The sequence below is a fragment of the Daucus carota genome, chromosome 3 (assembly GCF_001625215.2).
Source record: "Daucus carota subsp. sativus chromosome 3, DH1 v3.0, whole genome shotgun sequence".
In the NCBI taxonomy this organism is placed as follows: Eukaryota; Viridiplantae; Streptophyta; class Magnoliopsida; order Apiales; family Apiaceae; genus Daucus; species Daucus carota.
In genome coordinates this window covers 45538186-45610274 of record NC_030383.2, presented here as the reverse complement: position 1 = coordinate 45610274, position 72089 = coordinate 45538186, and the positions used below count along the sequence as shown (strand labels likewise).

At 34.5% G+C, this 72089-nt stretch overlaps 9 protein-coding genes and 1 long non-coding RNA gene across 10 annotated transcripts; 6 read left to right on the top strand and 4 right to left on the bottom strand.

Moving 5' to 3' along the window:
* The first annotated feature begins 12114 nt into the window (after positions 1–12114).
* On the top strand, positions 12115–12822 carry LOC108212547 (protein MAIN-LIKE 1-like). Its single transcript, XM_017384273.1, has one exon. It carries the CDS (start codon positions 12115–12117, stop codon positions 12820–12822), a length of 708 nt encoding a protein of 235 aa, XP_017239762.1.
* A 2566-nt stretch (positions 12823–15388) lies between these two features.
* LOC108212545 (protein FAR1-RELATED SEQUENCE 3-like) lies at positions 15389–16255 on the bottom strand. Its single transcript, XM_017384271.2, has one exon. The coding sequence runs from the start codon at positions 16253–16255 to the stop codon at positions 15389–15391; it is 867 nt and encodes a 288-aa protein (XP_017239760.1).
* A 186-nt stretch (positions 16256–16441) lies between these two features.
* LOC108212543 (protein FAR1-RELATED SEQUENCE 5-like) lies at positions 16442–17455 on the bottom strand. The gene has a single exon (XM_017384270.2). The coding sequence runs from the start codon at positions 17453–17455 to the stop codon at positions 16442–16444; it is 1014 nt and encodes a 337-aa protein (XP_017239759.2).
* A 5107-nt stretch (positions 17456–22562) lies between these two features.
* On the bottom strand, positions 22563–25032 carry LOC108213825 (B3 domain-containing transcription factor VRN1). Its single transcript, XM_017385612.2, has 5 exons — positions 24342–25032; positions 23890–24175; positions 23500–23615; positions 23025–23261; positions 22563–22869 (listed from the first exon to the last, which is right to left on the bottom strand). Exons 1-5 carry the CDS (start codon positions 24417–24419, stop codon positions 22834–22836), a joined length of 753 nt encoding a protein of 250 aa, XP_017241101.1. The 5' UTR covers positions 24420–25032; the 3' UTR covers positions 22563–22833.
* Positions 25033–25591: 559 nt separating this feature from the next.
* On the bottom strand, positions 25592–29347 carry LOC108214767 (uncharacterized). The gene has a single exon (XM_017386946.2). It carries the CDS (start codon positions 28676–28678, stop codon positions 25904–25906), a length of 2775 nt encoding a protein of 924 aa, XP_017242435.1. The 5' UTR covers positions 28679–29347; the 3' UTR covers positions 25592–25903.
* Positions 29348–44257: 14910 nt separating this feature from the next.
* LOC108211620 (dof zinc finger protein DOF3.4) lies at positions 44258–45576 on the top strand. The gene has a single exon (XM_017383266.2). The coding sequence runs from the start codon at positions 44661–44663 to the stop codon at positions 45336–45338; it is 678 nt and encodes a 225-aa protein (XP_017238755.1). The 5' UTR covers positions 44258–44660; the 3' UTR covers positions 45339–45576.
* A 14025-nt stretch (positions 45577–59601) lies between these two features.
* On the top strand, positions 59602–60377 carry LOC108212542 (large ribosomal subunit protein P2). The gene is made up of 2 exons (XM_064090081.1): positions 59602–59755; positions 60115–60377. The coding sequence occupies exons 1-2, from the start codon at positions 59602–59604 to the stop codon at positions 60375–60377; spliced, it is 417 nt and encodes a 138-aa protein (XP_063946151.1).
* A 130-nt stretch (positions 60378–60507) lies between these two features.
* Positions 60508–61501, top strand: LOC135151235 (uncharacterized). The gene is made up of 2 exons (XR_010289839.1): positions 60508–60990; positions 61196–61501. It is a non-coding gene; the product is annotated as an uncharacterized LOC135151235 (long non-coding RNA).
* A 4026-nt stretch (positions 61502–65527) lies between these two features.
* On the top strand, positions 65528–67456 carry LOC108213492 (geraniol 8-hydroxylase). The gene is made up of 2 exons (XM_017385293.2): positions 65528–66433; positions 66600–67456. The coding sequence occupies exons 1-2, from the start codon at positions 65552–65554 to the stop codon at positions 67209–67211; spliced, it is 1494 nt and encodes a 497-aa protein (XP_017240782.1). The 5' UTR covers positions 65528–65551; the 3' UTR covers positions 67212–67456.
* Positions 67457–69780: 2324 nt separating this feature from the next.
* LOC108212541 (geraniol 8-hydroxylase) lies at positions 69781–71822 on the top strand. Its single transcript, XM_017384268.2, has 2 exons — positions 69781–70793; positions 71095–71822. Exons 1-2 carry the CDS (start codon positions 69912–69914, stop codon positions 71704–71706), a joined length of 1494 nt encoding a protein of 497 aa, XP_017239757.1. The 5' UTR covers positions 69781–69911; the 3' UTR covers positions 71707–71822.
* Positions 71823–72089: the final 267 nt, after the last annotated feature.

The following is a 72089-nucleotide window of genomic DNA, read 5'->3' as shown; positions in this document are numbered from 1 at the left end:
TGAAGAATGCTCTTTTTTGAGCGTCCTGTCTGAAGAGTGCTCATTTTTGATCGTCCTGTCTGAGAAGTGCTCGTTTTTGGTCCTCCTGCATCTGATTGATACAAATGTACTCATGGATAATATGAAATGAAGTATTTATCAAAACACAGACAGACACATTAGAGAGTTACATATTACACTTAACTGTTATTCTTGAATATTGTGAGTTTAAGTGTGTTATCTTCGGTGCTGATAAGTTGGAAAACACAGACATCGCCTTCTTGAATATTGCTCTCCCTAGCCAAATAACTCCAACCGGAGTCAAGGAACGTCCTTCTGTCACCTGCTCGTCGTCTCAGTACCTTAGCTATCCAAACTTTATCCGAGTACTCAATTTTCACATCATTTGTGCCATCTTTCATGTAATCTTTTGCATAGCGTGCAGGAACATACTACATTTATAAGATTTGTTATTCACAACACAAAAAGAAAAAAAAAATTATATTAGCTGATAAAAAAAGGGTACAAATTTTGTCATGCTCATGCAGAAGCAGGGCTAACCAAATATCCACCAGGCTTCAGCTCAGCAGCCTTCATTATCTTCTTGAAGAAAGGAGCATCTGAACTTGATATTAACGCGTCCGCTCCAGTAAGAGCTGCTGTCTCAGTAATGTTCTTCTGTCGGCCTGCATCAAAAATCAAACAAACCACACATGTTATACCATGTCATCAGCATGTGAATGAATATATTGTGCACGATATCATTCAGGAATCAGGAAACATATTATTACTCATTTACCGATGTGACTAGGTGGTGCACGAGCAACTTCCCCAAGAATGTGGTCATTTTCAGACAGAACAGGTTCTCTAGGTGTCCCATTCATATCAAGCACATCAACATCAAACTCAGAATCTCGGACATGTCGAAAAATTAACAAATCACCAAACTTCAACGAATGAGTTCTCGCAAACACTTTCCACCCTTTCTTGAAATACAACTCATCATCAATGTTCTTAGTCCTTACGCGAAATGATTCACGTGTATGACTAGGCCAGAGGACACATTCTTTACCCAGAGTTTCGCGATGAAGACTAACGTACTTGCGCGGGATCAACTGATACAAAAGAGAACAAGAAGACGAAATGTAGGTAAATATTAGATTCGCATTTGCTTATACTTGCAGAATGAAATGAGGGTATAAAAAGACAGATAAGTACCAGCTTTTTGGAGAATCTTTTGCATATAACCTTGACGAAATAAGGTCTTATTCGCGCCGGACGATTTGGCCTTCTTGCCATGATATCTTTCACTCAAAACTTACACTACAAGAGTGCTCACAGAAAGAGGCTATAGATTATGCACAGGACTAAATATGTAAATATACAAGAATGCAGAACTTAAAGTTTATAGTAACGTCTACGTAGACTTGAACATGTGTAAAGCTTTGTTTTAAATGGATTTTATTTATTCATCTACCAACTGTTTTCTCTCAGTCTACAACTCTATCCTGTAAGAACTGCAAAAAATTAAATTTATCTAGAGCAGTTATTGCAGGTTACGGTGAAGGAGAGCATAAGCCATAAGGTCAACTCTCGAACAAGCGTACAATACATATCGCGCATATATAGATTTTTAAATTTTCAGGATCAGAATTGATAGGTGAAATAACCTGATTAATCAAAAGGAGTTATTCAGAGTACTCGGAACGTGGACACGAGTACTCACGGTGGTCTTCGGCTCAGCCCACCTAGTGAGCAGTAACTAACTTATATGGCGCCTGAATATCTTCTTAAAAGTCAAACTTAAGCTAGAAGTTAAAAAATATTCATTTTTAATAACTTATTTTATCATTAAAATTTAATTTTACAAAGTCATAAAAGATCATTTTAGAAACATTTCTTTGATATCCTAATATTGTAATATTATATTAACAATTTTATACACTGCTATAAATAATTTTAAAAAATTAAAAATTACATTTCATTTATGAATAATTTCTCATTTATAAATTATAAGTATTAAATATTTTTTTAAGTTAAATCACACGGGCCAATATGATATATATAAGATGATTTTACCGGTAAGACTATATTAAATATATTATTATAATAAATGAACTATACTATATATATTAGCGTTTTATTCGTGTTGCGCACCGAATGACTATTTTTTTATATATAAAATAATTTTTTAAATATATAAATTCAAGTATAAATTATTTAGATATCATTGTATAATCAAATCATATTACTAAATCTCTGTAAAAAAAAATCATATTACTAAATCATATTTTTCGTTTCAATCAAATCGAATGTTAAGAGTTACTTTTATATTAATTAGGGATCACGTTACTCGATTAGAAATGATATCCTCATTCCTCATTTCGTGATCAAAATTTTTTATAATATCTATTCGTCCTCTCGATTTCCGAATTCATCACGATATTAATCAGGCACAAGTTCATTCTTCAACCCTCATTCCTCAACCCCCATTCGAATGGAATTAAATTCCCCGCAAGAATTTGTGAAAATTTTCTAAAATTAAAATACGAATTAACATTAATTATCATATGATTAAATAATAAGTATTAAATTATCATTGATAAATTATATTATAATTCGAAATAGCAAAAGTTAAATTTTTAGGTAGACGGAGAATTTAAATATCAAAATTCTAGGATATAGCTAAATTGTTGGTTCAGCAGTTCCGAAGGAAAGAATAATTTTCCACGCCATTTGTCAAATATCAAGAAAGAATGTAATAGAAAGCCACTAGAAAAATTAGGGTTATTGAATTAGTATATTAATATATTTATTATATAAAGTTATAAAATTATTGAATATTATATAAGCGGTTCAATTTTTGGTTTGGTTTTAGAGTAAATTCGTAACCGTCGGGTCGGTTCGGTGCGAGTATGGTTTTTTTCGGTTTTTTCAATTTTTCGATTCGATTACGGTTTTCTTTTGCTCACCCCTATCATTAAGAAACAAAATGGCTAATTATTTGATATCCGTTATTTGTTTTCCAACTTAGTTAGAGCATCTTCAACTCTCCCAAGCTCTTAGCTAAAAATTTAGATGGCTTTCCAAAATTAAATTTTATAGCCAATGTTCACAAAAAACGTAACTCCAATCACAACAAGCCCTTGTGTATAATTACATCCATCCTCATATGGATGGCTATATTTGTCGATCCGCTACATATCTGTAGCAAATTCCACGTCATCTCCGGCAATTTATTTTCCTCCTTCTCGTTGATTATATATTATTTATTACCATGTTAAGCTGATATATTTTATTTTTAAATTATAGCCTACCAATATAGTCAATACCATTGAAGCACGATGTCTTACAGGTTCAGCAAATTTTACATAATGTATTAGAGCATCTTCAACCATAAAGACCCCTTAGCTAAAAGGTGAGTTGTCATGCCAAAAATAAAAAATTTAGCCAACCACTTCAAAAATTCACACTCCAACCACAGTGACCTGTTGTCTATAAATTTAGTCAACCTCCTATGGATGGCTAAATTTATCGAACCTCTACAGGTCTGTAAGAAATCTGTCGGAAGATTGCACATCATTTATTACCATATTGAACTGATATATTCTATTTTAACAATCTAAAATATCAATAACATGCTATTTTTAAATTAATAACCAACCAATATAGCCAATACCATTGAAGAGAAATGTCTTACAAGTTCAACAAATTTTACCTAACGTCTTAGAGGTCCAGTTTAGACAACGATTATAGCCAACACCGTTGGAGATGTTCTTACAGGTCCAATTTAGTCAACGATTATAGCGAACGCTATTGGAGATGCTCTTATGTCGTTAGTTGGGAGAGTTTGTACATACAGTATATTCTGGTTGATAAAAATATTTTTCTTTCCCGGCAAAAGAAAATGTATTATGCGCGGATTTATGAAAAGTGAAATACAATATGTACGCGTACCGGCGTACGGGATGGACGTAGTTGATCGCAGGCAATACCATGTGGATTGACCAAGGTAGTGCAGTGGTAAGAATGATAGTAAAAGAATTTCCCTGGTGTCAATTCTGTGACGCTACGTTAAAGTGTAAAACAAACTACATCAGTAGTCTATGACTCGTAGTGATCTCACTTCAACTTTTCACACGGGAAAAAAGAATAATTTATTTTACAGGCACATAAAATTTGCTAAACGAGCAATGTGCTTAAATAAGAGTTTTATTATTTGACTATGATATATTATTCATAAACTAGCTTTTTAACCCGTGCAAAGCACGGGTTGTTTTAAATTATTTTTTCAATATATCTCATATTTTTTGTTCATCTTTTTCAAATTAAGATTATTTGTGTTATAAACGTAATTTAAATGTAATATTTGTTTGTATTTGAAGTCATATCATGTGTATGTTAGGTTGTTCCTGCTTCCGGCTTCCTTTTCTAAGAGCATCTCCAAGCCTCTTCATTTAGACTCCTAACTTGAGATTTGAGAAGGGAGAGGAAAAATGTAGGGGTGTCAAACGGATAATTCGGATACGGATCTGCCTGTATCCGGATCCGAATCCGAAATTTTTTAAAGGATGATATCCGAATCCGGATTCGACGGATACTATCCGGATTCGGATAATATCCGGATCCGGATCTGATTTTTAATCAGAATTTTTATTTCTTTATTAAAATTTTTAAAAAATCATAGAAAAATAGTAAAAATTAAAAAATTTTAAAAATTAATTTTTGAAACTGAGTAAAAAAATTAAAATCATTAAAGAAGGTTTATATTAATTCAAAAATTAATTCTTATTTATCTTTCAATATAAATTTGTTATCTTTAAAATATTAAACTCAAATAAAATTATGATATATGTCTATTATATTTTAAAGTAATACAAAATTTATATAAATATATTATTTTATGTCTACATATATAAATACACACATTATATAGTTATTGAATAATAATAATAAATATATATATATATATATAAAATATTTAATATCATATATATTTAATTTCGGATTCGGATATTATCGGATACGAATATGCCTATATCCGTATCCGTATCCGGAATTGTTGGATTCGGATGCGGATAATATCCGCTTTGTCTCGGATACGGATAATATCCGCTTTATCTCGGATACGAATGCGGATTTTTCGGACTTTTTTGACAGCCCTAGAAAAATGTTGCTCCAAGAGACTCTTAAATAGCCTTAAATCTTAAGAGTCTCTTGTTTCTCTCTCCTCTCTCCTCAAAGTTAAGAGCCACCACATGGCTCCTAACTTATTTTTTTACAATAAAAAAATCTTTCCATCCAATTCACCTCCATCTTTCACTCTCTTTTTGTTGTAGTGGAGCCCAATATATGAATAAAATATGAAATAGAGAAGAGATGTAGAGAGTATTGTTGGAGTTCACACTCTTAACTTTGTTCTGAATTGCTAAGAGCCACATTTTTTATATTATATTTAGAAGCCAACAAGGAGGCTTTTGGAGATGCTCTAAGAAAGTTAGTTTCTACTTTTATTAACCCGTTTGTGTAAAAAGTTAAAAGCACATATAAGAAACCGAAAATTCCATCTTTTTATCAAGACTTCTACTTTCTTTCAAACACTTTAATAAACTTAAAGTCTAGACTTACTTCTCACTAATAGTCCACTTTTTTTTTAAGTAAGAAGTCACTTTTTTTAAGTTTATCCAAACGACCCCTATGCTGATATATGTACACATATCGTCACTATAATAATATTTATTAAAATATAATTACAAAAAAATACACTATTTAAATTTTTTATTATATAATTAAAATACCACTCACCTAAAATTATTGAAAATTTGTTTTAAAAAAATGAGGTTCTTGCCGAATTAGAGTTTTTGTCATATAGTTATATATTATTTATAATCATTCTAATATATATATATATATATATATATATATATATGTATGTATATATTAGAGTGTGTATATATATATATTTTATTAAATCATAATAATTAAATTCTAAAAATCAGCCGAATTAACGGAATAATCGATAATCGGACAGATTTTGATCCGATTTGGTAAAATCCGGTTAAATCGATGTCTAATTGGTAAGAGATTTAATTAATAGCTTGAAAATCAGCCAGGATATAAAAAATTACAAAAATTATGGAGAAAATTTAAAGTTTAAAAATGATTATATATTGTTTTAACATATATAATATTAAATTAATTTCAAATAATGATCATGTTTACTAAATCATAATTATAAATATTACTCCCTCCGTCCCTCCCATTTCCTTACACTTTCGTTTTTGGGGTGTCCCATCCAATTCTTTACATTTCAAAACTTACCAAAAATAGTTAATGGGTCCCACTACTTCTCCATTTTTCTTTCCTTTTCATACTACTTTTACTCCACTATCTTGTTTTTATACAATAAAAATCAATGGGTCCCACCACTTCACCCACTTTTCTTCCTCTTTTCCACTACTTTATACATATTTCTTAACCTGCGTGCCCAACCCATTTGATAAAAAATGGGAGGGACGTAGGGAGTATATACTTATATGTATATTGGAGTTTTAATTATAAAGTAATTAATGTATATTATTAATGAAGAGACATTAATGTCTAATAAATTTGTTAAAATAAAAAATCAATAATAGCCTCACTATTTATGAATATATAAGTATTGTGAGCAAGGGTAGTTTCGTCTTAACGAATTAAATTACTCACACTTGTTCTATTAGATATATAATAGATTCGTAAGCTTTTATCGGTCTACTGTCAAGTTATAGATCTCTCATGATTTATACTTCCTAAATTACCCGTTATCGTTAAAAAAGCTCTTTCTTCTTTTTGTAGTTGCCGCAGGAGATTTCATCTATTTTAATTGATGAAAAGTTTTGAATTAATTTATTTTTCTTGATTTGTTCTCGTTTTCTCAATAATACCCCTTATCGGATCTGTTTCTCAATATTAGATCTACTCGATTTTCAAGATTTTGCTGATCTGGCGATTAATCAATTAAGATGGGTCAATGACGAGTTAAGCGATTGTGATTCAGTTTTAGCCATATCCGGTGTCTACATATATTTATATTATTTTTTTGGCGAACAATAAGATTTTATTGAACATAGAACTTAAGAACACAGTCGGGACAAACCCCCAAACTGACAACTACAACATGATTGTGAAACAAAAATCAAGCTAAACAAATAGCCGCTTTATTTTCAGATTGCTTAACAAATAGAATATAAATATTCTTGAAAATAAAAATGATTACAAAAGTTTCTCGAGCAATCCAGTCGACACCAACATCACTGAAAGTAGTAGAATCACAATTGACCTGCGCACATAAAAAACCGGTGATAGACCAGTGTTCATATCCATCAGTTACACCAACTGAGGTTGGGGGTACAGATGCTCCATATATTGAACAATCTTTTGTTGTGCGAGGTGAGCTCTCGCGATAACCACAATTCCACATTTGAAGCGGGTTGCCCAGATCTCCCAATACACTGTAGAAATAATTCTTCACGCAACATGACAACGAATCAAAAACGCAACAAGACATACACCCAAAAATTGGGGACAATCAACAACCTAAAAAGATGGGTACGGTAACAAGATCACACCCAAAAGGATTTAGATCTCGATTTTATTGAAAACTATTATAATAGAAATTAAAGATATAGAAATGGAGGAAACGGGATGAGAGAATGGATGGGATGGATGTGGTTTTGATGGAAGAAGGGGGCGGTGAAGGATGGATGATAGTTATGAAGGGCAGCCGACTCTCATTAGGGTTTTGAGAGAGATAAACACTTCATTTCGGGGGTTGGTTTTATTTCTAATTTATATATTTAGATTTAGTAAGGTAAGGATCGTGTGAATTGACTCCATGGTAATGGTATGAATTCAAAATCTTTTGTCTTAGTGCTTTTAAATGTATTTGTCTTATCCAGACGAAAAAAATGTATTTGTCTTATATGTGCTTTGTTATTGGTTATTTATTTCGTAATTGAATTTTGTGATTCGTTTATAACTAGATTTATAAGACTTGTTGTATCTTTAGTTTTAATTATTGTGTTCCTTTCGAGAGAATGTCATAGTTGAGGCCTTTTTGATCGTAGATTGCGATTTTTTTTGTTGTTAGTTAACGTTTGTGTCATTGTAGATGACTTTGTTTCGGTGCCTGATTTAATCTTTCGTGTTTGATTCTTTTTTTTCTTTCCTCCTCTCCCTCTTTACTTTCTTCCTTTCGACGGATTTTTGTCTTTCATATGGATTTTCTTTTTTATTGACTAAATTTCTGGGGCCATCTCTCCATGGCCTTTGATTAGTCGGTAGACTTTTTTAAATGAAAGTTCTCCTTTCTTCTTAGTTCCACGGATTTTGCTTTTATTTCGAGTGTTTTTTTTTAAAATTTTTTATCTAATTTTTTATGGGACTTTGCCTTTGATTAGTCGGTAGACTTTTTTAAATGAAAGTTCTCCTTTTTTCTTAATTCCACGGATTTTGCTTTTATTTCGAGTGTTATTTTTTAAAATTCTTTATCTAATTTCTTATGGGACTTTTCATCATGCCCTCTGATTAGATGAAACTTTTTCATGTATTAGCTCTTCCGATCCTTTCGGTATTATATTTCGGTACAATTCACTGACGTGAAAGTCTTATGCAAAAATAAATTATCAGTTATTATCAATTATATTAGCCATAAATTCATGATTTATTAACAAAATTTAAGGCGAAAAATTCTAAATACGTAAACTAGCGAAGCTTTGTTTGAATAGGCATATCATACTACTGCACGGGGCGACTCGCTGCAAGACTAGAATAAAAAACCAGCGTGTTGGAGACTTTTGAATTGGCTGCATATATATGAATGGCTCACCTCATATTCTCACTGGAGTAATATAAATGGATTGACCATAGAATGTTTGCTGATGATGTTAAATATAATTTGTTGTGCTTGGTTGTAATTTTTTAGCAACTGAAAGTTTCCCGTGTTTACATCATCATTTGATCCTACATGTGTATAAATGAGAGGGAGATGAGAGTTACTTTCATCTCATTGAGCCTAGATAATTAGATACGATGAAATCCATAAGCACAATGATCAGTACTTTCTTTCTTTTCTCTCTGTTTACTATTCAGGGAACTCAAGCCAGAATTTTACCTGCAGCAGGTAATTAATTAAACATGCTATGTATTTAGTTTTCTGAGTAATAGATTTGTAATTAATTAAGTTCTTACTGATGTATATTTATGATGCAGGAGAAAAGGCCACATTTGAATTTTTTAATATCAACTTGAACGAAGAAAAGGAGTGGATGAGTATGGTTGCGGAGCAGATAATAAAAAGCAGCAGCTTCATCAGCAACCACAGAAGATTTTCGACGCCGCCACCTCCAGCTCCAGATGCAAGGATCAACAACTTCAGGAAGACGCTGCTATCGCCGCCTCCACCGCCACCTGCTTCGCCTGAAGAAGGCCATTCTAGCTCTACTCCATCCCCGAATACTGCACCTGCGAAGGACGATAGCTATATAAGAAGCTCTAGTACTAGTAATAAGTACAGACGCTCAAAATCACCTCCTCCCCGTGATATTTGGATTGCGAGCACATTCATTGCTGATTGCTAGAAGAAGTTGTGTTTTAGGTTTATAACAAAACCATGATTCGGGAGAAGGTGACCAAATTAAGTAGCAAAATAATTAGCAGTGTCAACTATATAAGTGGTTTTTGTGTTACTTTTATCGCTCGATTGGGGCTTGCCCGCTACATGTAATTCATAGATTATAATCAACATATAAATTCCCCGTTTGTGTGCGGCATGCATGGAGTAAATCGGATTTAAAAATCTTCAGTAGTATAATAATGATTGTGATTAGTAGCATCTATAATTATAAACTACTCCCTCCGTCCCATAATTCTTGGATTGTTTGACTTTTGATGGTCAAATTGACCAAATTTTGACGAGAAATTGCATATATGATATAATTAAGAACAATAATAAAAATTATATCATTAAAAAATACACTTTACGTATTTTATTATGCATATTTTATATTTTTAAAATTACAAGAGAATAACATGTAATTTATAGTCAAATTTCGGTCAATTTGACCATAAAAAGTCAAACAAGCCAAGAATTATGGGACGAAGAGAGTAATTTATATTTATATTTATAATGTGGAAGATTAATAAAACATATTTCCGTGCGCATTAATTTATCAGAGAATATAAGTTCGATTTTACATGATGGACTGTCATGCTCTGTGGATACGAGTGTGTCGGCAATTTTTCATATTAGTCTAGGCGTGCAAAAGCTAGTCCAAACACTCAATTGTCAAAAAGAAGATTTCAGCAATAATTTCTCCTTTTTGATCGGTTAACTGATATCCTAGTTAAAATTTAATAAAAAGAAAGTTGGAGAAGAAATATTACTAGTTATATTTAACTTACTAGAATTAACTTAAAATAGGAATTATCATAGTGATGTAAATTAATCATTTGATTTATCTCATCACACTCATATTTATCGTTTTTCAACTAATTAATTTTTTTATTTATTTGAAATCAATAAAAAGCATTAACGGTCTATTTAGTAGTACTGTTAAAAATTATTGTGCTGTCAAACAAAATTTTCATTAAAAAAGAGTTGTTCAAGAAATGAGATAGCTCGTTGATAATTTTTTGATATTTGTATATTTTGAGAAATATATATATAAAAGTTTAATGTTTTTATAAAGTATGGTAGGGAAATCTATGACAGCTTTCCGCAAAGCTGAAAAGCTTTTTGCAAAAGTATGGAGCGATTTCCTTTTCCTTGCTTTTTAGCTAAGATATGATGTTTTTAGATTTATGAAACAGTTTTTTACATGTTTTTCAGTAAAAAATTCGCTGTTGTTAAAGTGCCAAACTGTACCTAAATATAAGCAAGGGTATAGGAGGGGGGCGGACCATAAGAGGGCTGGGGTTGGCCCCAACATGGATGAAATTTCAGCCGGCGCATTAATATTTATATATATGTTAAAGTTTAGCCCCAGTGAAATAAAATAATAGCCATGTCGATTAGTCTAGTTCATAAATTGTCTCTGTTTCTTTAACTCGATTGTACACAAATTTTTTTTATTAAAAAAAAGCAGCAAAACAACATTCTTTTACCTTACTTTCATTGTACACGAAAATAGGTTAAACACTTAAAATACTAACTGTTCTAAATTGTTATGGGTCATGTTCCCTGACAAGTGATTGTCAGGGAACAGTTACACAACATACTACTCCCAGCCGTTGGATCGACGATCCAACGGCTGGGACAAAAGATTTGATTTTTAAGTGTCCGCGGTTTTTTTCCGCGGATACTCCCTTTTTCCGCGTTTTCTACGCGGACACATAGTCTATCCGCGGTTTTTTTCCGCGGACAATGCAGTCCGTTATTTAAAACGCGAAGAGGCCATATATGATCAACATAACAGCGGTTAATACACGCAAACTCAAACTCAAACACAAACACAAACACCCTAGCATCCTCTCCTACTAAACACAAACTCAAACACCTCCGTATCCAAAGATTGTGATCAAGAATTGTGTTTCAACCCTTAAGGTGCGTGTATATCGCGTGTATATATATTGTCTTTTTTTGTGATTGTATGGATTGCAACATTTATTTATGTAGTTCATGATTCGGTTGGATGTTGGGATTGTTATAGATTATGTGCAATTGATTGTTGGTTAGTATTGGTTTGATAAATGGATTGTTATGGATTATGTGTAATTCATAGTATGCTAAGTGTTCGTGAAAATGCCTCAAAGGAAATTTTAGTTAGAATTGTTTGTTTTTAGTGCTAAGTGTTGTTGGATATTGATAGTATGCTAAGTGTAATTGATGGTATCTTCTACTACCAATCATAAATTATTTTTGGTTTGTGGTTTATTGATTGTTGGATTGGTATTTGTTAAGTGTAATTGATAGTATGCTAAGTGTAATTGATGGTATTTGTTAAGTGTAATTGATGGTATGCAAAGTGTATTGATAGTATGCTAAGTTTATTGATTGTAAATTGTCAATTGATGGTATGCTTCGGTTAGTTTGTTTTGATTTTGAAGGTATTTTGCTTTGTAGTTTATTGATTGTTGGATTGGTATTTGTGTTTCAGGATGGATGATATTTTGTCGGGTCCTGTTAGTCAAGCAGTTATCGTGGATAACTCATACCATGTAAGTTCAGATGTTTGGGAGGGAGTGGAGCGCGGTCCTATAGAGTGTAAGGCTAGTAACCGGTCCCTAAGGAATTTGGTTCTTTCGGATGCGCAGAAGGAGATCTTGCATATGGTTGGCTTTAGTGTGTTTGCCAACCCTGCCATTGTTCTTCAGAATGATACCAGGCTAGTTAGTGCACTAGTCGAGAGGTGGCGGACCAAGACCAATACCTTCTTCATGAGGCACGGGGAGATGACGGTCACTCTAGAGGATGTTGGGTACATACTAGGATTACCTGTTGTGGGTCGGCCAGTAGTCAGAGATGGTATTGACGGTAACCAGTCATATTTCGAGAGTGCATGGTTTGAGGAGTTGACTCCTGAGCAGGTGAAGGAGGGCTACACTAGAGGAGGGGTGAGGCTGACTTGGTTGTTTGAGACGTATGGGAGAGCTGATCGAGGTCCTGATCCGAGGCGTATAGCTGTTCACACACAGGCCTATATGTTCTTCGTGGTAGGCTCTATCCTTTTTCCTACTAGTTGTAGGAATGTTGTCCATCCGCGCTATATCAGGCATCTTCGAACACTGAGCCATGTGCGTACATGGTCGTGGGGATCAGTAGTCCTTTCATATCTGTACAGGGGTCTGACTACGGCTGCACAGTAGGGGTCAAAGAAAATCTCCTGCTGCATCTGGTTGTTGATGTTGTGGAGTTACGAGAGGTTTGATATTGGGAGACCGATCCCAGATCCTGGCAGGGATAGTTACCCGGTAGCTGAGTTCTGGGCCAGGCCTGATGAGATTGAGTACGTGGAGGAGCCGGTAGAGGAGGAGGTTGTTGAGGTCCAGGGTAAGGGGAAAAGGGGGAAGACGGGGAATGAGACGGGGAAGACGGGGAAGGGTAAAGGGAAAGAGAATTTGAAGGGTAAGGGTGGTAAGGGTAAGACGGGGAAGGGTAAGGAGGAGGTGGAGGGAAAGGGGAAGGGAAAGGAGGATGATATTTTGGGTGAGATTGTGGAGGAGGAGGATATCGGAGTGGGTTGGATTGTGGGAGGCAAGAGGAAACGGGGGAGGTGGCATAGTTCAGCGGCTCCTCATCATAGCTTGCCACATTACAGAGGCGAGTTTGATGGAGTTGCTGGCGATGTAGTTAGTTGGACGCCGTATGCTCATTTTCACGAGATAGAGGAGGATTCAGACGGGGATCATGACATTTCTGCTGAGGATTGGGTTGCAGAAAGGGAGAGCTAGACGAATCCCTCATCATCTTATGCGGCAAAGGCTAAAACTTGCCACTGAAAGGGAGAGCTAGACATTTATGTAGTTTATGACATTTACGTAGTTTCGTAGTTTATGACATTTATGTAATTTCTTAGTTTATGACATTTACGTAGTTTATGACATTTACGTATTTATTCAAGTTAAACGATGTAATTAACTCTATTTCAATCTCATGAGATCTTGGTTTTTGATTATATCGGTCGTTTATCGACCGTGTCCACCCCCCGACCCCTTTCATTAAATTTTTTTTATGTGTTTGTCGTATGAGTTTCCCCCGCCCCTTTATTGCATGTTGTTAGGAATGTCAACCTCTATGTTGTGATTAAATTTTAGATTTATTGGAGTATAGTCATTTTTTGGATGTTTGAGATTTTTTGACGTTTTCGGCCATATTTGAAGGCTTCGCAAAATTTGGTCAATTTTTTTTTTGAGAAATTGTTGTTGGAATGCTGTTTATTCAGTTTTTGTTGTTGTTGGAACTGTTTGACACTGTTAAAAACAGGTGGGAATGTGCAGAAACAAGCTGCACATTTCACCTGTTTCCACTGGAGTGTCCGCGGAAAAAAACCGCGGATGGACTGGAGTGTCCGCGGTTATTTACCGCGGATAATGCAGTGTGATATTTTTTTTGTCTCCGTCTTTGTGTCTTTCATACTCATATATACTCTTCTAGGACCCCTTAACCAGATTATGACTTTTAAAAGTTGATACAATAAGTTTTCATTACTTATTGCCATTTGTTTCGAAAATGACCACTTTCAACAATTTTGTGAACGTTACATGCATATTGCCGTTAATACACACGTTCAAAAATTATAAATAAATTAGAATAGACTAGAAACACCATAATAGAAGTAATCCTAAGACCTCGTACCATTTTCACAATGTTAGCACTAAGAAAGAAATTACTACATAATATTGTCATTTCAATGTCAATAATACATCGAACGGTGTCTATTTTGTTGCGCTTACAGAAAAATACATATAAAACCTGAAATCAACATTAATCAGGTACGGGGAAGCTAACTAACTAAACACTGCTAAAATGTTGGAGAAGCCTCTTGATAGTCGGTGTGTGGAATGCCCGGGCGTCACATCGGCTCTAATGAACCATGCCACCCAATACAGGACAACAACACAACCTTCACGGAGCACACCTTCGGTCACATTGGCATGCGTATTGTGATCATTCCATAGTGTGACATGAATGCTATTAGACCCATCGTAGAGACGAAATTTGCTCCATGGTTCTTTGCGCGTTATCCATTTCCCCGTATCATCACCACGAAGGTTGGACACCCACCCCTTGACATATTCAATTCGCATTTGGTCACGCGTGCAACCTGGGCGAGGCCTCAACTTCATAATGTCGGCTATCCTATCACACGTCACAATATCACCACCATCCCACAACGATACTTTGTTTGGCCCGTCGGGATAGTCCTTACCCAAGTTCAGAAAAGGTATGGGGTCAAGTTATAAGCCACCCTTTCGAACATGTTATCGCTTGCACACCACTGACAAGCTTCGGTCCAATTTCTTGACCGGTAGGCCGCTTCCTCAGGCGGGTACAACTCGGTGTCTTCTTCCTCTAATTGGGGAGGTGGTTCGTGCATCTGTGCCAATTCGTCCAGCTCATGAATTGCTTCCTCCAAGAAGCTAAAACTAGGTGAATCACACATTTCTTCCGAGTGGGATGGTGGTTCGTACATTTCTGCAAGTTCGTCGAGCTCACGAATCGCGTCCTCCAAGAAGCTAAACTAGGTGAATCACACATTTCTTCCGAGTCCGAGATTGAGTTGCTGACGTGTGACACTGACTCATCATCTGAACCGTCGGCCATTTCACCTACAAATCCAACAAAGAACAAGTTAGTTACACCTACTCATACGAAGGACAAATAAACCACAACTAAAACATAAGGGAAATTTAATTAAAATGTCAATTACAATTAGGCAGTTTCATCTTTTCTTAAATCATCTTCTTTTTTTTTGGGACACATCCCAACATCATATCCCAACATATTGCAATATCGGTATTTTCTTTTTGTTTTTGTAAGTTCCTCAACAGGGCTTTTAAAGCGGTACTCTTTTTTCCGTCCCTTCATTTTCGACACCAAGGGGTCAAGGATACTCCCATGCATTTTCTCACCACCTTCTCCAGTTGTTTTTGGATTGAATTCACCTCCCTCATTTTCGACCTCGACCCCGTCAACGGGCATGCTCTCAAGTATTTCTGTTTCCCGATTAATAACCCCAACGGCATACTCATACCGCTCTTTCGATGCCATGCAACTATGACTAAACGCCATGGTGACTAATGTCATGTGGTTGAATCTTTCCGTGGGAGTCATTTCATGAGATGGTGATTCAACTTCGGACGTGTGATATGGCAACTTGCCATCAACTCTATTGGCGTCCCTTGTCCAACGCCGTTTCACAAAATGTTCCGGTAGTTCCACCACACACCTCTTCGTCAAGACGGCAATAATGTGACGGCATGGTATGCCGACATTGTCATACATTCTACAAATGCATGAACCCCGTAATGACGCCTTGGTGAATGATACAAGATACGTGATTCTTAGAGAAACACGCATCAACGGTCTATAACATTTGTAGAATGTGTCTTCAACATCTTCCAAGGACCGATCTCTATCTTTCTCCACAAAGTACTTAGATGATTCAACCAATTTTTCCTGAAATCTTCGAAACATTCCTTTCATATAAATGGAAGCTGCGTGGTGCTCCAGAGCGGTTTTCATTTGCATGCAGCGACTTCTATGAAACGTCTTGTAATCCTCGTCTTTCTCACGCATGAATTACCTCTCCAAAGCTTTTTGTGCACCCACTACAAAATCTTTCAAACCGGTGCAAGAACCAACATAGGCATCGAAATAGGCATTCATTCCTTCACTTCTTGATGTGGTCTTTTGACCCGCAGAAAAAGTGTTTCTTATGTAAGCCTCGACCCACTTGTGCTTCAAAGCATATAACCCTTGAAGTCATGTATTGCCTTCCAAATTGTACTTTAAAATCAAAGCCTTCCACCGATCTTCAAACACAACTTCGGTCAAAGAGTGATATATGCAATTGTTGAAATCAAATTTAAAACCTTCCTTGGAATAATATGTTGCAAGTTTCTCAGGGAATTTGTTGCTAATGTGCCATGAGCATAACAAATGTGATGTGTTCGGAAGTTGTGATTCAATAGCCGCGGCCATGGCTTGATCTTGATCGGTTATGATAGCCAAGTGTTCTTTGCCTTCCATTGCTTCTAGCCAAGTACTCAAAACCCACTCAAAAGTTGTCTTCAATTCATCCCGAACGAGTGCAAAACCAAAAAGTATTGATTGATTGTGATGGTTGACTCTGGTGAAAGGCACAAACGGCATAGCATACCTATTAGTTCGGTATGTAGTGTCAAACGCAACCACATCACCGAAGTTTTTGTAGGCCATCAAAGAGTGGGGATCGACCCATACAAGACACTTCAATCTTTGTTCGTCATCGAGGAGAGTCTTGATGAAAAATTTACCGCCGCTCTCTTCTTGCAAACGGTACAACAAATCCAAACCGGCTTGAGCATCATTAACTCCCATGTTGTCCTTCCTAAAATCACGTACGACGTTTATTAGATGTTGGCTATTAAAACCTACTTGTTCCGCTCCTCCGTGCATTTTACCAAAAATATTCATTTGTTGTCTTGGTGGGACACCTGAAACATGTAAGGTCTTGATCAAATTTTTTTGAGCCGCGCTCACATGTCTCTCCCGTCTTATCAAACTCATCTTAGAAGGAGTAACAACTTCGTGATTGTGTTCTAATTCCAAAGCGGTTATCTCCCAATGACTTGTTTTTTTCTTATTAACCAAGTACATTCTAACTTTGCAACCACTCCTAGGAAGCACATCTCTACCCCGTTTGCCCTTAACACTACCAAGACTGCCAATCAAAATTTCATCGTCCTCAACGGGGTTTTTCCCACGATTATCTCCCGCTAAATTACAAACATACATTAGACCATACACTACGCCATAAATGACTTTTCCCAACGTTTTAGCCCGCTGTTGCCGTTGCTAATTGTTGCAGTAGGTATGTTTGTTCTTCTCTATTACAACAATATTCTAAAATGTTACCGTAGATATTAAGAACTGTTGCTGAAAGTTTATATTTATTATTTTTTTATAATAAAATTTTTAAAGTAATAAAATTAAAATTTTAAAATAGGAGTTTTAAATGTTATAAAAAGTAAAATTCTAAAAATCTAAAAAAAACCTACTTTTACAAATATTTAGATTAAAATCTGGATAAAATAAAAATTTAAATTTAATTGATATATATGTTTATTTAATGATCAAACTATCGAAATACTGCAAACTAAAACAAGTATTGTCTCATATTAATATTTTATTTCTTACTATCTTTATTTTAGTAATGTTAAAAGCAAGACGTTTGTTCTTGGAATCTTGCTTCATGGAAACAAATATTTGAGTGTGGAGTGTTGGTTCAAAGAAACAGGTTTCTGAGTTTAAATTGAATAGCATGCTTTCCTTGGATTTAGATCAATTGATTGAACCTTCTAATGTTTTGGAACATAATAGGTGCTTCTGATTGACAAGTCTGAAAGATTTATCTTTAAGCCAATGTTACATGAGCTTCTGAGTGGAGGTATGACTAAAATTAAACATTTACTTGGTTGTATAATGCACCTGCTAACGGACAGAATGTTTAAGTGCAGAAGTAGATTCATGGGAAATAGCTCCACGGTTTTCAGATCTTCTAGCAAAAACTGGTGTGCAATTTTTACAAGATAGAGTGAAACTGGTGTGCCATGTTTGCGGTGCTCGGATTCTTTATGATTTGTTAAGTGTTTGACGTAAGTAGTAGTATGGATGTATATTTTGGATGTTTTTGGAATGTAGGGAAATCTATGTATTCAAATAGTACCTTTCAATTTGATAATTTTTAGAACCTATTACAATAGTCATATAAAATGTGTTGTACTCGCTTTATATTTACTGTTGTTATCTGTACAGCAGTGGGACCCACCAAACAGTGGACTTAATATATGGACCCACTGTTTGGTGGGTCCCATATTTTTTTCAAAATTGTGCCTTTTTGGCAACGAAATTAAGATGTTGCATAAACTGTTGCCTTTGCTGGCTAAGGCAACGCCAAAAATACTAACAGCCCAAAACCGTTGCCATTGCAAATTTTCAGCCTGCTGCAACAATTTATGGTCCTCTGGCAACGTATTTGTAATGTTGCTGAAAGCCATTTATGGCGTAGTGATATATGGATTTATCTTTTGGCACGCTTCTGTGTGTTTTGTATCTTAATTGCAAAACCATTCTTTAAAGCATACGCCCTAAATAAATTCTCCCCGACTTGTAAATTTTGAAATTGTTGATTCAAGTAGGGAATAATAATAGGGTCATCTCCTTTAACATTATCCTCACCATGATCATGCAAATTACCACTACTTTCATGCATACTACCTATATCATCATACAATTTCTCACTTTCATCAAATTCTTCACTAACTAACTCTTCACCATCACTATCAACAACTTTAACATACTTAATTTTGTCTCTATCATGACCACATTCAACTTTATCATCATGTACATCAACATTCTTGGTTTTTTTCAAACTTTTTCTACCTTCAAATCTTGCAAACATTTTATCCATTATTGTACAAACAAAATCAACAAAACACTACTACAAATTAAACTTACCCAAGACAAAGATGGAAGATGGATGAGATACTTGCCACTAAACTCCACAAATCAGCTCTACACTTTCCAAAAAAAAAAAGATGAACACAAGCTTTGTTGATCATCTAGGTTATAAAAACTGTGCGTGCAAATGTCTCTGCCTTGTCCGCGGTAAATAACCGCGGATACACTATGTGTCCGCGTAATAAAACGCGGAAAGACAGTGTATCCGCGATTATTTACCGCGGACACTTAAAAAACGAATCTTTTACCCCAGTCGTTGGATCGAAGCTGGGGAGTAGGTTGTTAAATAACTGTTCCCTGACAACCATATGTCAGGAAACAGGACCCAAATGTTATTGGGTACAAAATTATATATGTTTTCATTTTTTTTTTAGTTATTTAAGATTTTAAGATACGTTTTGAGTATGTGATTTGTGTGTTGTTTAGACGTGTGCTATAATTATGATGTTTTGTATATTTTTTTAGACTTAATATTAATTTGTTTTTTTCAATTTATTTACAAATTTCTAATAACTAATCCTCTCATTAGTTTAATTATGATTAGTTATAATATATGTGTGTGTGTCACTGTATTATAGAAAACTATTATATATAAAGTCTTGTAGAGATCATTTAATTCTACTTGTAAATCAAAAATAATATATAAAGTCCCGTAGAGAATTATTCAGTTCTACTTGTAAATCACAAATAATTATAAAATTGATCATACTTATATATTAATTTTACTTCTAACATTGAATAGTAATCACACATAACACGCACAAATAATTTAACATAACATTTTCAACTTAAGTAAAAAAAAATGTTTGATTTTTGTTACACTACAAAATTGATATGGACATATATAGTTTCACAGTAAATCAGTTGGGATATTATGACAAATTTTCCCGAAACTTGACGCACTTCAAATACTCTTGCTACTATGAGCGATTTATTTAGCCAATTTACATATTTTGTCGCTGGTAAACAATCTGGGCAGGAAAAAATTCTGAATCCGTCGAGGGGCCTGTAAATAGTGGCACAAATTATTCGGAACTTCACTGTCTTCGTAATCCCGAATGATAATTATAACAATGAATCAATGATCTAAGCACATTAAACTTGGATAAATATTGACAATTGTGTTTAATATGGATGCTGCTTAATAGATTTTGAATATCATCTTCTTCATCAACAACAAATATTTGCATGAACAAATCACAAAACAAAACAAGCAGTCAACTGTCAAGCACAATCGAACAATCAACTAACGTTCAAAAAACAAATTATAACTAATAAAAATATTTGATTCCATTATCTAAGCAACTTTTATAAGATAATGAAGATTACAATGCATAGAACTAATATAAATATATGATCCGAAATCCTATTATCTAGTCAACTTTATTAGTAAACTAAAGAAGATTGAATCATCCGCGAGTTCTGTGAAATTAATCCTGCCATGTTACGAGCAAATACTAATACCCCTTTTGAGACGTAAGGAAAATCATGAGAACGAGTATGATAACCAATACGAGAACGGAAAATACAGGAGGCTGCATCACAAATTTGACGAAAAAACCTATAGCCAATATTAGTCCCACAAGTCCAACTCCCATAGCCATACCATCTGCATCATTAGCCATGCTTTTCTAAAAACTTTTCTTACAATGTAGTTTCTTTACAAACGGACTCAACTCTTGTATGCAATTGTGATGTTTGATCGTGTACCCTCTATTGTTTATATAGTGTCCGAGGGGAGATCTAGGATGGTAACTTTTTTAATTTTAGTAACTTTCCTTACTGGTTAATGCTTTTATTTGTGCAACTGCATATGTGACTTGATTATGGTGATTCTTTTTACCATATTAGATGCAAACTATTTTTGTCTTATATCTAGCTCTATTACAGATTAGAATCCTTTTATAAATTGTTTTAGCAAGTCTCTTGAGAATAGTGGCTACAAGGAAACAATTTCATTCGTCGTTCTAAATTAAATTTGAATTCGAATTTCATATATGCCTAGTTGAACAACGGTCCAAAACTTGAAGTAAACCTGATCAAAATCCAATTAGGACTTTGTGTACATATATGATAATAATAAATAATAGTCTATTATTTACTGTTATAATTATTAATATTATTCAAATATAGACATAATAATATATATCTCACTATTGCTCGGTATTCAATAACAATCAAATTTCAATCGTTATATAATAATAATAATAATAATAATAATAATAATAATAATAATAATAATAATAATAATAATAATAATAATAATAATAATAATTTTTAGATTCATTTATTGAATATATGCAAATAATATTTTTCTTCGTTAATATGAATTTATAACATATTTTAATTTTTGGATATCCCGGTGCAGACCAATTCGGCGCCACCCAGAATATCAGCAGAGGTGATATCAGAATCACCATATCCAGTGAAACCTCTATATAGTATATTCAACCCAGGACAAAGCCACCTTTTAAACTAATTGTTTAAGCTTCTCTTGCGAAAAACGCCTCCAACAAAACCGACCCAGGTCATAAGAAATCATCGTCTGAATTTCTCATGATACTACTGACTAGTTCTAATGCAATTTGATTTGAAGAGCAGCATCCATGTTAACTTTACACCGGCTGTCATTCATTTTTTTTCATCTAGATCCTTGATATTTCCATGGAGGTATTATGACTTTGTGTACAACAGAGCTTGAATCAAACATACAAATTCTAAATATACAAGTAAACCCTTTGAAACATGCTGACATCCAACCTCTACCAGGAAATTGAATCCAAGGAGGGATTAGTGTCCATATTACTGGATGGCAGAGAATGCAAATCTGACCTACCAAGCGAACCGCTACCATGTCAAATAACCAGAGAGCAGGATGATATTGATACACCAAAAACAGTAAGGCCTAACATGCACATTTAACAAAGATGTAGCCACAGACAACTGATTAGCACACAAATATTAAACAAAAAGAATCTTATGATTCCTAAATAGGAGAAGGCTAATATAAAGAAGCATGGTAAAGAAGAGTATCTTAAACTTAATATTTGTCTCCAGAGGCACTTTTTATTTCATTAGCATGTTTGAGAGACCGAAAGTTGTAGTTCAGATAAAAAAAAATTCAACGAGCACTATATACAGGTGTTTACTGTTTACTGAGCTTTTTTGTGGATTTATGGGATTGAATCAATTGTTTTCAGAAGGAAAGCTAGCAGGCAAGATCCTAAAATGGATCAACCAACACAATATCATACATTAGCCATAAAATGGTTGAGTGCAGAATGTAGTTCAAAAACACACGAAACTCACCATTAAAATTGTAGCTACAAAGTATAATTTTATCCAATTAACCATGTATTTAGAATACCAGAGACCAAACGTATAACCATAACTCCAGATATCTTAAAAAGTTTCACTTGCTTACAAGGTCTTAAGAAACAATAATACATGCAATTCCAGGGCATTGACCATAGATTGTGTACCCCAGTGGTTGTGTTTTAAACACAGGAAATATATAATTAGGCAATAATACTATCAATATAATTTAGGCTTTAATGGATGAACCAGAACAGCATAGAAACCCTGTTTTCACGTTTATAGGTCATCATAATGGCATTCTTTAGATCCCGCAGAATTTCTTAAAGATGTATACTTCAAAGTACGCTCCCCAGAGTTCCCTGTTCATTTCCCTATATGCAAAAAATGGAACTCCTATTAGACTTTAATAGGATGTGTACATCAGCATGACTAAATGCTTGCTAAGATTATAAATTAGTGCATATTCCTAGCGAAACTAATGTACTTGCGTTAAAACCTAGCACCTAGAAAATAGAGAATACTCAACTGGTTTTTTGAATATTGTAACTTCAAAAGTGTTATCCTTGGCGTTGATCAGCTGAAAGACACAAACATCATCAAGCTCTAAAGAGTTCTCCTTCGCAAAGTTGGACCAACCTTTTTTAAAAACTCTTTTGTCACCTCTCAATAATTGAACAACCCAACCTTTATCTAAGGACACAAGCTTCGAAGTGTAGTTAGTGATTTTTTTCATGTACATTCGTCCAAACTGCAATGGGATTTGCTGCAGTAAAGAATACTAACACATTAACATACATATATATACACACATTATATATCCAGAATAAGAATTAGTAATTATATTCGCATCACTGCGTTAAACCTGTACACGCATAAATCATAATATTTTAGGCATTATAAATCAGGTCATACACGTATACACCTCTGCGATTAATAGTAGTGGATTGTATAGATGTATGTACCATACAAATAATTTGATACAAGTGACTTGATGAACTTACCAGATATCCATTGCTTTTCACATTAGTTTTTTGCATGGTCCTTTTAAATGAAGGAAATTCTGAGCTTAAGATTAACTCGTCCGCTGCTGTTTCAGGGTGATTCTTATTTCCTTGTCCTGCTTCATAACAAACATGCTATAATATACAATATTTCTGTGCTTCTGTGCATTAATATTCTCATTATACTTTAGTATTTAATAAATGACTTTAACAGGCAGTATGAGAGCAGTGCTGGTAGTAACAGGTTCTTTTAAACAGAGAGTTTTACCAGAGTGATCTCTATTTTCTTGTCCTGCTTAAATTAAAACATGCTATGATATACGATATTTATGTGGGTTTACATGCATATATATTCTCATACAATTTTAGTATTTAAACAAATGAACTGACCAGGTAGTATGAGAGCAGGGCTGGTAGCAACAGGTTCTCTTAAACAGCAAGTATTATCAAACATATCCACATAAAACTCTGAATCTTGAGCATACCGAAAAACAAGCATGTCGCCGTATTGTAAAGAGTGATGTTTAGCAAATGCTTTCCATCCTTCTTTGAAATACAAGTGGTTGTCAATCAGTATTGTTCTCACAGGCCATGAGCTTTGTGTACCAGTTGGCTTTAGTGTACATTTTTTAGGCAAAGTTCCTGGATGAAGCCTCGCAAACTTGGGTGGAATCAGCTGTGAAAGGAAGGAATATTAACACACATGACCATGGAAATAATATTATTGATAAAGGCATAAATATCACAATGAGAACAGAGATCTCGAGTAAAGTAATCTATATAAGAGATGTCGATGTGTGAAGAGTGCATGGATAGTATGAAAACAAGGAAAATGATATTACCAGTTTCTTGCTGAAATCACTAAATAGAAGCTTCATGAACGAAGGATTTCTCCTGGAACGGTTGAGCGTTTTTGTCATTTCGAACTTATATTTGTAGAACTTCAGCAAAGAAACATATCACCAGTGCTTACAAGTTACAAGCTAAACCAGGTTCAAGAAACATGAGCTACTTGCATCCATTTATTGCTGCAGCACAATGCTTGTTGGTAACTTATTTATTAACATGAAATGTAAATTTTTGTATATTGATTCGCTGGCTTTGAGATGCCAGTTGCAGTTTTCATGTTAAGAGTTGTCATGCTGAACTAATGATATACATCACTGTGTCATAGGCTCAGAGCATTGGTGGAAAAAAGACACACAAAACAAAAGGAGCAGATGGATACCAGAATCAGGGATTTCATTTTTCATTGATGAGGAATGATACAAAAATAGTACATAAAGTAGTTCAGTGCTTACTCTGTTTATCTTTCAGGAAATGAGCAAGACTTGCTTATGACAAAAAAAAAAAAAGTAAATAGATATGGCAGGAATTGCCACATAGGCATGTGGGAGAATGGAGAGAAATCACAAATTTGATCATTTTTATTTCATTTCATTTACAAGGTGGTTGAAAAGCTAGTTAAATCTAGATCATTTGATGCTATTTTTAATCTATCCGTTAGAGTAGAAGTTTTATTTTAACATTATAAGTCATTTTTTAATGCTAAAAGATAACAATATCTATACGTATTTTAGCATAATTATCGGTCATGCTCTAGTTTTTATAGAGCCCTGAGCACCCTACTTACTCTGCTTTAAAGGTTGCACTGAGACTTATTATCTTGCATATCTGGGTTTGAATTTACCAAAAGGATCCTAAACTTATTTCTCACAAGATAGCTTTTAACTTTTACCCATCTTCTGTTTTATGCCATGTTAACCACATAACTCCTAGTAGGCATGTTTCTTATCAGCTTGGTCATTGAAAATATATGTAGCGTTCAAGTACTTCTAATTGGTACAATATAATCTTGCACAACATTGATTCCCTGCTATTAACCTAATCACGGTTATTAAAAACAGCTTGTTTATGAAAAATAAGGGTGAGATTACCCAAGTTAGAATCTTCTTTGGATCCTCGATGGTGATACAGTCTTGTGCACTTCTTTAATAAAACCCTCAAGACATGTCCTCTCCTTAGAGCTACTGATTAATCAAAACACCATTTGCAACAATAGGTACTTATAGAAAGTTAATTTGGAATGATATAAGTAATACAAGCTCAATTTTATACAAAAGTAAGAACACTCTGGTCCAAACAGCAAAAAATTTACAAACTGAGGATAGTCATCATCCCCATTTCAAACTTAAGATGCAGCATGCCTTTCCCAGGACAAGTACTAGTTTCTAAAGCCAACTCTAAATTTATAATATAAAATGAGTTCACCTGTCTACAAACAAACACTAATGAACAAGGGTATCCACTTGAACAAACCCAGTAACATCTAATGTTGAACCATGAAATACAAATTCATCTATTTCTTCAAATGAAATTCTTGAACGTCTGCAACACTTGTTTCTCAACCCTCTTCACTCTCCACTACGGTTGATAGCCCATCATCTTTAATAAAAGATGGATCAAGAAACTTAGCTACAAAAGCCCATAACTTGTATACATCATCAAAATTTGTAAGAAAGCCCAGCGAGGCAGTGACAACTTCACCTTTAATAAACCCATTTTTTCCATCTTGCTGCCCACTTTCCATTGGCCTGCACAGAGCAGTATCTTTACAATTTAGACCACCACCATGTTGCTGCCCTGAGCTTTCCAGAATACGTACATGACTGAGGATGCCAATGCCGAGAGATATACCATTTAAGTCGGCATACTTCTGGACCACTTCTGGATTAGTTAGACCTCCATTTCTGTCTCTCACATTGAATGCCACAGATGCTCCTCGTTCATATTTAATTTTAGGACCATAGATGTAAACCAACGGCATAGGATCATTTCCATTGAATTCAGGAAATTTTAATTGAAGAAGTGATGTCACAAGCCAATTGACCAAATATCGAAGGCGTAGAGTGGTCACGTTGAGACCTGACATGTTTACATGATCAAGATGGCTACACTTTATCTCAGGTTCTCTCCTACCTGAGTCTTGCTCATCAGCGTATTCATCGCTCGAGTAATCATCATCCAGGCTTGTTACAGAGAATTCTCTATGTTCAGAAGGATAGAGGGATTGTGCTTTATGATCAACTTCAATCCTAAAGGATACTCTTCTTCCCCTACTCCCAGCCTGTTCAGTTTCTTCAATGCCTATAAATCTACTACCAGAAAATTTATTTCCTTCCCTCCTTCCCAGTAACCTGAATTCACCTTCCGTCTCTCTCCGTATAGCACTCTCTTTTATCTCAGGACATATATCAGAGACCGAGTTGTTTTGAGCTAAATTTGACAATTTAACAGGATTGCCAGCTTCATATTCTATCTCAATCTCAGAAGCATGTTGATAATCTGACTTACTTCGGCCATTTTGTGCGGATCTTGTATCTGCAAAATGCCTTCCACCAATCTCCTTCACATCATCCCCTCTTATAGATACTAATCGACAAGCAACATCTGATGATAGCATGTGAGCATCATGAGACTCGTCTTGGTCGTCATATATTGGATTGTCAGATATCTTTGAAATTTGCATTGACGGAACATGTTTTTTTTTGTTTCTTCCACTAAACCAAAACGGAGGCAATGGAGAGGCTCCCTTCTCTCCACTCTGGTGGTTAGTATTATCAGACCCCAAAGGACTCTGACCCAAATCAATCCACAATGAGTTATCTGATGATTCATCTTCACTAAAGACTGGACTCCTCATCACCTCTCCAACACAGACACTATCGGTTTCTTCAAGTATAGTGCTAGCCCCATCTCTGTCGGAGCTGTTGTCATGTTCCATCTCGACTTCAAATACATCCCTGACCTGAGCAGAGGAGTATGCACCAGAAAAGGCGGGCATATTTGTTCCTACACGAGTGTCTGATGTTAATTCACTATTTCCACAATATTCATCATCCTCAATTCCAGTCAACCCATGAAGATCATCAATTGAGTCACTCAGGTACAAAGGAAACTCTGGAGTGATTTTCACTATGCCAGAGCCAGCATGCCCTGACTGATTTTGAAGGCTTCCCATAGCAGATTTTTTTATGAGAAGACAACCAAATCCAGTTGGATCATACCCAAATACTCTGTAGAACGAAGTAATAATGAAGTCAGGCCGGAACAAAGATAATCCGAGAGAATCCATGTCCTTTGGACCCAATGCTCCAGCATCGAGTAAGACATGCCAATTGTTCTGCTGAGCCAGTGCCATCCACTGATAAGAATACTTGGCCCCTGTAACTCTAGATTGGACCGGAAATGCGAAAAGGCCAGAAGCAGAGTCTTTCTTTTTCTTCTTTTTAATAGTAATTTGCTTTCTCAGATCAGTTGAACATGGTTTCAGGGTTGGCCACTTAAACCAAGAACTATAAACTTTCGCACCTTTGTCTTTAGCAGATTGAGCCATCATGTTTACAGACTGACTCTCATGATCATACATTGTTAACAACTTTTTATTTGTCTGGAAAGGGTACGAGTCAGCTAACAGTTTGAAAGCAGACCCTCTACTCACAGTAAAAACTAGACCATATTCATTCTCAGGGATGTTCAGATAATCCATAATTCTAGTTTTTATATCATGTTCCATGGTGCCTTTCTCGGCACCACCATACAGAACATGATTCCCTAAATTTGCAGTTATCTCGGACAAGCTAAACGTCGAAGATTCCCAATAATGAACAGTTTGCAGAAATGAAAAAAGCCCAAATCCACAGTAGTCGAGGCATACCTTAGGCACACTATCAGATAAATGTGCATACTCATCCAACCTCAGCTGATCAATCTTCTCCGAAGACTGATACTTGGGATACATTGTGAGGAACTTTGAGAATGACTCATCAAGGTCTGGAATAGAGTCCCTTGTTTCATACGCGTGCTGTGCAGCAAGAGCAGTGGCTTTAAGAAATTCCTTCTGAGCACTCAACCTAGCGAGTGAGCGTGATCGACCCAACTCTTGTTCTTGATTATCCACAGCTTCTGAATCCATAACTTGGGACTTGACAAGTGACCCCTTCTCAGATGCTTCATCAAGCGCTTCTCGCAGCTTGTGCTCTTGCAATCGTATAAGAGCTGATGGGTTTCTTTTAATTCCCTCAGGCGAATAATCAGAATCATCATCTTTTCTACTCCTTTTGTCAAAGAAGATTGAAGAAGCACAGTGTGAAATTGGCTTCCACAATGAAAGATGCATTTTATCTAATGGCTTTGATCTAACAACTGGACTACAAACCAGAATTAATCAATAGCAAAAGCTTCACCATATCATAATCAAACTGCCTTACATCACTAACAACAAGAAAACCCCAATAAAGCAGATATATTTTCAAATTATAGACACAAAGAAAAGGGGTTTTACTAAAGTATACAAGAATCAAACTTTGATTTGAAAAACATCAGTCTGTGAGAAAAAGAAAAGCCCCCATTGAATCTTTGCTTTGCTTTTCAAGCTTTATTAAAAAACTGAATTACAGACAATTCAAGACCAGACAGGATTAGAGTTGAAGAAAAGGAGAGATGGAGACAGGAAAATGTAGTGAGAAATTGAAAAATTAATTGACAAAAGAATTGAAGAAAAGCCAAGAAAATGAAAACCCGGATCAGCCAGCAACAAAACGAAGAATTTGAGTAGAACCCAGTTGTTGAAACTTCCAAATGAAGAGAAGCCTCTGCTCACAAAATCTTACTGGACATGTATGTATATAAGTGTAGCTGTAAGTGCAAGCTAATTGAAAGCGAAGGGGAAGCAGAACAAGCAGGAGTATCTTTTTCTCTCTATGTATTCACAGTACTACAAATCTCTCTCTCTCCGACTCTCTCTCTCTCTGACTTTTGATCATTTGGCGTAGTGAGTAAAAGACCCCATTTGCCTTTTAACTCATTCCACCTCATTTTCCAATTTATAATGTCTCGATCATTATTCAAATTCATTTTACGGGGAAAAACATCATTAAAATCGCTATCTGTCCGATATAATTTGGAGTTAAAATAATTTATATTAGCGACTATAAATTTTTAAGACAATTTCATTTTTCAAGTGAGTTTTAGTGTGTCTATACATATGTAGTTCATGTATGTGGGCTAGACATTATTGAAATTAGAAAATAAAAATAATACTAATTTGTATATGTGGAATTATACATGAGCGATAATTTTCATGAAGTTCGATGAGTTTAAAAACATAACTTTGGTGTGTACTACTAAAATTTCAAAAGATACCGGAATCAGGTCCAGCAAATCTACTCTAATGGTACAAGCAGGACAAAGTCTTGTTTGTTCTTATTTATCCATACTGTGATATTTGTAAAGAAACATATTCACCCCAAATTATGTCCGTAATTCTGTAAAAAAAAATTACTTCTATATTTCTGTCTATCAGGTAGCATAGATAATCAATATTACGGTCCTAGCAAAAGGAATATTAAGTGAAAATATTTAAGAATGGCAGGTTCTAAAATACTACTTCCCCCTTCTCATTTTAATAATTTTAGGAGTATTTCTTAATAAATAAAGATTATTCATTCTTAAAAATACGTATAAGTCTCTTTTGAATATAAAAAAATTATATATAATACTCATTCAAGAATACGCATTAGAATGATATTTTTGGTCACCTACACGAAATAAGAAAAAAAATCTGTAGTATCTCTATTTTAATAATATAATATAGATATAATAATATTAATAGTAAAATTTTAAATTGAAAACAATATAGAACTAAAAATAATCATAAAACATGCATTTTAAGAAGTTAAAATTATGTATGAGAAACTGTAAAAATATCGAAATTAATTTATTTTAAAGGAAAATATATTAATAATAATAGAGAAAATGACAAACAATAATATAAATAGTGTTGGATAGATTTAAAAGTCGGGTTCGTGACTTATAAGCTGGAACCTTAGCTGTGCCTTTTATATAAATAACCTATAAATAAGGTTTTGATTTAGAAGTCAAAATCTGATAAATTTAAAATTTACACTTTCGACTTGTTTTGTTTTTGAAATATGAATACACATATACATGATGATTTCAAAAAAAAACTATCTCATATTATTTTATTAGTAATTTTATTAAATGAATTATAAATACAAGAAAAATAGTCAAATAGTAAATACATAAATTAGAAATTATTTTCTGAAGCAACAATAGAGGTCTCTTTTAAACTAAACCAAATAAACTAAAACAACAGACAATTAGCATTGACTTTGGGCACTTGGTATAAACAAAGCCACGGCTCACGACCCATAATCGCATATTAGCAGTATCAAAGAACGTAGCGTTAATGGTGCAAAGAAAGGACAAAAGAGAGGCGTTTACAAATTAAGCTTCGGATTCTAAACACACATTCGAGGGAGAAAGGGGCACAAAGTACTAGAGATTGGCACCAAAAGGTAACAAGTCGAAACAGACCACAATATTAGATGATTGACTCTGTCAGTAAGTCAAACTACACATGCTGCGTTACCAATTCAACTTACGTATCTCTATGTTTCGTTAATTTGGATTTAACCTACTACTGACTAAACCAGTGGATGTATTATTACAACCTTCAGTGGCGGAACCAGGACTAAAAGTTAGGGGGGGCTGAAAAATATTTCATCATCCATACTTGCATAAATAGTTTTCTCAATATATATCATCATACTATCATTCATTCATACATCTTCCATCCTATTACGCCATCTTCCATCCTATTACGCTGATAAGTCTTGATTGCTTTCATAGCAAAAAAAATTCTCTCAACAGTAGCAATGACAACGAGTAATACCAGAACTAACTCAACCACAAGATAAACTAAGGGATAAGTAGTGTGTCTGTGTGTATTAACCATCATGACAGAAAGATTTCCTATATTTTGAAGTCCAGATTAATCTCCGCTCTCACATCATAGATAAAATTGTGTAACTGATTTGGCAACAACTCCAGGTCTAGTAAAGAGAAATCATTTGGATAAAATTGTGCAAGGCATACCAGTTTTGAGTTATTGAAACTTGAAAATTATTTTCTAGGATTCAAAGAGCCAATACAAAATAGTATACTTAGCTCTATGTTTCCTTCTGTAAAATGCTTATCCATCTCTTGAAAAATAAGATCAATAACCTTTTAAATAAAATGGTTAGTAAACAAGTTTTATAGCAGTGAACATCTTCTAAAGATGTCTTTCATTCTTCCTCTCTTAATAGCTGCAATTTGATTTTCATACTTCGAACCATCGTCATCGTATTTATAATATTCCAGGTGCTTTGTTGTAAAGATTATGACAAATCATTAGTAATTGCCAAGATAATTTTCATCAAAAGAACTCCACCGAGTTAGGGTAGTGTCAATGTGTGCGTATGACTTATGAGAGCATGTCCAAAAGCTTCTTCGTATGGGCTCTTTAGCCAAAATTTGAAGAATATGAAGATTGAAATGAACTCCAACAAGCTCCCAGCACCTCTTCAAAAACTTAGGTGCTCTATTTTTTTCCTCAACAATGAGGAGCACACTTTCCCTATTAACTATATTTTATATTATTTTTAATGTACAAAGTACTCAGCATGCATCATACAGTTTGCATGATCTAGTTGCTCTGAGTGTATCTGTTTGAATGTATTTGTTAATTAGACTCTCTTTAGACTAAGTGTCTTCTCCTTTCTTCTTTTAAACTAAGTCCCTCTCTATGACATTTATAATTCAGCACGACTAATAAAATTATATTGACATCACAAATTCAGCGGGGGCTGGAAAAAAATATACACTGTTTTTTTGAGGTTAGGGGGGGCTCTAGCATCCCCTAGCCCCCCTCTGGTTCCGCCACTGACAACCTTTATTCTAACAGCTTGCTTTAACTCTAAGCCAGTAGGGGATTTTATTGATCGCTCTCTTGTCCTTGTTCTTTTCTTTGGATACCTGATTTACCACCTCTATACAAACATTGTCTTCGATTCAGACACGTACAGAATCAAGAGATTTTAGCTGGCAGCTTTTTATTTTAAAAAATATATAGTACTACTCTGAACTTGCCATGTAATTAAATTATAAAACATGCAACTTGATAATATGAATAGCATGACATTATGATATTAATATGGCTCTTGCATTAAAAAATAATAATAATAGCATGAAGATGTGATATCGTATATTTTATGACTTCAAGTTGTTCATATATAAATAGAATGGATCATGTAAAGTATATATTGGGTACTTAGGGGCCGTTTGGGTGAACTTAAAATAAGTGCTTATTGCTTAAAATAAATAAGTGGAGTAGAAGTTAGAAGCAAAATAAGACTTATAAGTGATTAAAGTGTTTGAGAAATAAGCAGAAGCACTGAGACAAAAGCTAGCATTCCTAGCTTTTTATAAGTGCTTCTTGACTTATTACACAAACGGTACGAATAAGTGCTCTTAACTTATAATCCCGTAAACCGGACTTTTAAGTGTTCGCCAAACACCACCTTAGTATACAGATAAGTTTGCTTCCTGAGATGTCAAACTTACTTAAAAAATAAGTAGATGCTTAAATACTGGTCACTAGTGCTTAAAACAATCTTCTGCTTAAAAGTTCAAAGCATTGCGATACATTCGAGAGTTTTGATTATAAACTTAGAGAAGTACAAGAGTCTCCTTGTGTAGCATCAGCAATCAGCATCCCTATTATCCTTAAGCTCCAGATATTCATTCTATTATTTATTTTGCTAATGCTATTGTCATATTTAAATTACCAGATTCCTATAGTATTATAACTAGTCATATTTTATTAAAATAAAATATATATGCTGTGATATGTCGTTAATATATAAAGATATTACTCTAAAAAAAACACATGGGAATAATTGAACTGCATGGAGCAATCATGAGCGCACAGGACACTGGTACTTGGTAAAATTTGAGCGGGGAATTAGCCAATTACTCCCTCCGTCCTTTCCATTTCTTTACAATTTTTTTTGGGTGTCCCATTCAATTCTTTACATTTCAAAACTTACTAAATATAGTCAATGGTCCCACCACTTCTCCATTTTTCATTCCTTTTCACACTACTTTTAGAGCATTTCCAGCAGTGTCTTAGTGTCTTCCTTATAAATATTATAAAATATTGAATCCTAGTGATTTAGGATAAGATTTTGTATTTCAACTCCAACAATGATCCTTATAATTCATTCCTTATTATTATTATAATAATAAATTTGGAAAGAGATTGATAAAAGATGGAAGGAAGATAGAGAAAATAAGTTACAATAAGAGAGAGAAATGATTTTTTATTAAAGAAATCAAATAAGGCATGGCTAGTGGTGCCTTATTAATAAGGCATGGAAGGAGGATCCTAGTGATTTAAGGCACCTCTAATACACTGCTGGAGCACTAATTTATGTCACATTCCTTATAATTGGACTTAGAACATGAAATAGGGAAGCTGCTGGAGTTGCTTTTACTCCACTATCTTCTTTTTATACATTAAAAATCAATAGGTCCCACCACTTCACCCACTTTTCTTTCTCTTTTTCACTACTTTATAAATATTTCTTAATCTCCCTCAAGGGAAGGAGGGAAAGAATCCAACAAGTCTTTTGTGGAAGCATTGCCTTTAGCCTTTTGCTTTATGGGAGACTTTTTCTTTTACTACCACTTTTGGGCCTCTGCTTTCAATCAAACTCAAATATATATCTCCTCGGCTAAGGAACAAAAAGTGCTGCTGTATTTCTATACATGTGTATTTACTTGTTGTCTAGTTCAAAAATTCCCCCCGGGGACAATAGAGTTGTTAATTGTCTTTTTTAAGAAAATATTTTGGTCATGTTTGGGATTAGCCGTTAGCGGTAGGTCTGTAAACGGATCGGATCGGATCAGGGGTCGGATATTTTACAAGTCAATCCATATCCGGTCCATTCGGATCATACATAATCGGATCGGAGCCCCGATCCACTAAAAATTATGAAATATATTTTTTCACCGTGAATAATGTTTTAACTTCCATACCATACAGAAAAAAGTGATATTTTACAGCTATATTAATTCATGAATTTTAATGTAATAGGTAAAAAAAAACTAATAAAGTTGTATTTAATAAAAACTTTGTTAGTTGTTCCGATAAAAACTTCAACACAGAATTTATCAAGTAAATAGAAAAATAATAAATAAGTTACTTAATACTTTTGGAGGAAGCAAATTATGATGTGCTCTCCTCTATTAATAAGGATTCAAGTCGATAAATATGACTTAAATACAGAACCAGGTGATTGAGGAGGTTTTAAGTGGAAGAGTTAACTCCTCTGTTTATACTCACTCTACACACAAAAAGAGTGATTATTAGATTAATCTGATGACAAGAGTGAGAGCCATGTCAAGAATTATGAGCGGCTGATCGGTTATAAGAAAATATGATTTAGGATTTTGTCTTGTATTTTTAGAAATTTTTATTTTCTATGTAAATATTAATAATAATATATTATAATATAATATAATATAATATAATATAATATAATATAAAATTTATTGTATAGTTAAGCATGAATCGGATCGGATCGTTTTTAACAGATCGGATTTGACTATATCCATATCCATTCTTTATCGGACCGGATTATTATCGGATCGAATTATTAGCAGATCGGATTTTTTTAATAAGGATCCATATCCATTTATTTAACAACGGATCGGATCGGGTCGGATCGGATATCCGATCCATTTACAGGCCTAGTTAGCGCTTAGTTGTTAGCGGATTGAATTAGATGTTTTGACTAGCGGATTGAATTAGCGGTTTCGTGTAAAACTGTTTGGTAAATAGCTGTTTCATTAGCTTTTTATGACACATAGCAAAACCGTTAACCCAAAAAACTCCTCAAATAGCTTTTTGAAAATTAGTTTTTGGACGTAAAACTTTTATTTCAATTCGCTAACTATCAAACACTATCATTAGCGGATTGAAATGGTCAAACCTCTAACTCACCCCAAACATCTAATTTTTGCTCAAACAGCTAACTTCCAAACACGGCCTTGTCAATTTTTGTTTTAGGATTCTGTTAAAAGAGAAACAGCTGTAACAATTTATACATGATCATTTGTACCGAGTGTGAAAACTTGAGCTGATATCCAACATAGTAAAAGCTGAATACTTGTCTTTCCGTCCAATTCAATTTTATACATTTTTTCTTGACTGGTCGACGTAAAGTATAGTTTTATAGTTTTTTTTTTTTTAGAATTTCCTTTTTTTGGATAAAAATTTAATATTTAGGGGGCGTTTGGTTGATGGTTAATGAGCCCGGTTAACGGGAATCGGAACCTAATACCATACATTGTGTTTGGATTAGTAAAATTTTTGCTTGGAATGGGAACCTCATTCCCTCTTGAAGGGTAAATCAATACCTCCACACCACTTGGGTTACCATTTCCCATACCCTCAATGGCGTATGCAGGATTTAAGTCCAGAGGGGGCTGGATTTTAGTCCCACCGGGAAAAAAAAAATTCGGTACATAATATATAATTAAATTTGACATATTATTGTTACAACTTACAAATTCACAATAACACTCTCCAAGGTGCCATATTTTGAAACCTCACTATAATGTCTTCAACATTAATTGAATTCATTACATCCTTTTCAATATACGCCACCAAGCAGTCATTCATCAACTCATCACCAATCCTGTTCCGCAATTCTGTTTTAACATGTTTCATCGCAGAAAATACCCTTTCCACAGTTGCAGTTGCTACGGGTAAAATCAAAACTAATTTCACAAGCAAATAAATCAATGGATAGACCTTGTGCTTCTTTACTTGAACTAACTTTTTTGATAACTCAACAAGACCGTGAAGATTTTGAAATTGATCATTTGTACTCATATCCATGATATAACAATCAAGTTGAGGTGCCAAATCCATCAAATCATACATAGAAAAGTCATTTGGATAAAACTCAGCAAATCGAATCAAGCTTCCCTTGTTGAATGATGAGAATGAATTACTTGGATCAAGGCATGACATGCATAACAACAATTCAGTATTTACCTCATTGAAGCTTTTTTCTTTCTAGTTCTTAGGTTGTGTGTAAACTGTAATGTATACGTATTGTGTCTAACTATTAATATAATAAGTAATAAATAATACGTATTTAACTATTAGTCTATTACAAATGTAATATTAAAGTATAAAATAAAATATAAAACTAAAATGTTATTAAAAAAGTTTGATAAAAATATTTTTTATGTATTCATTTGACTTTTTGAAAATAATTTTCATTTTTTAAAAATAAATTAGTATGTACTAAAATATTTAGAGGGGTCTAATTTTTTTTTTTAATCTTGTACTCCAAAAAAAAAAAAAATTAATTTTTTTTCAGAATCCAGGGGGGCTATAGACTACCCTGGTCCCGTGCTAACTCCGCCACTGCATACCCTCCATTCCATACCCCCATTCCCATTCCTCATTCCCATTCCAACCAATCATCCAAACATATTCAGAATAAAATCTTAAAAATAAGTTATAAAACTATACTTTGCATGCATAATTCAAAATTAAAGAATGTGTCATCCATGTTCGTCAATGCATACAACTCAGAAGGACGGAGGGAGCCTAAAAATATACATGCCCAGTTGAGATCTAATGTACAAGACATGAAAATGAGTATCCGAGGTTTTGTCGAAGAATACGGTGAAAGCAATTGCAGTGACCAAACAAAAATGGTCCACCATAGGAGGATTAATGTTTCTTGGAAGGAAAATAGCTGGCGACTATCGTTTTCTACTAGAGGCGGAGGAATAAAAAATCTGGTAAGATCTTCGTAGTAGCAGAATATGAGGTAGTGAAAGCAACGGGTTAGGCCCAGAAGTTTTATTTCATTTTGTGCAGTAACAAAATAAAGAAATCAAATTTATTTACTAAACATGGCCACTTGCTTATCACTTCACAATATTTAAGGTTCGCGTCATTATTTCTCAAGGCCCAATAGTTTTGGAATTGGGTTTGGTAAACCAAATTCATGTTTTCGGCTCATGATCTCCTAGATGAATACGGTCCTCCTTCCAACAATGGGATGTCATGACAAGCCCAGTAGCCCACCTCCTCTTTACATTATTCAAGTCAGAGCCGTCCACCGGACGTGCTAAAGCCTAAAAGGGGTGCTATATATAATATAGAACCCAAACAAAAAACCTCATTAGAACTTCAATGAGATCTAAGCATGGATGTAAAATAATAAAATATTATATTCGATGTTAAATATAAAACTAAGTATAGAAATTGTTATAGTAAAATATGTAAGTGAGAAAACTCAATATTTAAAATAATGTTGACAAATAAAATAGTGCATTTAAAGATTTTTTGAGTGAAATATAACTATATTTAGATAATTTGGTTTTATTTTAAAATTATCATTGGAATATAAGTTATATTTTAACATTAAACATCATTTTTAAATTTCATAATATAGCAATAATTATATGTATTTTAGCAGTAGTATTGGACTTGCCGAAGCCATGGCTGTGGCATCTTGGCCTATGACCAGAACATGATGACTTTGGTGTTATATTTTAAAAAGATTGTTTCCAATACAAAATTAAATTAAGCGACACAGGTCTAAGTTAGTGGGTGTTTGGCTCCCCTTTTAAGCCGAACTTCTCGACTTATAAGTTATAAGCACTTATTTCGTACCGTTTGTGTAAGAAGTGAAGGAGCACTTAAAAAAAGTTCGAAATGCTAGCTTTTGTTTCAGGGCTTCTACTTATTTTCCAAACACTTTAATCACTTATAAGTCTTATCTTGCTTCTAACTTCTACTCCACTTATTTATTTTAAGCAATAAGCATTTATTTTAAGCTCACCCAAACGGCCCTTTAGTACTCCCTCGTCTCACCTATTGTTTACGTTGTACACATATTTTGAAACTCTTGCAAAATATGATTTCATAATGTTTATTTAATTTTTATTTTTTTAATAAAAATTTAAACGTCAAACTTTTTTTTTAGGAATTTTTTTTAAATATATACTATATAAATATACATTATACAAGTCTTAAAATTCGTGTCAAAAATTAACGTAAAGAACATAGTCGTATTGTGTACCAATTGGTTATTCACATTGTCAACTAAGCAATCTGTAATGTCCTCGACGTATCTTAACTACGAAATTTAAAATGTACAAATAGCAGTGTATTATAGTAATAAACTTCTGGAAGGTGACAAGCAAAACTTGAATGAAAATGTTTTAATCGTGCTACTGGGACACTCTGGAATTTCCAGACAATGGTCGTGTCAACGTCGCTTGCCTTCAATTCAAAGTTTCACATACGGGCGTGGGAGTCCTTTTTCTAAAATAATTCATGCTTCTCAATCAACAAATTTAAAACCTAAACTTGTAATTTTATACGTTTAAGAATTGAGTCGGTCTATGAAAGCAAGTCTTGATTTGCAGCTACACAGTGATCTACGGTGCTGTAAATCATTGTATAGAGCAATACGAGAGAATTTAACTTGTCGAGCTGGATAGTTTTGAAATTTTAATTTCATGTATAGTTAGATTTTGGAATGATGTATGTTTATGCACGCAGAGAGTTTAATTATTATAGTCAAAGATTGATCCAAGCCGAATCACTAAAAATATTACGCAATGCTTGGGAGTTTCGAGAGTTTGGGGATCTCGTTTTCCGTTTGTCATTTACAATTATGTTTAATGTAAAAAAAACGTTGTGAAGAACACGGGACGGAGAGTGATACATATTGTAATTTTTGTGTTTGATCCTTGAACAAACAAGAGAAAGTGTTACCAAGTGTTTTCGGTAAGAATCAAATTAGTGACAGAAGAGGTCGATGTATTTTATTTATAGGAGTTTAAGCTAGCACATAATTTTTCCGAAACAAATATTTGATGTTGACTAGAATTTGTCGATACAAGGTCTAGGTCTGGACCATATAAACCGTAATGAAGAGACCCGTGACTCGCATGACCCAAGCCCAGATGTCAGGCGAGTTGTTGGACAACTTGCACAGTTAAAGTCTACAAAATCGACGAGAGAAAATGAACTCGAAGGAAGAAGGTTGAAGATTGCATCTCCCGCCGGAACTTTTAAAATAATAAAGAACTTTATTAGAGGCATTGATATAGATGAGTGAGGATTTCGTACAAACTGGCTAGGTGCCTAAGAAGGTTGAAGATTGCATCTCCCGCCGAAACCTTTAAAATAACAAAGAACTCTATTAGAGGCCTTCATATAGATGAGTGAGGATTTTGTACAATTTGGCTAGGTGTGTTGATCGCAGTGGACGTATGGAGTCTGGATGAGTAAGAATGAGAATGAGATATAACAAACGACCCATGAGACATTGATAAAGTGATGGGTTTGTGAGAGTACCACCATCATCGGGATAAAGATAAGATGTTGTTCCATTAAAAAGAGAAAGGGTTGAGAACCAAGCATTTCATCATCTGAGTTTACTTGTGTTCAGGGTTAAAAATGAGGCTTCATTTCCCAGCCTTTTCCCATATATATTTTTTCCGTCTCGTCCTCACCCCACTCCCCGTGAGGATATATTTTAATCCTCATCCCCGCCCTTCTGGGAATTTCACATATTTCCATTTCAACCGTCTTATCTTGCTCCTTGTATATAATTTTAGATATGTGCTTAAAATGTAGTAATTTTTTTATGAGAATTTAATAAAAAATATATAATATATACATGTATACTAGGAATACGTACATGTCATTTAGTTAAAAACTAAATAAATATGTATGTGTGTGTGTGTCAAATTAAGATAACAATATAACAATACATAATAATTCTAATATTAAAAATAATAAATATTATATATATATGTATACACGCGGGGAATCCCCACGAAGATTAAACGTATACCATACTTACTCCATATTTTGGTGGGGCGGAAAATTATTTCCCATCTTTATCCCATTTTCTGTATTGAGAGGACGGGTTTGCCTATTGGGGGCGGGTTCTCCTACTCATTTTGGACCCTACAATTGCGTTGATATAAAAAGAGACCCCTTTTACTTTGATGCCAAGAAAATTTCAAAATCTAAAATAAGTTCAAATGTAAGTATATAAAAAGTTTTATATATACAAAAATTATGTGTATAAGTTTATTAAGAAGATGATAATGCAATGAAATAAAAAAAATATTATTATAATTATAATAGGTAATAAAATTAAAAAAAAAATTCAAACTTATGCTTTGCACCAGTTATAAACTAGCAGTAATAAAATATAAATAGAGAGCAATTATAACACATCATTTATAATATTAACTTACTATAAGAAATATATATTATTATTTTTTAAATATAACAACTTCAAAGTCTATTGAAGTTGTTCTTATAAATTTAGACAGGCTTATATCTCGTATTTATTAAAAAAAATGTAGGTACATTTAAATTTTTTATTTATAAATATTATAAAACATTCATTCCCCCCAAATTTATCAACTTAACTTCAATTCTAGCTCTTGCTTTTCGCGAAAATAAGAATATAATATGAACAAGTACAAAGAGCAGTATTAATAGCTATCACGTTATTTGATGTATTTATATATTAAAAATCACGTATTTTATTGTTATTTTTTAGAATAATTAGGATTATGGGAGATTCTTTCAAACTCAAATGTTGTGATCATTCGGCTAGCTTTATTTTTGATAATTAGTACTTATTTTTGAGAAAAGTACATTAATTCGACTTTTCCCCAAATAATCCTTATTTTGTTACTAAATAACGCTATAAACAGCTGTTTAGTATTTATATTTAAAAATTATAAATATATATACATCTTAAATTAAATAAGCATTTAAATTTTAAAAAAAAAGAATAATTTACAAAATACGCTCATAGAAGTACAGTGCATCCCTTAACCAACTTAAATTTACAAACTTGCAAAAGAGTTATAGATGATCGGTCAAGTCATACTTGTAATTTTCAAAGTTTTCTGTAGGTGGATCGGGACATCTATTCAGAAGTTATATAGTTAAATAAAATGCAAGACTTGTTTGTTTAATGCAAAGAGACTGAGAGAGTGTGGTTCTTCTCTTGGTTTGTTTTGTTATCAACTTCTAGAAAATATAGTTGCATGGAAAATAGATGTCTGAGATGCAGAATGAGAGCAGGCAGGTACCAACTGCTATTAGCTAGCAGGATGCGCAAGAATCGTTGTAAAGAAGCTAAGCTAGTATGACCACCACGTTACATAATGACAAAAAATGTTGAAGATGAGGAAAGAGAAACAAGGGGAAGAAACAAAAGAGAAGGCGCATGTTAATACATGTCTGGTTGTATTAGGCAAATTACTGAACATGAGTGAAAAGAAGAAGCGCAGAGAGATTAAAAGAAGGAGAAATGGAGGGTTATGTGTGTAGCAAGCAAGTACAAACATAATATTTGTGTGGGAGCAGGGGTGCAGCGCCCAAAGCGATCCAATTGAGAACGACCCATCAGAATTTTTGTTTATGAGTGTGTATTGTGTGGAGAGGGAGGCAGGGGGTACAGAGGAAAGGACGCGCGTGGCAGTCAGGATCCCGGGAAATCTCCGACCAAATTTGACTCTATCTGACAAATACCACAACCTACGTTGTACTATTAACTACTAGCTACCCCCCTTCAACTTCTAATGTATCACCAACGCCTACATGGAGAGAGACTGTGAGAGAGATTGAGAGAGATCGAGAGAGATTAAGACAGAGAGGGAGAGAGAGAGATTGAAAGAGAGAGAGGGACTGAGAGAGGGAGAGATTGGAAGAGAGAGAGGGAGAGAGAGGGGGAGAGAGTACTTGGTGCTGCATGTTAGGCTTTTACCCAGGGGGTAGTAGAGTAAAAGATTAGTTGGCGTTGGGTAATGTAGCAAGAAGGGAATAATTTGAAGGGGGCTAAGTGATGGATGGATGGGACAGAAAGATGTTTGTTTACGTGATTGGCGGTGGCCAGGTAACGGAGGTCCACCAGTTCAACGGAGAAGAAAAAAAACCGTTGGATTATACGGATGTTTGCACTGTACTATTGGACATGACTGTGTGCATAATGACATAAACTAGTATTATCATTGTTGGAATGGAGGGGGCGTGAGTTTGGACTTTGAAATTTAGGTGGCCTAAATCAAATAATTCCAATAATTGCTCTCCCACGCTCATCCTAGACTTCGATCATTTTGTCACCACTGTCTGTGACCACCTTTTCTCTCTCCATCTAACGTTAGCATAATTAAAACAAAGTAATTAATGGAGCTAAATAATAAATAATAATAATCTAATGTCCAGCCCCAGCTAATTATCAACACAAGTAGATTCATTTAGATAAGGCTGATTAAATCTGTATGCTTGTGTTACCGTCACGAAACTAAGAACACCAATGGTGTGATGATTCTGAGTACTGTTTCACCTTTTATTATTCGTAGCAATTCAACAGTAACAAAATTGCTGAGAAAAGGGAAAGCACGGACAGGAATTCTATACTTTGTTTGACACGGAAAGGGACCACCTATTTACCCTGTTCCCGCTCATGCCGCTTCAATTTATGTACTCTCTCAACCCCCGGAATTCAATTTTTTTTAACGTATCATGTCTGGTCCAAAAACTTTTTATGCACGTCCAATAAATGGTATAGGCTCTCCATATATTTGCCTACAAACAATTGGGTATTATTGTATCGAATTTTTAGTATGGGCCATTATAATATTTTTTTTAGTTAGATAATGAATTTTTTATTCTAATTTCATTAATAATAATGAATTTTGTCATCTGCATCAAAATTTTCACTATTTTTTTTCTCTAAATAAAAAAATAATTAATATGTGTACATAAATATAGACAATTAATTTGCATTTTGCTCGCAAAAAAAACTATGACTCAAATGAGCCGTCATAGTGGGTGTTTGTTTAACGCTTATAAGTCCAGCTTCTGAGATTATAAGTTAGGAGCACTTATCCATACAGTTTGTGTAATAACTTTTGTTTCGGGGCTTATACTTACTTTTCAAATACTTTAATCACTTTTTAATCACTTATAAATCTTATCATGCTTCTAACTTCTACTCCACTTATTTATTCTATGCAAGAAGTACTTATTTTAAACTTACCCGGTCTCATAATTTTCATCCCATAATCATCTTATTATTAGCTGTCATTAAGCAAAGCCAAGGTTTACGTTTAAATCGAATAATGAGTGCTGGCACGAGATAAATCATACTCCTATAAAACTGTCAGAGCATCTGCTGTATACATGAACATCAGAACATGGCTCCTCCTTCCACTCAAGTAGAAATAATTAACGACCGTTCCGTTTACTTGGGATTAATCATTCTTTGTCAACGTTAAAGTAGAAAACACTCAATTTAAAATACTTTCCCAGAAGACTATAACTATAATTACAACTATAATATTACATTACGCTACATAATTACAAAACCACTCAAGTATGGCAATAATTTCCTGGTGTTATACAACATGCATGTAGCAGTGGATTATAACCTGGCTCTCCACTATGCAATTTATTTATATTAAGTCACCTAAACAGGTTTAGTTACTGCTACTAGATAACCCTTTCTCATTGTTTAGTAGTGACTTAAGTCAAACTTCCACTCAAAAATTCCTCAAATCATCACATATTCTCCTAATCACGTGTTAAATGATAAACATTAATCTATCATTCTACCCACTAATACCAGACCAGATACTTGCTACAGCCTACGGCCCATCCAATGTACAGTATACACATAAGAGATGTTACGTGTATTTTATACATATTACAAACTCATGTTTCACTACAAGACTGATATAGAGTGTAGCTAAGATAGACATGATGTTTCGTGTGTGTGTACACAGACATAGGATGTTTCATAATTTTTGTACATACAAGAGTGAGATAAAGTAGAGATACGCGTGGATAGAGTGGAACAGAGTTCACAGATAAGAGCCGACCCGAACAAAGACTTGACAATAGCGTAGCCGAATGAAAATGTGCAACTCCTTTTAAAGCTGCTTTGTTTGCTTAGCTTTTTTTCCAAATAAGCCTCAGGCTCAGTTCAGAAGCTAGTTGTGCCTTCCAGAATCTCTCTTTCCAACTCCCCCTCCATAAAACCCCACCCTCCCCCCTTGAAAAAGCAAACACCCTTTTCTCACCACTCCACAAATCTCTCTTCACTTTCCTCCCCAGCAAGAAAAGTTCTTTGAAACATTTTATCAAACACTTTGTGTGCCACGAAAACAGACGAACAATGCCGTCAGAAACAAGTGTTCAGCGACCAACTAAGCCGACCCAAGTTGGTGCACCACCACCTGAGCCAGAGCACCTCCGGTGCCCACGCTGTGACTCGACCAACACGAAGTTCTGTTACTATAACAACTACAACTTCTCTCAGCCTCGCCATTTCTGCAAAGCTTGCCGTCGTTACTGGACTCACGGCGGGACCCTCCGCGACATCCCCGTCGGCGGTGGGACCCGCAAGAGTGCGAAACGCTCTCGTTCAAGCTCATCATCCTCCCTTTTCTCCGACCATGAGTACCGCCACATGCCTACCCCAACGACGCCGTTTTTCCTCCCGCTCTCTAACGGCGATCATAACGGCGTGTCAGTTCCGTTTGTAAACAACGGGAAGCCGTGTTATAATAACATGGCTGGGAGTTTCACATCTTTGTTGGGCACTCAAGCGCCCGGGCTTTTGAGTCTTAATGGGTTTGGGCTTGGATTAGGTTCTCATGGGTTTGAAGATGTGGGCTTCGGGCTTGGCAGAAACGTTTGGGCTTTTCCACCTGTTGGTCCCGGTGGTGTTACTGAGAGTGTGGGTGGGAACACGTGGCAAGTGGAGAGTGGTGAGAATGGGTTTACTAATGTGGATACCACCTTTTCTTTACCAGATCTTGCTATTTCAACTCCCGGGAATGCTATGAAGTGAACTGGAAATGCGTTACTCTTTTGTTACCTTATATTTTACAGTAGCCTTTTTAGTTCTATAGTAGTCATGTTTAGCTGGTGGTAGTTGCGGTTGTTTAAGGAGCTATGCTTAGTTAAAGAAAAGAAGAGATGATCTATTAGCTAAACTGAATTAACAGGTTGTTGATGTTCATTGCTATGTCACAAACTATGCAAATTTCCTCTGCTTTTGTTTATAAATGGCTTCTCTTTTTTATGAACCTTGATTGTTATGTGTCAAAAGTACAAAATCGAATAAACTATAAAAAAAATTCAGACGTTTTTATGTCAACAATAAGGCAGCCATCTTCACAGTGTAGTGACAATATTTCAAGCCTGGTTTGCATTCATATTATAAGCCTGGTTTCCCACCCGAGTCTTGGCAGTGTTTCTCAAATTATTATGAATGCTGCTAAATGGCTAGTGTGCCAGTTAATTAGCATTGGTAGGAAAACTTCATTGTGGTAAAACAAGATAATAACTTGTTATGTTCTCAATGATTTAGTGGTTGTAAACAGTAAAAGTAATGTGCTATCTGATTTCTACCAGATATATATACTGATGATGCACTCGTTCATGCATTTATAATGCAAAAACCACACTGCACATCCACAAACTGATCTTGATGATGAGCTACACAGCCGATGATCATTTGCAGCAAGTTGACGAGGGGAAGTTGGGGAGAGCAACATGTTCCAAGTATTGATGAACAATTATGTCTAGTATATTCATTAAATTTTTTAGATAGATTACAACTCTTAAGAAAGAAAATATTTTAACAAGCTAAATATTATATGCATTGATAATTTTTAAATAAGTATTGATAGCAGCTATTTTTTAAATGTGGACGTAATGTAACGACTATTTCAGTAACAGAATTATAATTATAATTATTTAAGTTAAAGACTCTTTTAGATTTTTATATTAATTTGTCAAATAATTATTGAGACAACTACTATTATTAGATAAATAATTTTTGTATTAATTTTTCATATGAATAATTATCACACTCTTATATTTAAAAGAACTTCAACCGGCATTACAAACTATACCCCCGTTAATAAGCAAAACTCATTTTATTAAGGTTATGTTTGGTAGTGCTGTTAAATTTATTATGTTAACGAAAAAAATTGCTGATAAAAAAAAATTTGTTTAAAAAAATTAGATAACTGTTTGGTTAGTTTTTTTTTATATTTGTATATTTTTGAGAATATATATAAAAAATTGTGTTTTATGAGGTTTGATAATGAAATTTATGACAGGTTATCTCAAAAACTGAAATATAATTTTTTTCTAAAAACAGATAACCTGTTTTTCTTAAAAACAGCTTTTGAGCTAAAAACTGTCACAAAGAAACTGCTTTTGGATTTACCAAACAGTTTCTAAAATGTTTTTTTAATAAAAAGTCGTTGCAGCAACCGTAGTACCAAACGGTACCAAAAACATCGCAAGTACAAATATCAAAGTGTCACATTTTGATTATTATAATATATTTTTCAATTTAATAATAATAATTATTATACTTTTTCTGTATTGATTAGGATAATTTTTTATTTTAATATTAGTGATTATCCGATTATTATACTACTATGAAAGAATTCTATCTTAACCGATTTTGCAATTTGACAATTATATTACCCCGCACCGCTATCAGATCTACAAAAATTCCAATTAGCGTGATATATAATGTTACCTATTAGATGTGTAAAATAATTATGAATTAAAATTTTTAAATTTTATAGCCAATAATTTAAACATCACTAAACAAGATAATGATTTTACTAAAATAAAACCTATGATTATGAAGAGAATAATTTATAAAATCACAAATCAAAATTTAAAACAGGATCAAATCTTAGTTCATAGAATATTTTATATCTAAAAGTTAATAATTTAAATAAACATAAAAAAAGGATGACGCTAGATCAAATAAAAATACATTTATACTTTCCAAGTAAAGATACAACTAGAGTATGTAACACTGTAATTAGCGTCACATTTTTCAAAGACGCAAGAATACAGACTAAGGGGTCATTTGTTAACGGGTGAATGAGCCCATCTGGACTGAACGAATCTTTTTTATTCGTCCAGACTGTTTGAGAATGCAAATGTGTAGCTGGATGACTGTGAATTATGCTGGACGACACACGTTGAAAACTCTAAGGTGCAAAGTACCGTTAAAACAGTTATTTACCCAAAAATATATAATAATTAACACATGAGATTTAACTAATATAAATTCAATTTATAAAAAATTAGTTAAATACAAAAAATGAACGATAAATATATTTTATATTATATCGGTCAACTAACTCGTGAAATAAATTTAGGTTAGGCTAAAAGTCATTGAACATAATCTCAAAGTTGATCGACACCCCCTTTGATAATCATACAAGTGTGATTTCATATTCTGAATTAAGCTTACAATTGTTAGAAATCGATCAAATTAAAAATCATTTATTAATTTCCGGATAATCTATGTCAGCAAATGAAATGGTTTTAGAGATAAAAAAATACTGGAATCAACATCATCAACAGGATAACAAGTTAATGGTCAACAATGAAGTCAAAAATGAAGAAAGAGTTAAATCACAAACAGAAATATTAGACCAGCGCCATGGGCTCACTCCTGTCTGATCAACTTCTTCTAAAGTAAATGAGGACCAACAACCATTCTCACCTATCAGGCCCAGTACAAATAAGACACTCTACAGCAACATTCTGCCTTTCTGGGCCTTTGTCAACAAGGCAAATATCAAAGAAAGTCTCTTGTCATATTCAGAAGCCCATTCCATACATATCATACCCGACCCGAACTCGTCATCCGATGTATAGAGATAGAATTTGAAATTGACCAGAAAATTATTTGATTGACCTGAACTTGTCCCTAAATAAGAATTTCATTTCTGAAAATTTCAAATTCAAATTTTATCCAATTTTAATGATTTTAGCTTAACTTGAAATCGATCGCGGATCCGTTACACGAAATTGTCACCTACCCTACGACAAAGTATCTTCTATCAATATGGACATACACACTCTTTTACGAAGGACTATAACTAGTAACAATGATAAATGTAAAAATAAAGACAAGTTACCGGAAATAAAACAATTTAATCGTAAAAAAAAATCATGGTACCTTGTGTAATATTCAGAAGAAGAAATGATATCGGAGGGACGACAGACACTGCTCAATCTAAACGCAAAATCTGTAACATTTGAACATAACATTTTATTTTTATTGAACCAGACTAATATCCTGTTTAGTTACTCCTAGCGTCAAACTATTATTGGCTAATACAAAGAATGGGGTAGTGTCGGGGAATGATTTTCTGTCCCGCCAAAATATGGAGCAAGTATGGTATTTGTTGAATCCTCGCGGGGATTCTTCGCCCTGCCCCACATATATTTAATGTAAATAAATGATTATATTTAATATAATATATTTATTATATTTAATATTATTATTTTATAATACACAAAACTATAATTTTATAATGTATACCATGTCTCTTTGATTTCTATTATATTTAGTTTTTTGCTTTTAATAAACATGTCTCGTATATTTTTATTAAATTTTGAAGAAAAAATTACTAAATTTTAAAGTAATTATTTAAAGTGTAATATTATAGCAGCAGGGCGGCGGGGCGGGGCGAAATTATATTAAATCCCTAGTGTGGCGGGGATGAAGATTAAAAATAAATTCCCGTGAAGAATGGGGCGGGTATGGGGCAAGAAAAATATATATGAGGCCTGGGAAATGAAATCCCCACCCCATTTTTAACCCTAAATATATTTGATCAGCAATGCTATATGCTTTGGCATACACTTCACTTGCATTCATTTCGAAACAATTACATTATTAGAAATGACTTCAGTTCATATGCACAAAAATATACAGCCTGTTTGAGGGCTTTCGGAAACCTGATTTTGATCCATTTTCGATTTTAAGTCGAAAAATGTTTGTTTGTGTGATAAATCAGCTTCTGACTTAAAATTAAAAATAAGCTAAAAATTGACTAAGAAATTTAGCCATGCTCGCGAAGTGGTGGTGGAGATCCTAAAAGAATAGAAGCTGTTACTGGAATCAATTTTTGGTAGATCGTTATGGCCCTACTTGGGAATATGATCTCACCCTCATTAGACAAAAAATTTGCTCCCCAATCGTTGGCCTTCAAGTTCTCTTCTGGGATGATCAGTGGTTGGATAATATGTGCATTGCTTCTCATTTTCCTGATTTATATCTTCTATCGTCACATAAAAACAAAGTGATTAAGGACTTCTTAGACTCATGGAGGGCGCATCCATACAATAGTGTTAGGTGGACATCAACAATGTGGACGGCACAAATTACAGGCGATATAATGGATTATGTCACGGCGCTATCAGACATTGTATGTAAGCTCTCTCTAACAGTGGGTACAGATTCTCTGGTTTGGAAGCCTGCAAGTGGTCCGTTTTCAACATCTAAATGCTATAGATCCATAACTTCTGTCCACCCTACTATTTCAGTTTCAGCCCGATGGCCTGTTGTTTGGTCTCTCAAAGCTCCTCCAAACATCAACCTGTTTATCTGAAAGATATGTTGGGGAATTCTGCCAACAAATTTCTTCTTAAGCGCTAGAATAAACACTGTCAGGCCTAATTGTGAGTGGTGCAACGATCATATTGAAACTTTTTTCTTCTTAAGCGCTAGAATAAACACTGTCAGGCCATATTGAAGCTTGGGCATGGAATTTTGTTGGTGGGTGGTGGAGTTTGGATTTCTGTCGTAGAAGAAGTGAGCCCTTCTCTCTAATGCACTTATTTAATGTCAAACTGCCAAGGCATGCACAACCAATATGGAGGATGGTAGTGGCAGGCTGGCAGCCACTTTATGGACAATCTAGCTAATTCGGAACCATCTCATTTTCAACAATATTAGGATGAAGGATCTGGCAGTGAGGGAACTCATTCTCATTCGTTCAGCAAAATGGAGTAATGCAGCCAACATATTGCCGTTCGGATCAACTCCATTGTGGAATGTGAATCCAGTGGGGGCCATAAACTTGCATCACCATCATGCTACTCTTAGTTACTAGACACTGCTGAAAACTTCTTTCGACATTATTTGCATGTTTGACAGCTCCTGGAATATAAATTCGAAAGGTGTTTATTGTAGGGGGGATTGGTGGAAATATTGTACGAAGTACGGGTGAATCTTTACTGATTTTTTCTCGACCGGTATCGTCCCAGACCGCAGGCTGAAATTGAGGCGGTCCTATATGTGTTAGATTTTGTTCAACATAACAAACTACATAATAGGAAGGTGGTTGTGTGCACAGATTCGATGTTGGCATTAAACTCTATATACAAAAGACTGTGTATTGATTTCCCATTATTGGCTCCGAAGTATGATCTGGATCAATGCTACATGGGTCAGTTATGATCAGATTTATTCCTCGTGAACTAAATGACAATGCTGAACAACTAGCAAAACGTGGAGCTTCCAAGAGTGCATTTTTCTTGTACCAGCCCAATGCACTCTAACGGTGACTTTAACCTTTTCAAAGTACTGTCTAAAGGGCTACTATCTATAAAGTTTCTGAGCCACTGACTGCCCTCTGGTGATAGTGTATCTTGAGGAAAAGATACACAGTCGTTTCTGTAATGTCAAGACTCTCTCTGCTATATTGGAAAGGTGGAGTCCAGTGGAAAGTGTTCTGGAACTGTCCTTTAACATGTACTTTAATGCTTCAAGGACAATGTACCACTCCTATATTGTTTTGCTTGTATATAGGTCATAGCTAACACTCTTCTATATATCCCTTCTGTTTCTTCAGAGCACTACTCTCCACCACCTCTTTTCGTTTTTTCCTTCTCTTGCCAGCATAGTGGTATTTCCAGAATATAGAACTCATCTGGGAGGTCCCTATTAAGGGTTTCCAAAAAATCAATGTTTTCTATGTGTAATCTCCTATACCACTGGCAAATGGTAATCTAAACGGGATATGAGTCATTGTTATGGATGAATTGGGCGAAAGAGAATGGACAACCATGGGTGCAATGTAGGGGTGATCGCGGTGCGGGCGGTGCGGTTTTTCGCTAAAACCGTCAACCAAACCGCGCATGCGGTTTGGTTGAAAACTCAAACCACAACCGCACCACGCTAGCATAAAAACCGCGTAAATCGCACCACAAAAATGCGGTGTGATGCGATGCGGTTTGTGCGGTTTGTATGCTTAAGAATAAATATTTTTAGTTGAAGTTAGAAATAAAATTTAAATATACAATAATTAAAAATTTTGCATGTAATGAATTTATATAATATTTATCATTTCAGAGCTACAACAACTACTAAAATAACACAAACAAAAATGTAAATATGATAATAAATATGAGTACTAACTACCAAGAGACATATTATAATAATATAATCATTTCATACAAATTTGGTATAATAGTAATGCGAGATTGATAAAATAATAATTAACTATTATTTGAAGAGATTTAACAATTAAAAAACATATATAACATAATTATAAATAATATATATGTATAATATAATTTTATTTGACAATCACTAATATATATATATATATATAATAATAATATTGCGGTGCGGTGCGGTTTTAACCGCACTACTAATATGTCAATCCGCACTGCACCGCGCGGTTTGTGAAAAATTCAAACCGCAACCGCACCACGAAAATTAAAAACCGCGTTTTGTGGTGCGGTTTGGTGCGCTGCGGGCGGTTTATGCGGTGTGGGCGGTTTCTTGATCACCCCTAGTGCAATGCAAGGCTTGAATGAGGAGCAAGCAACGATGGCAGGTATTCAGGCGGCATGCATAGAGGCCATAAAGAAAGGCTGGAACCACACACATGCAGAAGTTTCCGAGCGCAATATATATGAGACAATACTTATGCAAGAGCACATTGGTCTCCGGGAGAACCAGGTTGAAGCTTATGGTGCTTTCAATACCATCCATGTTAACAATCACAAAGAAGGATCTTATGATCGCTTCATCTCATGCGTCCCTGCGCGTATGAATGTGACTGTTGAATATCTCGCTATTTACGGAATGAACAATGTCACAGAGCTCTCAGAATTTGAAGGAGATGTGGGCGACCTTCTTTATTTTCTTAACAGGGATATGGGTTTGGCACTTCCTAGGCCTATCAGAGAGACTGCAACTTTGCTTGGAGACTCCAAAACAACTAAAAAGGAAGAGGAATCCTTTTGGCATTGATGACTCGCCACTTCTCTCCTTCCTTAAGATGGAGCCCATCTGTTACCCTCCTGAGTTGCGTATCGACCAGGCTCCTGTCAATGTGAATCTTCAGATAATAAACAGAAACTTGGAAGTTTGGTGATCAAGGAGCGACTTTCAGATCATTAGTTTGTCTGTTGTGTCACTCCTTCAGTTGGCAAGGAAGTATGCTGTGTAATATCTGCTAGGTTTTATTTTGGTTGCATGGAATCTCGGACCTTCTTGCGTCTCTTTTGTAGGCTAAGTCCTAAAGTTTCTCTTGCTTTTGTATGCTCTGTAGGGTTAGTATGTCCCTAGGGCATTTTCTGTATGTATCTCGCATGCTATATGCAATGCACTGTTGTAAGAACTTTCCGAGATTAATATAATTTTCATGCTTATAAAAAAAAAAAAGTCCGGGGTGACTGCCTAAGTCCATATATTGACTTACGTAACAACCATACATAATCTATATGAGTACGATCACGATACCCCAAAGGTTAATGCATATAAACTGTTTCTTGTAGCTCACCATCAAGAAAGACATATTTTTACATCTGGTCAGGCTGTAAAATGATCCGGCCATACCGGGCACCCTCTGCTCAAGTATCGGATCATATAATTTTTAGCTTGTCCAAATTTGGATCCGGGATCATTTTATTGGGAAATAAACCGATCCTAGATATTTGAGATCCGGATCTGAACCGAATATGGTCCGGTATCGTATTTTCTATATTTTAACAAAAAATATCATTATTACTTCAATTATTCAAATATCCGGCATACTGTATACCTTAAGTTTGAGCAAAATGTGGAGTGTGTACTTCTAATTTCAATAATGCAATATGTGTACTCCAATTCTATGATTCTGCGCAAGAAGTGTACAAGAGTTAACTCCAAAGTTAACGCCCTTAACGTATCTTGTAAACCACCAACACATTTTTGTTTATTGAGTTGTTGATTTGGTAAGTGTCCATGCTGACGCCCTGCTTATGTTCTGAATATTTAATCACTTGTAATAAACTAAAATAAATTTAATATAAATAAATCTAATATCATTAAATATAATATCATTAAAAAATATTAAACCATACATTTACATAAATAAGATCAATCACAGAGTAATCACTTGTGATATTGTATTATTACTGACATACCAAAACACTTGTCATGCACGAATGATTCATAATATTTATTATTTAGTTATCGATATTAGAAATATTTAATTATGTTAAAATAATAAATGTTTATAATTAATATTAGATATAGATTTTTAAATAATCAAAAAACGTTTGAATTAATATATTTTTATTAGATGTAACTGAGTTTTTATTTAATAAATGTTGAATTGTTTAAGAATACAATACTTATGAAAGAATAAGAAAGTGCAAAGTAAAAATTTCGAAACGATATTTTTAAAATTTACTATATTCAATAATCATATTATGAAAAAGAGTAAAAAAATTTATTCCTTACGTGCCACCCATTTCATTACAATTTTTGTCATGGCTTGAAACGTATTTTAAGATATATTGAAAATATAATCTCGGATTTAATTTATTTTTTTGTATAAAAAGTTAAATACTAAATTGTATTTCTTATTTTTTTAAAAATTTATAAATTTATACATTATAGCAGCATGAAATGTGTGTCGAACCCTTCCCTCGAATCCTTCACCTTCTTTTAAACTTGACAAATTAATTAAAATATGAATTCTTTTAATTTAAATTAATTTATATAGGTATGATAGTTTTAGTCTTCATTTTTTTATGCTAGTTAGTAAGATGAATACTCAAAATAATTTATGGCAATAAGTTTTGATAATTTTCTATGTTAAAAAGATATACTTTATTTATATTCAATTAAATGATGCTAAATTATTCTGACATATATTTCTTAATATGTTGACTAATAATTTAATTTATTATCCTTAAATCTCTATTTTAAAATATATTAATTTAATGTTTTAAAATAATATCACAAAATATTAGTTCTTAAAGTAAATGCTTAACAAGTTTATGCGTGAATGAATGAATGCATTGTTTAGTGATCAGTGCACTGTAGTTAACAACAAACTTGACGGCAACCCAACGGAAGTACACATGTTGTAGGAGAGCTTAAAACTGAGGTACACATTTTGCATTATTGAAATATGAGGTACACACTTTGCAGTTTGTCCAAATTTAAGGTACACGATATGCAGTTTACTCGTCTAAGTAAACATACTATTATAAAATATGAGAATTTTAAATTAAAACTTATAATTATATGTTGGTATATATCATTTATTAAATATATATGAAGATAATAAGCATTATCATATATATATATATATATCATATTTTATGAAGATATAAATTTAAATAAGATATTAAAATTTTATAAAAGATGACTATTTAATTACAAATGTGATGGATTTAAGATATAATATGTATATTAGTTCGAATCGAATATGATCCACGGTTCATATTCGGGTATGATTATACTATGAAAAATTATATGAGACCGAATCTGAGCGGGTATAAGTGTGCTCATATCCGGGATCATATATTATACTGGCTTAATTTTTCCGCTAGATTTGGATCATTTTCAAAATGGACACGAGACATGTATCATATTTTCGAGCCGGATATAAGCCACCGAATAGTCCGTATCGATTTACAGCCCTACATCTAGTTGATGAATGGGCCACGCCTCTGTAAGAGACAGAGAAAGAACTGTGCGAATTGTAGCCGGTTTCACTTAATCAATGCCCACCTACTGAGTTTTTCCATCACCTACAAGATGGGCTATACGCCGCTCAAACACACCATTAGATTTTTCTTTATGAGTAAAGATCCACATATATCGTATAATATTAACATGAGGTGGACGGGACACCAACTCCCACGTCTTATTTTTAACAAAAGCGTTATACTCATCATCCATAACCATTTTCCAAATCGGGTCACGAAGAGTGTCAACCGGGTTACGAGGTAAAGGTGACCGAGTAACCTTCGTGATATAGGCATGATCAGAATATTTCTTATTCAGTTTGAAAACACCCATTTGACTCCTTGTGACCATTGAGGGTTGTTTGATAAGGGAAGGAGCAAATGCTGATGTCTAGACTATAAGTGGAGGACTTGAGGTTGGAGAAGGGCTAGTGTAGTAGGTGAAAGTACAGTAGGGAAGGACTGGCTTGAGTGTAATGGGCTCTCCCCAACGCCGATGCTGATTGAATAATTCAAAGGTGTCTCACTCTCAATCGTCACACCATGTTAGAGTCCTCGGTCGTTTGAAAGTTATTGAAGAATCCCTTGTCTATGTTCTGCAATCATTTCTGGTGTGTCTATGTCTTAAATCATCGTTATTGCTGAAAGATCCTCGTTTCAATATGTCGCTCTATAAAGCTTGTATATCAAAAGCCTGGATCGGTCCAGGATTGGCCTGCAAGTCCTTACAAGACCTCGGTTTCGCAATAAAAAGCCGGGCCGAAAGAAAGTCTAGCCCAGTTATAGCCCAGATAACAGCCTAAACCAGTTAAAAGCCCGGACAAAAGCCTGGATAAAGCCTGACAATCTGTCGACTCCGCGAAACCCACTGTGTGCCAGATTACTGAGTTACTCATTAGCGAAACAAAGTAGCTATCACGAAATCCACAAAAATGAGCTTTGAATAACCTACCATAGAGTTTAATTAGAAAATAATCTTCCCCTTTGTTTGACATAGCAGCTTGCCCATACTTAATGGATCGTTCCTCAACTCACGGCCAACTAAAGTCATATCATCACTTTAATCTCAATTTCAAACCGCCATATGCACACTGAAGAAGAAAAAACCCCAACTTTTTATTTCAATAAACATTCACAATCACAAACAAAACCCATGGTAATAACAACAATACATCAAAGAAGAGATAAGATCCAGGCAACATCATCTTAGATGCAATCAGTTTGAGCCAAAAACACAAAAAGAGACACGAAACCCTAGAAAAGAGGGAGTGATAAGTGAACACAAAACAAACCCTTGGGCTGATTTGTTGAGCAATTCGAAGGCGACGACGTCGGTGTAGAGCTGAGCTGAGTGGATGAGTCGAAGAGATTGTATTGTGAATTTGTGATGAGTATTGAGTCGGTGACCAGTGAATAGCGATGTTTAATTTGTTTTATTGTATATATTTTATAAAAGAAAAGCCCGGGTGAAAGCCCGGTCTAACCAGGCTGGTCCATCAGGCTAGCTGCAGTCCATAATTTTCCATAATTTATCCAGGACGATAATTAGAAAAGCCTGGTCCAGATTATTCAAAAAAGCCCGAGGTTTTTAAGGATCGGTTCTTGGCCCTAGCAAGCCGGTCCTTTTGTTCACCTCTAGCGGCAATCAAATTCGGAGGTTCAGGCATACCTCAGGCAATCAAACAGCTCCCTCACATAGCATATGCTTTGTAGAGTGAAATGAAATTGTCAGTACAATGTGACAACATGCGATAATCGAAATTTATTTCCTCAAAATCACAAAACCTCTTGATGCTGTAGACTGTAATACAATTAAAGTCTTTCGCTACTTACATGATAAAGTAGTGCTTCTACCAAAAGAGACTATTGTAGTTATATCTTCTAATTAAGTCCTATCCATTGTAAGTGACGAATCTAACTCCGAAAGTAAGGAGAGTCGTATGTAATATTTTGTAACGGCAATCACTGTTTTACGTTAACTCGTTGAATTGATTATATTAAAATTAATTCTAAAATCATTTTTTATATATTAATTTTTTCCAATTAAATTAATCCATTTTTTAAAGTTCGATTTTTTTGTATACGATATTATAATTAATTCCATTAAATGTTATGTCCGGTTTATCATTTTTCAAAATTTAAATATTTCACTAATAAATAAGTAATGTCCACCTTAATTAGAATGTTCAATAACAAAATAATAACCAGGAAAACAAAATTTTAATATTCAGACCATGTGATTCTTTACCGTTGCATAAGTTTCTTTAGTTGTACTTAGTTATTTTGCCTCTACTTTGTAAATATTTGCTTCTAGTTAAATATTTATTATTATAAAAAATAAAATTTTAATGAGATCAATTTAAATTTATGAATTATATGAGTATATATAAATCAGGGATAAAATTTATGGGGTTGATTGACTTTTCTTGCCCCTACCAGGATCCGCCTCTATCCATTATATGTACTTATTCATCTTATTATAATAACGATAATGATAATTAAGTTATATATATTACATGTCAACATTTTCTTATTATAATCATAATAAACATGCATCATTTTAATATAATAATGATAATTTGTATTAAATTTTTGCAGTGGTTATTACCGAAATGAAGTAAATAGTGTTAAATCTACCATTTTATCAAAGTATAATGTCGAGCTCTATCCTATCAATTAGTTGATGTATTGGCTCCTTAAATATATGAAGAAATTAAGTGTAAACTGCTTTTAATCTACGTGTAGTCTGATTTCAAAAAATATTTGTTTATTGTATAGTTTATATATTATTAACTCCTCATAGTTGTTAGAGATGTTCATTGCGTTGTCATGCATGTCATAATAATAAACGTCATATACTTCTATTTGGCATCCTTACTCTAAAGGTTGTGTATTCCTTGACTACTCAAATACACACAATTGCTACATCTGTCTTGACCCAACATCCTCTCAAAAATATGTGCACATATTGTATTTTTCGATAACAACTTTTCATTTCAACATACCTCTGTTACACATCCATATACACCTTCCTATCTGGGATTCACTCACACCAAATTGTCTCTTGCTACTGTTCCATCACTTGAGCAGAAAATCATGCACCTAGTTAAATTTCCAATATTAAATTGTCTCAGTTCATGCATAATCTCTCAATCACACATTAGATATCTTTAAAATGGTCGGCTATTGTTATATCATAAAGGCACCATCACACATGGCTTATAATTCATAATCGCACTCTTCATGCTATTTTGGATTCTGGCTGGGCAGGAAACCCTGAAAACTACATGACTTCTGCTTATGTAGTCTTCATTGGCAGCTCTATTGAGATAGAATACAGGATGGTCGCTAACACTACTACTGAATTAAATAAAATAATTGATATTCTCAAACAACTCCACCCTTTACCACCCGAATGTCTACTGGAATAACATTGGTGAAACTTATCTCTGTAAAAATCCTAGCTTCCACTCTCGTATGAAACACATTGCTCTTGACTTTCATTTTTGTTCCTAGTCAGGTAGCTCAGAACCTCCTTTTACTAGTCATGTGCATATTTAAGATCAACTTGTAGATTCTCGATTGGCATACATGAAAGCTCAATCTTGTTAGGGCCTCTTAGATGATAAAACATAATTTATATATGTTTTTATATGATTTTATTTCCATAATTGTAGTATTTTGTAAATAATCGGGGTTTTACTAATTAAGTTTAAGTGTTTAATGACATCAAAATAAATATTCCTAAAATTGGGTTAAATCAAGCTTATTTGGACTTAATCCGATAGAAATTCGGATTTTATGGATAGCCTGCAAATCAAGTTTGGGCCATAACTTGAGTTTTGGACATCAAAATTGGGCGATTCAACAGCCCACATGAAGGTATTGGAATTTTCTACAAGTTTAAAGTGGTCCGTCTATCAAAATCCAAATTGAGAATCCCAGAATCAGGCTACGAATTTCTTTTCAGAATCCAACTTATTATAGGAATTGGGATTTATTTTTCTAGAAAACCATTAAAAACACTATTATTATTAGGGTTTGTATTATTAGAGATATATCGGAGATTGTTTTATATTGATTGAGAGAGAGAAAGAAAGTTTTGTGAGAGACCTTGAGCAAAGATTGAAGGGATTCAATTCAACTTCGAAAGATATCGTCAAGTTGTATAGTAATACACTGTGTGGGACAGAGTAAGGGCCCTTCTCACCTCTTACGGGTCGTCCGGCGGAAAAGACTTTCTGAATGGGGTAAAAGAACTTGGGATCGTCGATATCTTCCTTAAAGATTGGAATGAGTCGATGTCGGTCGATGGTGTGAAAATACTTCCTGATGTCGAATTCCAAAAGCTGATAAGGTTGGGACCGTGGTCGTCCGTCTCCGGTTTACCGGACAAGAATATTCTGAGATTGACTAGCCAGCTGGGTATTGAAAAGGAGTCAGATGTCTGCGCGGGTACTCTTGTGACATGATTTCAGGTATACATATGTTCGTGTTTTCTTTAATTGTTATGGGTAACTAATCCTCGAATCTGAGGATTAGGGAGTATTTGTTGGCCTAATATGTTTGTTTGATCTGATATTGTGACGAGGATTAGGGAGTATTTGTTGGCCTAATATGTTTGTTTGATCTGATATTGTGATTTCTCTACATGTGCTAATATGTCATTGAGCGCTTAACACGGTTATAGGAGTCACGAACATGCAATTGCATCTGTAGGATTTATAATGAATCGGGAGAGGATTTTATATTTCTTGTACAAGATATGACAGACATAACTTAATTAGTTATTGGGAGATTATTTCTTGGTTCAGTTGGAGCGGATGCTAATGATGAGATGCTTGAGTTGCTGCTCTCTAATATGAAGGGAAAAGACATCAATGAACTGATTGCATCTGGAAGAGAGAAGATGGCTTCGGCCGTGTCTGGCTGTGGCGGTGGTGGTGTTGGCAGTGGTGCGGTGGAGGTGAAGATAGCGGAGAAGGCAGAAGAGAAGAAAGAGGAGAAGGTTGCTGAACAGAAAGAAGAGGAGGAGTCTGATGATGAACCTATTCTGAATCTGTTTGGTGACGATTAAAGCTTCGGATGGCCGCAGCAGTTCTCTCTCTCCATGTTTTGTTTCCTGTTTGATTTTATTGTTGAGTGGTAGTCTTTGTTTGATTGATCGAAGAATGTTTTCATGTTTTTCAATAAGAAATAAGACTGCGTCGCAGTTCAAACAAGTCGTCGAGGAGAATTGCGATGTTCCAGCTGTGCAGCAGCGGCTGATTTACAAGGGACGGATCTTAAAGGATGATCAAACCCTAGATAGTTATGGCTTAATTTGGTTCTGTAGCTGGGTAAGTCCATGTGAGACCCGACCATGGCTCAGGTGAGGGGTTCCAATAACCCTAAGTGGTTTGTTATATTATTAATTCGATTGAATCTAGTATTGATCCCAAGTTTGTTGAATTCGAGTTATTTGATTTAATTTTATTTGTCGTCGTTTTTTCTTTATATTTTGATATTCATCCATTTTATATTTTGTGTTGTTCTGATATTGCTAATTTTGTGGATGTAGGAACTTCTTGCCTAACAAGGCCATATCCATGGTGCTAATTTTATGGATGTAGGAACTTCTTGCCTAACAAGGCCATATCCATGGTGGTGATGGATAGGTCCAGAAAGGGTGGAGAAGAAGAGCTATTTTGGCGATAATTGTGCCTTAATTAAGGATACTAATTATTCTTAATTAAGGTTTTAGTACCATTTATGGCGACCATTTATGGCGACCATTATTGGGGAATTATTGGCCCATAAGAGGCATTTAAGTGCCATAATGTTGGCTCGTTTATGTCTTTTATTTTAATTTTAAATTTGCTCACATTCGTTCATTCTGTTTTGTCTTATTTTCAGGATGTTTGAAAAAGAATTTAAAAATTTATCTATTAAGGCGTCTTCCGAGAAGACGCGAATTTTGGTGGACAAGACAGTTGAGCTACAAACAAAGATAGAAAGGAATAAAGAAGACTTCATTTTTAGTCTTTTTTGTAATCGATGTATTTTTTTGTAGGGTACTCTTTTTCCCCCTTGAGTTTTTTCCCACAGGGTTTTGCTCTTGAGGGGTTTTAACGAGGCCCTTTTTTTGTGGGTTTTCTCTTCGGACTTGAAAGGCTATGTTATCTAAGCGTCCGGAGTATTTACATACTTTCGGTTAGATGATATACCTTCTTGAATGAAGGAAACTCTGTCCATCCGGATTGTAACTTTTTTGGTTTAATACAACCGTTTATTGTGACAAAAAAAAAAAAAAAAAGACTGAGATATTTCAATATTTGCCGTGAAATTGGTAAGCTTCTTGCCCTTTTTTATTATATTGAATTGATTAATATAGTAGTTATTGCAGTTTTAAATTTTAGCTTTTTTAAATGGTAAGTTGACTCACTTGATTGGTGTTAATCTTTGAATGTAATTTTCTCGAATAATTGCTTGTTTATATATGCTCTAAATGTTGTAATTCTCATTAATTAGAATTTAATGTAATAAGTTAGCCGGTGTATATTGAATTGCAGCCTTGATTTATGGCTTTTATTTGTACCATTTATGGGTGGCCATGATTGATGGCGTATATTTTTGGCCTAGTAAACGGCAATTCAGTGCCATTTTGTTGGCTTGTTTATTACATTTTATTTATTAGTTCCTTTAAATTTTAGATATTTTTTGAAGATTACAGTTTTATATTTTAATACTTTTATCATTAACTATTCTTAGTAATTATTTATCTTTTATATATCTAGCCAAAGGGTCTCCCTTTGGTTAGATATATATATATTTCTGTTTTCTTTCTTATATTATCATTTTTTTGTCAAATTATTTTTATATTTATTATTTTATTCATTTTTACCATCTTTTGATAAACTATACTGATTTTAATTATTAAATTTATTATATTTTCTTGTTATTAATTAATCGTATTTGTTTCAGGTAGCGTGGTCTTTCAAGTTGGGACGTTTTCTTTTCGGACATTAAGGTCTTATTGTCTAAACTTCCGGAGACATTTTCATGTCTTTCGGTTAGATGATAAGCTTTTTTGAATGAAAGAAACTCCTCGGAGTATTTGGCGATTATCGATACGAGCAAGTGTACTTTCTGTCAAAAAAAAAAAAAAAAAAGTTATTGGGAGATTATTATGCGAGTTATGAGACATGCAATCCTTGGTGCCTAATAATTTATAATTGTGCTCTAATTGATTAGGGGAGTGATTTTTTGGGGATAATTGTAGATATTATATTATACTTTGGGAGAGGATTTTATAACTAATACAAGGAGTGTTTTTAGCATAGTAGGGACTTGCACATCACAATTGATTGACATTCATGGTAGCTGGCAAAGAAATCTAATTTTTGGATTGTTTTTTATCATCGTTAAATTATACTTTTAAATGTTTTATTAGTTTAATGTAGTTGATAATAAAAACACAATTTTTTCCAAAACTTCTAAACAAAAAGGAATTTTATATATTTTTTTTTTGACAATGCAGGCGAATTTTTTTTTTTTTTTTTTTTTGACAATGCAGGCTTATATGCCTTACAAATTAGTATCTGGGTCTCCCGGGACAACAGAGGATAAACCCACCACTTGGGCTATCCAATCGTGCTCAAAAGAAATTTTATATTTGATTTGATATTGTTTTTGGAAAACGAACTTTATAAGAATTTACCACAACATTAGACCTATTTAACTGGGAAATACCATACCATAATTTCAGAGTATAACTTTGAGGTCTATTCTATTAGTTGACGTTCTGGCGCCTTGAATATAGGAACAAACCAAGTATGATAAAGAAAATTATTCTTTCTCAGTTTGTTGTGTAGTTTATAATGAAAAAGTCTACCTGCACTACACAACTATGTAAATACAAGTCTAGCTCTACCATGTACTATATAATATGGCAATGGACTTCGTGCTTTCATGTGACTGACGAAGAGATATTTAGGAGAGATTTTTTTGGCAGGAAATTACTAGAGATTCTGATACAATACACAAGTCATATTGTAGATACAAAGTCGTTTCTATATTTTAACATTGGTTCCCATTTTGGTTCCCGTTTTGATGTCATTGGTAATAGATAATATTATGAATTTGAAAAAATAAAGGGTCAATGAAATTATAATTTCGTGTATATCATATTTGTCCTATATAAACTATTTCCTTTCCCGTAACTTAGAGGCTTTTCTATCTTTTGTACGAACGGTGGATGTGTATGTTTCCATTCCCGAACTGTTTTCGTTGCTTCTACTTGCAGAAAACAAGAGCCGATAGTCCATTCCCAATCGAAAACTGAACTGCATTCTATTACGAACTTAAGTCTTCACAAGTTGTTCGCATGCTTCACTAACTTTAACCAGATTTTATTGTTGATCAGCTCTATAATGAATTGCTGCTAAAACTGAAACTCAGAGTTTTTTAATACCCTGTAAATCAGAAATGTTTGGAAATTAATTAGCGGATTAATTAGCGCTGTTTGGAAATTATACTCCTGTAAATCAGAAATGTTTGGAAGTGCTACTAATTTCAACACAGAAGAGATGTACTGCAATGTTGGTTCATGCAATTACAATCACCTTCTGACCAGAAATATTAGTAATTAAAAAGAAAAGAGACAGTGTGAAGTCGTTTAATGTGAGCCATCATCGCGAAAATAAGCTATCCCTACCTCAAATTTAATGAGAATTCATGAAGAGGTAAAATTACTTACTGATATGAATCGTGAATGCAATCTGTTCTAGAAGGATAACAATGCTGGCATGCTCTTCATCATCAATCATCATACGCACCAGAAAAATCAAAATCGAAATGATGTGAAGCTGCGTGATGACATGACAACTATAGCAAAGAATGTCTATATAAGAAAAAATGGAGACCTTAGCCCATGTTCTTGGACAAACTATCACGTCCAAAACGCCGGAATGGAAAGGCCGGGCAGTAGCTTAAGTTAAACGATTCTGCGGTCCCAGGCCTTCCACAAATTCAAGCTTCAACCACAAGAGCCACTTTCAACACTCATCTTTAAATAATAATCCAAATAAATTATTAATGCAACTTCTTTTTTTATATATGTACTAAATTTTAGATTCGAAATTAGCTTCAGATATGGATTTAAGATATCAAAAAAATTACAAAAATAGTGTGCATATGCTTATGTGCACAGATATTGAAACAGATTTCTAGCGGCCATATTACGATTATGTGCACAGCCGCATATGCTTCTAATTTATTTTTATTTACATCTCGACGATATGGCTGTTGAAATCCAGAACGTGAATCCGTTGATGCATATCGGCGCTAAGGCGCATATGCTTTTCTTGATTTTTTGATAAACTGAGATACAGAGTAACAGAATATGGTTAGAGTTCAACTTGTGGTTGGTAATAAGATTAGGGGTTAAATATAAAAGTATTGGTGGTCATATATCACTTATCTGGGTATCTTTTCAATCATTAAATAAACAATAAATTTCAATCAAGTACCTTCAAATTTTAGTTCAAAGAGTAAAAATACTCTCTCCGTCTCATTTTAGTTGTCACCTTTGAGTTTGTGCCGGTCAAATTGACCAAAGTTTGACTGAAATTTATTAATATATTATCAAGTGAAAAAATTTAAAAAAAATTGTCACCGAAAGTAATTTTTAATCTACTCTAACTCTCTAAGATGTAATTTTCAGTTTTTTAAAATAATGAAAGAGTAACTTATAATTTTTACATATTATTTTTGAATACTACTATAACAAAGTAAAAAGTTATGAGTTCTAGTATTTATGATAAGATATTTAGATTTTATAAAATTTATTTAATATTTATTTTTTATTATATAATTATTAATTTTGTTTTAATTAAAAATAAATAATAAACAAAAATTGATAAAATCTAAATATATTGTCTTAAATACTAGAAATCATAAACTTTTACTTGGTTGTGGTAGCATCCAAGAACAATTCGTAAAACCTTATAAATAATATTTTACTCCTTAAACTAAAATTTGGAGATACTTTATTGATATTTATTATGATTTTAATAACTAAAATAATACCATATTAAGATCAGTGAGCAAAATGATACATGACCTCCACTCCGGTGACCACTTTGATATTTAACCCGATAAGAATAAGATAAGATGTGGCTCCCATCAGACATGATCTTATATAAACAAGCAGATGTTAGAACTCACTTCCATACCACAAAACTGGCAACCAGGAAAGCTCAATTGAGCAAGATGGATGTGATAATCTTTGTAATATCTCTAATGCTAGCTTATATTCTTTTCAAGTCTTTGCTTTCATTTCGAATTATAGGCAAAAAACTTCCCCCAGGTCCATTCCAGTTACCTATCATCGGTAACCTTAACAAACTGGGCAATCTGCCCCATCAGTCCCTCGCAAATCTTGCACAAATCTATGGCCCAATCATGCATCTGAAATTGGGGAGCGTAACCACCATTGTCATTTCTTCAGCAACTATAGCTCAGCAAGTCCTTCAGAAGCAAGACATTGCCTTCTCTAGCAGGTTTATACCAGACGGCCTCTGTGCTTTCGACCATAACAGATATTCTATGGTATTTTTACCCATTGGCCCTCGCTGGAGGAGCCTCAGAAAAATTGTCAATTTAAATATTTTTTCAGTGAACAAGCTGGACGCAAATCAGCATCTTCGTAAAAGGAAGGTGAATGAGGTTGTTGAATACGTGAAAAAGTGTAGCCGAAATGGAGAGGCAGTGGATATTGGCCGGGCTGCTTTCATGACGTCTCTCAATCTTTTATCCAACACTATATTTTCTAAGGATATAGCAGACCCTGGTCGAGATTCAGCTAAAGAGTTCAGGGACTTGATAAGGGATATTATGATCGATGCAGGTAGACCTAATCTTGCTGATTTCTTTCCCGTGCTAAAGAAGTTAGACCCACAGGGTGTGAAGCGGAACATGGCCCGTCATTATGTTGATCTAATAGAGGTATTAGATGGTTTGATAAATGAGCGTTTGGCATTAATGCGGTCTGGCAATCCTGTTGAGTATAAAGATGCGCTTGATGAGCTGATCAAGATTTCTCAAGTGAATCCTGATGAGATTGACAAAAAACTTATGGAACACCTGTTTGTGGTATGTTAATTATTTTCATTACATTGTCAATGGTTGTTTTTTACCCTTAAGACCTGATGTGCATATATAAATCTTTTTTCAGTGAATCCTGTGATTTCATAACATTGATAAGTAGGGGTTTAATTTGAGTCTTCGTCTCTTCGACGACTAAATCAAAAACATGCAGGACCTATTTGTTGCAGGAACGGATACAACTTCAAGTGTGGTGGAGTGGGGCATGGTGGAGGTACTGAGAAACTCAGAAACAATGTTGAAGCTGAAATCTGAGCTCCGCGAAGTACTAGGAAAAGGCAAGATCCTAGAGGAGGCATACATCTGTCGATTACCTTACTTGCAATGTGTTGTAAAAGAAACTCTAAGGTTACACCCACCCCTTCCTTTCTTGTTACCACGCCAAATAGATGAAGAGGCTGAAGTAAATGGCTACACTATTCCGAAGAATTCACAAGTTATAGTCAATGTCTGGGCAGTTGGGCGTGATCCAGTTTCATGGAAAAATCCCTTGTCCTTTTACCCTGAAAGATTTCTGGATTCGGTGATTGATGTAAAAGGGCAAGACTTCGAGCTCATTCCATTCGGTGCAGGGAGAAGGATATGCCCCGGCTTGCCATTGGTAATGAGGATGGTGCCTGTCATGTTAGGCTCCCTCGTAAACTGCTTTGATTGGGAACTTGAAGGTGGAGTTCTTCCAAATGAATTGGACATGGGGGAGAAGTTCGGGCTAACTGTAGGAAAACTTCTTCCACTTCGTGCCTTGGCAACGTCAGACGTGGTTTAAACTTGAAGCTAGTCCCTGTGTACTTGCTTTTACTAAGTTTAGAGTACTTTCCCTAAGCAATAAATAGCTGAAATACTTAATGCAGCAAAATATGCAACTAGCACTGTAGGAATAAGAATGCTAAGATATGTGAATAGAAACTACTGCAATCTTTCACTATCAAACTGAATTTGAATTATTTTCCAACAAGCACAGAGACAAGTAAAACTACTGCCTCTTTGATCCAGACTTACTCTGTGTGTTTAATATGACCTCAAATGCACAGAGTAAGTCTGGATCAAAGAGGCAGTAGTTTTACTTGTCTCTGTGCTTGTTGGAAAATAATTCAAATTCAGTTTGATAGTGAAAGATTGCAGTAGTTTCTATTCACATATCTCAAATGCAAATCGCTCAAATTTGCAGCAATATAACCTTGGTGGTACTAGAATGGATTGTACCGATCTAGACAAGTTACAGTTATGACTCGGCAATAATGTATTAACGTGTATACATGACTAACGACATCTTAGTTCAATGGTTTCTCTTTCACCCCCTTTACGGGATACAAGGGCTCCAGCCTTGTCAAAGAGGCAGTTTAGTTAGGTTATGTGTTCTGTTCTCTGTAAATTTTATTCTAATTATCTGTCCAATGGTGACTTTTGAATGCATATGCAAATTTGTATGAGATATTTATTTCTCTGCGATGGATACCTGCTAGTAATACATCATTGAACATTTAGCATTTAGAAAATATTATGATTTAGCTAAATATGTGTATATAAAGAAGAGTTAATTGCAAAATGCACCCCTAAACTTAGGCGCAAACGCACTTCAGTCAACATACTTTTATTAATTGCATTTTGCATCCCCCTGGTAATTAGCGCGCTGCAAATTACACCTTTTCCGTCCAAAACTATCTTCATAAATTTTTCCTAGTTGAAGTAAACTTAATAGAACTCAACAGGTGCCTATCTTCATAAACTGCTCGAACTCTTGTTATCCAAGGTGAGGGCAGGCTAAGCTTTGCAGATTAGGCTGAACTTCCATTAGTGGATTCTCTATTCCAGATGCATTTTTCGGTATAAAAATGCTCAGGACATAACTGTTTTCATAGCTTACTTGCAGAAAATAAGAGCTTAAAGCTGTAGTAGACATTTCCAGTCGATATAATGCATGTGACTGAACTATACTTTGTTAAAAAAACTCTTCATAAGGTTTTTCTATGCCTTGCTAGCTTTCACCAGATTTTCCTGTTGATCAAATCTGTAATGACTTGTTACCAGATTTTAGATTCAGTTTTCTTATTTCCTCCAGACTGTGTTTCTAAAGATGATTATAAAACACTGTAAAATGATTAGCTTGCTAGATTAGTACTGTCAGGAAATTTTATTCTCAAGTAAATCAGAACATTATGGCAAAAAAAAAAAAAAAAGTAAATCAGAACAAGAACCTTGCAATGATTTCGATTTTTCATAATTTGCATAAGCAAAATGCTATTGAATTTAAACCTAGATTGAATTTAGTTTGATCTTTATTCATGCTTTTAAAAGTAGCTTTGACTAAAAAAGTTAGCTCAAGTGAGCCATCCATCATCATCATGCAGATGATCTCCTGTGCCTCACATTCAGATAAATACGGACTATATTACGTAGAGAAGGAATAAGAAAAATCATACATACATTCATTCAATTTGTTATGCAAAAACCATACTACACTTTCAGATAAATTCCCTTGATGTTGGTTCCGACAATTATACTAAACTTTTTAGGTGTTCTACTTTGCTCAAACTTTTTCGCTTCGGTTCTTACTTTCTAGAGGGTAGTAAGGGCATCTATACTGAGTTAAACATCCATCCTAAGAGTCTAGCTCTAGTAAGATTATTCAGACATGCTGATCTTTGACTCTGAGGCATTACAGATTATTCACGACAACAAGGATTGAGATCATAGGATAAGATTCATGAAGTCAATAACCAAACTAAAAACAGGAAAAGGTGAGATTTTTCATCACCATTGTTCCATACTAGTAATATCTAACAGAGAGGCAGCCTCATGTGTAACCTATACTACCGCTATTCCTGCTTACATGGTAGTACTCAGGGGCGGATCTAGTAAGAGGCATGGGGGACTAGTACTATATCTTGTTATTCTTCTTGCTGTTCTTGTTGATTTATGTTTCTCTGCAATTTCTGAGATCTTCTTTTTTCCCACTAACTTAAGGTTCCTCCAATGTTCTCTGAGAATCCATCTTCTGGCTATCGTTTCACATATTTTTATGTCTAATGATCTCATCTCAGTATAAATTCACCCTCCTGTTTATGCTCTCCTCTTATAAACTACTACATTTATTTATACTTATGTGCACAATAATTCATACTCCTCTAGTATAAATAGAAAAATAAACGCATGCGAATATTCAGTACTTCTCAAGTTCCATGCTATACATAGTTAAATCTTACAAATCACTAAAACTCATTTAAACGCTTAATGACTACAATTGTAATATTAACTTAAAGTGATAAAACAGTAAACACATTGCAGATCTCAAAACCATGAGGTTAATGTATATTATCATCTCCAACTGTATTCGTAAGGCAATACATTATGGGTGGCATGTGCATACTACACAACAGATGTTATTTAAAGTAGCACGAGGTTAGAACAACTGCATATACCACAAGAATTCCGTCTTGAAGAGCTTGAAACTGTGAGTTAGAGCAAGATGGAAGTGGTACTCACTGTAATTTATATGATTCTAGCTTTTGCTTTCTTCAAGTCTCTGTTTTTATTTTCACGGAGAGGCAAGAAACTCCCCCCTGGTCCATTTCAGTTACCTATCATTGGTAACCTTGCCACACTGGGAGATCTGCCCCATCAGTCTCTCGCCAAGCTTGCGGACATCTATGGCCCAATCATGCATCTCAAAATGGGATGCTTAGATACCATTGTCATTTCTTCACCAGCCATAGCTCAACAAGTCCTTCAGAAGCAAGACATTATCTTCTCTAGGAGGTTCATCCCAGACGCGATCTTTGCCTGCGACCATTTTAAATACTCTGTTGCATTTTTACCCGTCAGCCCTCTGTGGTCTAATCTCAGGAAAATAATCCATTCAAATTTGTTTTCATTTAACAAGTTGGACGCAAATCAGCATCTACGTAGTAGCAAGGTGAATGACCTTATTGGATACGTTAAAAAGTGTAGCCAAACTGGAGAGGCAATAGATATTGGTCGGGCTGCTTTTACGACTTCCCTCAATCTTCTATCAAACACTATATTTTCAAAGGATATGGCAGACCCTTCTCAGGATTCATCTAAAGAGTTCAAGGACCTGGTATGGAATATTATGGCTGAAGTAGGTAAGCCTAATCTGGTTGATTTCTTTCCTGTGCTTAAGAAGATGGACTTGCAAGGTGTATACCGCAGAATGACAGGTCATTTTGAGAGTATACTAAAGCTTTTGGAGGGTTTGATCACTGAGCGAATGGCTTTAAAGAGGTCAGGCACTCTTGCAGTGAACAACGATGCGCTTGATGAACTAATCAAGATCTCTCAAGGCAGCCCTGTCGAATTTGACAAAACTCGTATTGAACACCTTCTCCTGGTATGTTAGTATTTCCTCCTGTATTAATAAATTTCAGTTTTATGATTTGGTAAAAATACAAATCACAAATAGAAGTTCGACCTTAGTAATACAATGAATACTTTAGAAGAAAAACAAATCAATGGTTTCAACAAACGACCACACATTTACATATATTTTGGATACTAGTGAATATAGTGGTGTTGTTATAGTTAAGAATGTATCATACCAGCTTTTATTTAGCCTCGGGATTAAAATTTGAATACTCAGAAGCAATATTTTTGTCAGCATAGACTTAAATCAGAAAACCAAATGCATGCAGGACATATTTGTTGCAGGAACAGATACGACTTCGAGTACTGTTGAGTGGGGAATGGCGGAGTTACTGAGAAACTCAGAAACGATGGTGAAGGCAAAAGCAGAGCTAGACAAAGTACTGGGAAAAGGAAAGATTCTTGAAGAGGCTGACATTACTCGATTGCCTTATTTGCAATGTATCGTGAGAGAAACTCTAAGGTTACACCCTCCCATCCCTTTCTTATTACCGCGCCAAATAGCAGAGGAAGCTGAAGTGAATGGCTACACTATACCAAAGAATTCACAAGTTCTAGTCAATGTATGGGCGATTGGGCGTGACCAAAGTTCATGGAAGAATCCCCTGTCATTTTATCCGGAAAGGTTCCTGGATTCAGACATTGATTTAAAAGGCCAAGACTTCGAGCTGATTCCATTCGGTGCAGGGAGAAGGATATGTCCAGGGATGTCTCTGGCATCGAGGACGGTGCCTGTAGTGTTGGGATCCCTCATAAATTGTTTTGATTGGGAGCTTGAAGGTAAGATTTCGGCAAATGAACTAGGCATGGACGAGAAGTTTGGGATCACTCTGGGAAAGCTGCATCCACTTTGCGCCCTAGCAACTTCAGTCCCTGTCTGATTTTAACATCATATAGTCGGACTCGTATTTGTTTGTTTTTCTAAGAAACTGAACGAGTTGAAGATTTTTTAGATGTTGACATTAAAGAAACACTTGCATGTATTTCAAATTTTCTACTAAACATCAGAATTCAGAACGCAGCTGTTTGATACATTCTCAATGTCAATTCAATAAGCAGGTCGTGCTTCCTAAGGTTTTATTGCAGTTGAAAAAAAACAAAATAGGAAGATCAACGGTTGGTGAATTTACTAATTAATGGAATACGACTATATCATCCTATTGTAGTTTCAGAGGACCTTCTCAATTTATCATGCATCACAGCATCAGGTGTACGTCAATCAACTTTCAACTAAAATGCTTGATTACTCCATGGAAAGTTTAAA

What these genes read in the sequence shown, in the direction of transcription:
- LOC108214767 (XM_017386946.2), bottom strand. Translation starts at nt 28,678, where the DNA reads ATGCATCTTTCATTGTGGAAGCCAATTTCACACTGTGCTTCTTCAATC.
- LOC108213492 (XM_017385293.2), top strand. Translation starts at nt 65,552, where the DNA reads ATGGATGTGATAATCTTTGTAATATCTCTAATGCTAGCTTATATTCTT. An exon ending in TTATGGAACACCTGTTTGTG is followed by an intron (nt 66,434 to 66,599) that starts GTATGTTAATTA and finishes AAAAACATGCAG; the next exon opens with GACCTATTTGTTGCAGGAAC.
- LOC108212542 (XM_064090081.1), top strand. Translation starts at nt 59,602, where the DNA reads ATGTCGGTCGATGGTGTGAAAATACTTCCTGATGTCGAATTCCAAAAG. An exon ending in GGAGTCAGATGTCTGCGCGG is followed by an intron (nt 59,756 to 60,114) that starts GTACTCTTGTGA and finishes TTCTTGGTTCAG; the next exon opens with TTGGAGCGGATGCTAATGAT.
- LOC108212547 (XM_017384273.1), top strand. Translation starts at nt 12,115, where the DNA reads ATGGATGATATTTTGTCGGGTCCTGTTAGTCAAGCAGTTATCGTGGAT.
- LOC108213825 (XM_017385612.2), bottom strand. Translation starts at nt 24,419, where the DNA reads ATGACAAAAACGCTCAACCGTTCCAGGAGAAATCCTTCGTTCATGAAG. An exon ending in CCCTGCTCTCATACTACCTG is followed by an intron (nt 23,616 to 23,889) that starts GTCAGTTCATTT and finishes GTTATGAAGCAG; the next exon opens with GACAAGGAAATAAGAATCAC. An exon ending in TTACAATATTCAAAAAACCA is followed by an intron (nt 22,870 to 23,024) that starts GTTGAGTATTCT and finishes TTTTGCATATAG; the next exon opens with GGAAATGAACAGGGAACTCT.
- LOC108211620 (XM_017383266.2), top strand. Translation starts at nt 44,661, where the DNA reads ATGCCGTCAGAAACAAGTGTTCAGCGACCAACTAAGCCGACCCAAGTT.
- LOC108212543 (XM_017384270.2), bottom strand. Translation starts at nt 17,455, where the DNA reads ATGTATGTTTGTAATTTAGCGGGAGATAATCGTGGGAAAAACCCCGTT.
- LOC108212541 (XM_017384268.2), top strand. Translation starts at nt 69,912, where the DNA reads ATGGAAGTGGTACTCACTGTAATTTATATGATTCTAGCTTTTGCTTTC. An exon ending in GTATTGAACACCTTCTCCTG is followed by an intron (nt 70,794 to 71,094) that starts GTATGTTAGTAT and finishes AAATGCATGCAG; the next exon opens with GACATATTTGTTGCAGGAAC.
- LOC108212545 (XM_017384271.2), bottom strand. Translation starts at nt 16,255, where the DNA reads ATGCGTGAGAAAGACGAGGATTACAAGACGTTTCATAGAAGTCGCTGC.